General features: G+C 36.0%; 1 protein-coding gene and 1 pseudogene across 2 annotated transcripts; both read left to right on the top strand.

The window, feature by feature from the left end:
- Positions 1–13,204: 13,204 nt before the first annotated feature.
- Positions 13,205–43,464, top strand: RIPK2 (receptor interacting serine/threonine kinase 2). 2 transcript variants are annotated; one of them, XR_013178331.1, is made up of 12 exons: positions 13,205–13,844; positions 17,493–17,646; positions 19,853–20,008; positions 28,115–28,272; positions 29,797–29,846; positions 30,674–30,835; positions 34,197–34,282; positions 37,410–37,499; positions 38,618–38,711; positions 40,323–40,481; positions 41,020–41,467; positions 42,245–43,464. XR_013178331.1 is itself a non-coding variant. In XM_077167162.1 (11 exons), the coding sequence occupies exons 1-11, from the start codon at positions 13,672–13,674 to the stop codon at positions 41,355–41,357; spliced, it is 1,620 nt and encodes a 539-aa protein (XP_077023277.1). In that variant the 5' UTR covers positions 13,205–13,671; the 3' UTR covers positions 41,358–42,220. The 2 variants fall into 2 exon arrangements, 1 of the variants encoding a protein (XP_077023277.1); XM_077167162.1 differs by lacking the exon at positions 42,245–43,464 and having other exon boundaries at positions 41,020–42,220.
- On the top strand, positions 25,288–28,107 carry LOC143688821 (group XIIA secretory phospholipase A2-like; annotated as a pseudogene).
- Positions 43,465–54,040: the final 10,576 nt, after the last annotated feature.

Below are 54,040 nucleotides of genomic sequence, written 5' to 3' on the forward strand. Positions count from 1 at the left end.
ATTCCAACCTACATTATTGAATCAAGATTAAAAGAAATGGCTGCCTCCACAAAACTGAATCAGAATTAAAACATGGCTTCTCTGGGGTACATAATAAATTCAAACTGGCACAGGAATTATGGGGGAACACTTACTTGCACTTGTTGATATTTCTTTCTAGGAGGAGAGTTCTTTCATTGGAGTAACACTCCTAGTCTCTCTCTGGATCCCCTCACCCAGAATACTTTCCCAAGAGAGGAGGAGTATTTTATCTGAATTGTGAGGTTGAGAACCTAAGTGGCTTATCCTTTATCTCTTCCTTTTCTCTTTGGAATCTGCCTGTCTTCTAAAGAACATATTCTGCCTTACTCCTTTAAGTGAGTTCTGTCTTGCCTGTGATTAGGTGGGTACAGAATTAGCAAGCCTACTTGCCCAATACATCTAAATTATGTCCAAATTTTCAGTAATAACATTGTCATTTTGATCTCCATCGACATATCTCTTTTGCTTACTTCTCAATTGGTTCTGAATTCTGGGTAAAGGGTGTTATTTACTAGTGCAACCAAATCTCAATAGGAATAGCAATAGTTACAATACAAGGTTGTCTTAAAGGTGTTGTATGTGGGAGAGTATAAAACATCTTTCATGTTTAAAGAGTTAGCATTTTAATTTTATCACTTCTTTAATACACCTATTTAACAGTAACTTTTAAGGAGGTTCATTTATTCATTCAAACAGATCACAGAGTTTTTTCTAAATCTAGTAAGCAGAATAAATTCAAGTATAATATCTGATTTATCATCCATCCAAAGTTTACAGGTATGCAGATTTATTTTTTAATATTTAATAAAATTTAATTTTCTAAAAAGGTGATAGGAAACACTTCTGCTTTGGGTACAGTCCAGAATTTAGAGAACTCCTGGGATATTAGCTACAATATTTTTTAAATCGAATACTTTTTTCACACCTTTCCTCTGTGAACTATAATGATTCTTAAACATGAACTTGGTAACTCCAAGAAAACTAAAACTCAGAGTAGGCAAAGCAGATAATCCTGCATACATTTAATACAAGAATTACAGTCTTCAAGAGGTCACAACCTTGTTCCATAACCTAAAGGGATAATAGGTGAATTATTATCACTTTCCTTTACTGTCCTAGGCATTGGTGAACAAATCAGATATGCTCCTTATCTTCATGGAGCTCACATTTGAAACAAGAGCAAGATTACATAGTTTCCAAATCACTTTTCAGCATTTCATAACCCAGTGGTGGCAAGCATCTTGTAAAATTGATAATTCTCACAAACTAAAAATGACAAGGCTCCAAATGCTTTGTTTTTGGAAGGGAAACTAATATTTATTGGGTATAACTATATGCACATAATCCAACTGAATTCTCACATCACCCTCAAAAGGATATTATTACCACTATTTAATGGAGGAGACTCTGCAAGATTACAAAATACCAACAAGATCCTATGCAATGGTTAATCCTGAAGGAGACTTTTAACCCAAGTCCATCTGATTCCAAAGCCTCTGTTTTTTCTACTATAATAAATCAGTTGATGTCAAGTATTTCCAAATCAAAGTCATTATTATAATGAGAAAGATTTTTAAAGGATGAAAATGATGTGTATGAAATTTTAGTCTTCAACTTTTTCAGTAGGATTGTAAAGAGCTTATTTATCCTTGTGTGTTTCATATCATATACCACAGAGCCTTCTACATCATAGACATTTCATAAATTTTGAACTAAAATGTAAATATGTACAAGAAAAAGCAAATTACGGTCAACAAAATTAGTAACATAAAGTTTAAGGCATCCCTAACGGTGAACTGATATTAAAGATACATATTAACATTTTAAGATAGACAGACATTTCTTTAGAAGATATCCCTTTTCAAATGTAAAGAAACCAACATAGATAGACATTTCTTTAGAAGATATCCCTTTTCAAATGTAAAGAAACCACTCATACAATGGTGTGTTGAGCTGCATCTAATCATCCACACTCCATCTCTTAATAATTTAATACCATCTTGTGAGAATAAATGACCAGATGCAGGATGCCTCAGCATGATTCATTATAATTCTGGCTCAGCCACTGAATTGCTGTGGGACCTTACACAAATTATTCACCTCTCTGTGCCTCTGCTTCTTCATTTTACAGGTGAAGATGGGAATTACAGAATTAAAGAATAATAATAGCAGCTACGCTACATATCATTCTTAAGTTAAATGACATATATGTAAAGCACTTATAATATTATCTGACACATACTACACATTATGTGTTAGTTTTGTCCTAGGTTCATGTCCCTAGAATTCACAAAGGAGTTGAAGGATGAGATTATGAGCAACCAGAATCTGTTCCTCAGGAGATCCAAGTTCTGAGAGAGCACCAACACCATAGACAAGTCCCTAGGGAAGCCAAAGGAGCAAGCTCTCTGCCTGAGATACAGACAGTGAGGGCTCCTGGCTGGAGAATAACTGCTTTATGAAATTGTCAATGTCCTGCAACCAAAGATCACCAGGAACACATCTGCAGCACAATGAAGTTGGTTTTATTAACTCATTGCCATGAGAAAGCACATACCATGGGAAACAAATGGGTTTCTCAGTAAGATGACGTTAGAATTGTGGCAGCTGATTTGGGCTTGTGATAGGTGATTTGGGGAAGCATTCAAGGAAGAGGGCTGCACCCTGGACGGGATACTCTCTGGAAGCTACAGTAATTCTCTGACTGGGCATCTTAGTAATTCTTATTTAGACACTGGGAGCTATGAAGTGGGGCTAAAGCTATAATTAGAAAAGAAGAAACAGTCACTCTGCCAAGAAACTGATATGTTTGGTCATTCTGTGGTTGGACAATTTCCTTATTTTTGTCTGGTCTGACATGATCATGGAATGGACTTATTTTTGTCTTGCTCCATTACAGTCACAAAGTGGTCTTCTTTGAGGTTAATGTTCTATGAAAGTGTCCATGTTCAGCAGGAGAACTCACAACCTTGCTGTGAGCGCCAAGCCAGCTCCTGGTGACAGGGGTTGCTTTTCTCCTTCTCAAACTAGATAAGAAAATTCTGCTCAAAGGGCAAAGATATCCAAGAAAACATCAACTATTAATGTTATTATTTACATATGTTAACAGAGATTTATAGTTTATAAAGTCCTTTTACCTTCATTGTCTAATTTGAGTCTATCAGGCAACCAGGTCACCACATTGCATGACGCCAGGAGCCCCATTTACAACTCTGTATGAATGGGACCTTCTCAATGGGAATAGTGCCCCCTGGAGTTGTGCAACAAGACTGCCCTAGCAGGGCAGATATTTCTATTTCTTTTCAGAGTTATAAAAACAGAATCAAAGAAGTTTCCTAAAAGAGTTCCTTATTTCCCAATAAGAGTTTTCTCTGGCAACTTGTTCAGCTGCTGCCTTTGGATCACTGATTCAGTCACAGTTTCCCCTTTCAGACAATTACACCAGACAGCCCTGTTCTGACCTAGATTCTATTAGCTACTACAATAAGAATATTTTCACCTTCTTCCTCAACTAGTTATGCCCAAAGCAGGATGTTAAAAAGGGCATTGAACTTAAGACTTATAACCTCTTTCACACAGTCACCAGATACAGGAAAAAAAAAAAACTGGTATGTATGTGTGTGTGTGTGCACGCATGCATGGATTGCCTAAAAAAGTAAACACACCTGTGCTGGTCTGAATCTATTATGTACCCCAGAAAAGCTATGTTTTAATACTGATCCAATCTAGTGACAGTAGCCCTTTCTTTTAATCCTGATTCACTCTTATAGGTAGGAACTTTTGATCAGATTATGTCCACAGAGATCTGATGTCCAATTGAGGGTGTGGTCTTTTGATCAGATGGAGATGTGACGCCACACTTTCCAGGTGGATCTTGATTTGTTTACTGGAATCCCTTAAAAGAGGAAACATTTTGGAGAGAGTCAGAAACAACAGAAGCCTCAGAGCTGACAGAAACTGCAGAGCAGAGCTGACACAGATGCCGGCAGTTGGAGAACAGAGACACGGATGTTTGGAGATGCTTGGAGCCCAGCAGACATCACTATGAGAGGTTAAGCAAGCCAGAACCTGGAGAGAGCCAAGGGAAGCCAAGAGATGAAAGCCAACCCCAGAGAAGCAAAGTGAGGAGCCCTTACAGGAATAGAGGCTAAAAGAACAAATCCCAAAAGCAAGGGACTAGCAGATGCCAGCCACATGACTTCCCAGCTCACAGAGCTGTTCCAGATCCACTGGCCTTTCTCGAGTGGAGGTAACCTCCTGTTGGTGCCTTAATTTGGACATTTTTATAGGCTTAGAACTGTAAACGTCTAATTTATTAAATTCCACTTTTTAAAATCGTTCTAGTTCCAGTATAGCACATTCCAGCAGCTTCCAAACTAACACAATAACCTTACTATGTTTTGCTTATAATCTTGGGGAAAATTATTTTGAGTTCTAAAAAATGACGTGTTTAAAGGAAAATAGCCTATTAAACTCAGTGGTCAGAACTTTTAAAGGCAGAATGAACTACTAGGTAAATCTCTTTCCACATACTTGGAAACCTGTCAAGTAAAATATCAAAGGGGACTGGAATTTCCCATGAAATGTCCACTAATAATAAATCTCTGTTCAACATTGTCTTTGTGTAACTGGGAAATTCCGTCTTGTTACTGCATTTCTATCAACTCAGAAATTGAAAATGAAGAAATTACAGAAAGTGAAACTGAAAATGAAACACTCTACAGATTTATCAAGAAGCAGCTGCTTCCCGAAAAAAATATGGGCTTTGATGCAAACAGAGTTGTGCAAAAATCCCATCTCTGTTATTTACAAACTCAATGACCTTGTACAAATTACTTAGCCTCTCTGGCATCCCTTTCATTAAATTGCCATGCATGCCCCTCTCCCTTATTATCTAAGAATACCCTGCACTTCCCTATCAGCACATTGGCAACACTCTATTGAAGTTTTACGCCCACATGTCTAGCCCCCTTAGAAAATTAGGAGCATTTTTAAAGCACAGACCATATGGATCTCCAGCACCTATCAATCACAATGGCCTATAAAAGAGTTGTTAAATTTATTTGTTGCCTTCAGGATGGGCCCAGGCCTGGGGATCCAGAGTACTTAGAAGACTTGCTTTTCATTTCATATCTTTTAATACTATTTGAATGCTTACCCATGTGGCACATGTATTTTTTTTTTTAGTTAAAAAATGTATTTACATAAAAACAAGAAGAGGAGGAACTGTTTCGGCACATATATATGGTCATGAATGAGTAGGCACTCACTATTGTTCAGCTTCCTTTCTTCTTTAAGCATAGGATCAGTGTACGTGATTTTAAGGGAAATTGTTCTATCTTCTTCTACATGGTAAACCAAATGTATGTTTTCTGGAACAAAGTATCATTTCATGCTAGTGGTAAATGAAAGCGAGGGGTAAGGGGTATGGTATGTATAATTTTTTTTTCTCTGTTATCGTTTTATTTCTTTTTCTGTTGTCTTTTTATTTCTTTTTCTAAATCGATGCAAATGTTCTAAGAAATGATGAATATGCAACTATGTGATGATATTAAGAATTACTGATTGTATATGTAGAATGGAATATCTTAATGTTTTGTTTGTTGTTAAATTTTTTTTAATTAATAAAAAAAAATGAAAGAAAAAAGTATCATTTCATTTGGAGGCAATTTTTCTTACATTATGAAAAAGTGATTAGGGAAAGTGGTCCAGCCAGCACTACCTTAAATCCAGAATATTCCAGTTAGAGGATAAATTGAAGAAAAACAGAGAGCGAGAAGGTTTCTTGGGCCTTTAGCCTAGTGCTCTCTCCAGCTAATAGAGCTTTAAAAATATAGTATTACTTTTCTTTTGCCACTATTCTTTGTATATATTGTTCTATCAGAGCACCTCATAGAAATGGATGGCTGGGGGTTTGAAGCACCATGTAGCTAATTCAGAGTCCCTTAGCCTAACACATTAGATGACACCAAAACCCATAACCCCAACCATAACCAATTCACACTTCATAGCAAGCAATGCTCCCTGCATCACATACTTCCAAAGATTTTAGCTACTGATCATCTTACCCTGAATGACCACAATGAATCCTTTAATCTTTATAAAACACTTCAGTTTCCTTAGCCAAATGGCTCAGATTATACTGATGTGGGAAGTTAATACCAATTGCATGTTTTTACCTGTTTATACTCTGTATTTCCAACCTTAAAGGCTTAAAACTATGCTGTTTCCATGAACAATTATTTCAGGCTATAATCCAAAGGACAGGGGAGAAAATTACAGAACTTTCACAATCAAGGTGAAAAATATTTTCTAGATGTCAATGTATCTGGTTAATTAATAAAGAGAGGTCTCTTACAGTTACCACTGGATTCTGACTTTGTCTTTTTGTAATTCACATTTTTGAGCTTAAAAAAAGAAAGGAAGGGTGGTGTGATGGTAGCTCAGTGGCAGAGTTCTCACCCGCCATGTCGGAGACCGGGCTTCGATTCCCAGTGCCTGCCCATGTAAAAAAAAAGGGGTGGGGGGGGAGAGGGAAGAAGGTAACATCTAAGGAAGATATATGCTATATATTAAACATTTTACATAGATTAGCTTATTTCATGCATATAATATTAAAACAGTAATTTCACAGAGGGAAAAAATAAGGCTCAAAGAAGCTAAGCAGGCTACCCAAATTCATATAGGTCATAAGGAACAAAGCACAGAATTGAAGTCAGGTATATGTAATCCCAAACATCGTGTTGCCTGGAAAAGACAGCAAAATTCATGCTTAAAGGAATCATGAAAAGCTAGAAAAATGGACCTACATGGACCTACATTGATAAGATCAAAGCTAACATGATTAAATTTCAAAACTGTACATGTGTCTATACAATGAGATATCACTACATAATGATTAGACAGCTAAAATTATAAATAGCAACAATATCAAATATTGATGAGGACACAGAGAAATAGAATCTCTCAATTTTTTGCTGGTGGAAATGTAAAATCATTCAGTCATTCTGGAAAATAATTTTGCAGTTCCTTTAAATACTAAGCCAACCTTACTATGCAACTCAGCAACTGCACTTCTAGGCATTTATCCCAGAGCAATGAAAACTTAAACCCAGGCAAAAACCTTTAGACATTTGCTCACAGAAGCTTTATTTGTAGTAGCCAAATACTGAAAACAACTAAAATGTCCCTCAGTAGGTGAACGATTAAACAACTGTAGTACAACTATCCCATAGAATACTGTTCAGCTATAAAGAAGAACCAACTCTGATAAACAGAACAATTTAAATGAATACCAGTAGGATTATACTGAATGAACAAAGCCAATCTCAAAAGCTGTATGATTTCACCTATATAACATTCTCAAAATGACAAAATTATGTATAGAGACAACAGATGAGTAGTTGTCAAGGATCAGGAATGCAGGAAGGTGGGAAGATTAAGGGTGACTAAAAGGAGTAGTACAAAAGAGATCTTTAGAGTCGAGGAATAGTCTCTATCTTGATTAAGGCAATGGTTATAGGAATCTAAATATGTGATAAAATGACATAAAACCATACACACACATTGTATGGACGTCAAATAACTATTTTTGATATTGTACTATAATTATATAAGATATACCCATTGGAGGAATCCAGGTGAAGAAAACATGGGATCTCTCTATATTATCTTTATAACTTTCTGGAAATGTATAATTATACCCAAACTAAAAGTTTTTAAAAATAGAACCTGAGACTAAAAGAATTATATATGCAAATATAGGAAAGAAAAATCTGGCTTAAAGACAATCCATGTTAAATACAAAGAAAGACTTGTAAGAAGACAGGGACCTAGACTATTAGCTCACATTTAGTCCGAAGTGGTAATTCTTATTTCTGGATTTCGAGAGGCTGTTTTATATATCTATAACCTGGTATTTAGAGATAAGAATGAAGCCGATCAGGTCAGGATTAAAGGGGTAAGGAAGACATTGCCTATATTTTAGAACTGTAGCTACTCTTTGAGACCAAAGGAAGAAAAGTTTATTATATCTGAAACCTAAATTTTCGGTAGCATATAATCTAACCCAACCTGTCTGGATAGCTCATTTGAACAACTGAAACACAGGGAGCCCAGAATAAGAATGAGGGCCTTTACTCCTGTATAACTTAATGTAATGCCTGGATACATACTAGAATATACTAAGGAGATAATCAAAAAGTATTGGCATAGTACCTCGAGGGATGGGAGGAAAAAAACATGGAGCTATTAAACTTTATCATCAGGGAATCCCCTAATACTCTGTCAAACTTTAGGGACACCCAAATCAATAGGCCAAGCCCTTGATCTTAAGGCTTACTCTTGTGAAGCTTATGTAGGTAGCAGAAAAGCTTAGCCTACCTATAGGTATGCCTAAGAGTTACTTCTGGAGGATCTCTTTTGTAATTCAGATGTGGCCTCTCTCTCTCTAAGCCCAATTCTGCAAGTGAAATCATTGCCCTCCCACCTACATGGAACATGACATTCAGGGGCGAAGCTCTCCCTGGCGGCCTGAGACATGACTCCCAGGGATAAGTTCGGCACTTACACTGTAGGATCAACAATTCCATCCTGACTAGAAGGGGGAAAAGAAGTGTAACTAATAAAGTATCAGCGGCTGAGAGAGTTCAAATAGAGTCGAGAAGCTACTCTGGAGGTCACTGTTATTCAAGCTTCAGTTAGACATTGCTACCTATCATAACTTGCCAACCCCCAACCAAAACCATTCCAGCCAATCCTAAAGAACACCTAGGGCAATATAAAAGATTCTACAAAATTCCATGCACTAGGGTAACTTTCCAGAAACCTTACAACCTCCAAATGGGTCCCTGGACCAGATAAGTCCTGAAACCTAGAGGGCCCAGCCTCTCCAGAACATCAGCTAGCTCCTTCTTCCTATCCAATACTACTGACAGCCCCTTCCAACATGAAAAAATTAGAATGGGCATAGCCCAAATACCCCTAAAGAGAGGGAAGAAATATCAAAGGTGATGGTGGAGTTATACAGAGAAGATAGGTTTTAACAAATGAACATGATTACTAAATCATTAAATTGATATTTTAGTCTCCAGTATTTTAGAGCAGCTAGAAGTAAAAACCTAAAATTGAGGAACCGTAACCCATACCAAAACTCTGAAATCTGTTCTACAACTAATTGTGGTGCTGTGCTTTGAAATTTATTGCTTTTTTGTATACGTCATTTTTCATAAAAAAGAAAAAATGTCGATTGTAATGATAAAAAGTATTTATTCCTTCTAGCCTTCTATATTCTGGAATAGCTAGAAGGAAAAATCTGGGAGAATGGTATGGCAGCCCATGACAAACTCTGGGATCTGTCCTGTAACAATTGGTTGAACAGTGCTTTGAAAACTATTGCTTCTTTCTTTCTTTGCTTTGTATATATGTTATATTGTACAATAAAAAAGTTTAAAAAAAAAAAAAGAACAACCTTGAGAATTCAATGGACCACAGGCTTAATCTAAATTAATAGTTTAACAAGACTGCTGAAAGAGAAAAGAAAAAGAATCCTGTCTTCCATTGCATTAATAGATTCACATCAAAGACAAGCCCAGCAAATCTCACTCTCATTGATTATATGGAATTTCGAACATTTAGACATAAGAGGATACTGATGAAGTAAAATGGATTCACAGGAAAACAACGAAGCCACTGTGAGTCTGAAGACAAGCTGAAGTAAATAAATTCATATGCCAAGTATTCCCGGTGTCCGGCTATACAAAAAATACAAAACAAACAAAAAAAACCAGCATGTACTTTTCTGACTCTCATTATAACAGACTTTTTGTCATTAAATACATCAGGTGCTCTTTGAGACACTGTTTTCTGGGGAACACTGTATCAACTGACACTCGCACCATTACTGTAGGAGCATTCTATCTGCCCCATATTTTCATCCATACTTGTTATATTCTTTTGAATTTTAGTCATTCTAGTACGTGTGTAGTGGTGTTGCAATGTGTTTTTTAATTTGTAATTGCCTGGTGGCTAATGATGTTGAGTATTGTTTCACATTTATTTGCTTTTTGGATCTCCTCTTTTGTCATCCTCAGTTATGTACAATAAACATTAATAAATCAAAACTATTGAAATTGCCTACACTCTTCACTCAATAACCACCACAGAATAGTTTGAAGAAATGTTTCTTCCTTTCTTCTATAATTTTTATTTTTCATAGAATTATAATTGCCTCATTTTTCTCATTCATTTTTTTCAAATAACCAAACAATATAATTTCTCAAAAAACTCAAAATTAGCCTATAAAGTCAATTATTTTAAATAAATCTAGCAAAAAAGTACAAGTCTATACTCTGAAAACTACAAAATGTTGCTGAAACAAATTAAAGAACACAAAAATAAATGAAAAGCATAACATCTTCATGGATTAGAAAACCTAACATTGCTAAAACAGCAATGCTCCTCAAATTAATCTACAGACTCCATACAATCACTATCAGAATCCCAGCTGATTTCTTTGTAGAAACTGACAAGCTGATTTTAAAATTCATGTGGAATTGCAAAGGACCCAGAATAGCCAAAACAATTTTGAAAAAGAAGAACAAGGTAAGAGGACTCACACTTCCCAATTTCAAAATTTACTACAAAGCAACAGTAATCAAGAAAGTTTGGTACCGGGCGGGCCGCGGTGGCTCAGCGGGCAAAGTGCTTGCCTGCTATGCCGGAGGACCTCGGTTCGATTCCCGGCCCCAGCCCATGTAACAAAAACAAAAAAACAAAATACAATAAAACAAGAAAATGTTTAAAGATGTTTCCCTTTCTTCCTTCCTTCCTTCCTTCTCTCTGTCTTTCCTTTAAAAAAAAAAAAAAGAAAGTTTGGTACCGGCATAAGAACAGAGATATAGATCAATGGAATATAATTGAGAGTCCATAAATACACCCATACATCTATTGTCACTGATTTTTCAAGAAGGATGCCAGGACCATTCAATGAGGAAAGAATTGTCTTTAAAACAAATAGTGTTGGGCAGGCCACAGTGGCTCAGCAGGCAGAATTCTTGCCTGCCATGCCAGAGACTAGGGTTCGATTCCCAGTGCCTGCTCAGGCAAAAAAAAAAAAAAAAAAAAAAAGTACTGGATAAACTGGATAGCCATAGGCAAAAGAATGAAATGGGACCCTTTCCTCATACCACATATAAAAATTTACTCAAGATTGGTCAAAGAACTAAAGATAAGAACTACAACTGCTAAACTCTTACAAGAAAACACAGAGTTAAGTCTTCCTGATATTAGCTTTTGCAGAGATTCTTAGATGTGACATAATAAGAACAAACAGCAAAAGAAAAAATAGGTAAACTGAACTTTGTGAATATCTGAAACTTTTGTGCTTCAAGAAAGTGAAAAGAAACCCACATTATGGGAGAAAGTATTGGCAAATTATGTATCTGATAAGGTTTTTGATATTTGGCATGTATAAAGAACTCTTACAACGAAAAAAATTAAAAGATAAATAACCTAATTTTAAAACAGGCAAAGGATCTGAATAGACACTTCTTCAAGGAAAATACACAAATGGCCAACAAACACACGCAGAGATGCTCAAGATCAGGGAAATGTAAGCCATGACCATGAGATATCATACCACACCCGCTAGGATGGCTAATAGAATAGAAAAGTCAGAGAACATGTTAGCAAGGCAATGGAGAATTTGGAAGCCTCAGACAGTACTGGTGGGAATGTAAAATGGTGCATTTACTTTGGAAAAGAGTCTGTCAATTCCTAAAATGGTTAAACGTAGAATTAAATGACCAGCAATTCCACCCTTAGGTATATATCCAAAAGAAACGAAAAACCTGGTTCACAAATGCTTAGCGCAGCATTATTCAAGTCAAGATAGAAACAACAAAAATGGCCATTATCAATGACAAACAAATTGATAAACAAAATCTGGTATATCCATACAATGGAATATTATTTGGCCACAAAAAGGAATGAAGTACCAATACATGACACATATTGGCTGAATATCGCAAACCCTATCCTAAGAAACCATTCACAAAATCCCATTTATTATCTGATTTCTTTCATATAAAAGTACAGAACAGTGAAATCAGAGACAGAAAGCAGATTAGTGGTTGCTTAGGGAAGTAATAGCTAAAGGGCATGGTTTTGTTTGGTTTTTTTTTGGAAGTGATGAAAATGTTCTAAAATTGACTGTAGTGATGGTTGCAAATATCTGCGAATTTACTAAAAATCACCGAATTATACAGTTTAAATGGATGACTTGTATGATATGTGAATTATATCTCAAAAATTGTTTCAAAAAATACAGAAGCAGTGATTTTCTGTAGGCAGAATTCCTCCATTTAAGTCAGGCATTCCTTAGTATCGTTGCCTTAAAATTCATTAAATACTTAGTGTGGACTTGTTATGGAATATAATGTTTGCATTCATACTCTATGCAACTACACAATAGTCACCTAAGTAGAAAGATGTTTGTCAAGAAGGGTGGAAAGACAGATTTTGTTGCTGTTGTTGTTGGCATTAAGGACTGCGTGCATTTCTCCCAGATCTGTAGGAAATAAATCCTTGCAGTCTTACCTGGAATCAGAGGCAAGGGCTCTTTCAGGGTCATTTTCAGTATCTCTCTATATAGTTATGGAAATTAGGGAGGAGAAGGAAGGCAGATTCCTAGTACAGGAGCATATAACTAGAGCTGAACCACTGAGCGTGCTGCACTCCTATAGGGTTTATCAACTACCTCTCACTCCTCAAGTAACTAGAAGTGAGGGAAGACGGGCGTCTAGTTCGGCAAATTTACCGTTACGGCCACGCCGGGCTCATTTTGTGTGGGGCCCTAGGAAACCACCAGGCGCCCAGAAGCGCTTTCTGCACAGGCGCAGAGTCGCCACGCGAACTCCGCTCGTCCTCCCCCTACACCTCCCCCTCCCCCTCCCCTTACCCCTACCCCCAGCCCCACCCGCTCCATCTCCATCTCCCGACTTTGGGCCGGAAGAAAATTCGCCGGGCTGGGAGGGTCCGCTCACCAATCGGACTTCAGCCAGCAGGCCGCTGAGAGGGACTTCCCCGAAAGGAAAATTTCCAAACCCGGGGCGGGGGAGTGGGGCGGGAGGAGAGAGAACATAAGAAGCGCCCCCGGGTCCCTCCCCGTCCCTCACTTCCCTGGCCCAGCCGCAGCCTCCCCGGATCTCCCGGGGCTCACGCGGGGCGGGAGTTTGCCCGGGAGGCCTGCCTCTCGCGGGCGCAGTGTCCGCCACTGACGTAGCCTGAGAAGTTTGGGGGGAGGAGCTCGGCGGCCCGGCCCGGGTGGCGGGGTGCGGCTGGGAGGAACCCGTCCCGGATAGGAAGCTTCTCCTTGGCAAGGCGCGGCGCTCCTGAGCTCAACACTGTTTCCAGAAAAGAAGCGTCCGCTCCAGCTCGGAAGAAGCAGCGGGCGGTGCAGGATCCGGCGTGAGCTGGAGAATGGGCGACCTTGTGACTTAGTGTTCGGAGTAGGAAGGCCCTCGCTTGCCTGGCGCAGGGGCGCTTCCCGGAGCCCGAGCGCTGGCGGAGAAGCCGCAGGAACGGCGGGGCCGAGCCGCGGCGGGCAAACCGGGAACCAGCCTTGGCCAGAGTGTCCGCGCCGCCGCAACCATGAACGGGGAGGCCATCTGCAGCGCCCTGCCCACCATCCCCTACCAGAAGCTCGCCGACCTGCGCTACCTGAGCCGCGGCGCCTCGGGCACCGTGTCGTCCGCCCGCCACTCGGACTGGCGCGTTCAGGTGGCAGTGAAGCACCTGCACATCCACACTCCGCTGCTCGACAGGTAGGGCGCCAGCGCGGTTCCCGGGCCGACCCCGAGACCAGCTGCACCCCTCTCCGCAGACGCCTGTCCGGGGCCAGCGGATTTTGGATCCCAAACGGCAGTGACCACTCCCCTCATCAACTCTTGGTTGTTCTGCAAGGCCTGGGGCTGGCGTGGTGGGGAGAGCGCGCTGGCTCTGCGGAGGCAGCAATTGGACTCTTACGCTCATCTCGTGTAGCCTCTGCCCTTTCTCTTCTGCCCTCCTTTCCTCCTCTTTTACTCTCCTAGGTTTCCTCTCTGCATTTACTAAAACCCAGCAATAACAGCCCAACTCTGAATGCCCTATTTATTGAAATTGATGTGTGTTTTTCGAGGGGGCGTGGTTGTGTTTGCTTTGGTTGTTTCTGTGTATGTGTGTGTGTGTTTAAGTGGTTCTAGAGCTGGGCTGTCCTCCAATACGTTGCTCGCAGTAAGCCACAGGCAATCTTTGAGCTCTTGAAATGCGGCGGTCCAAATTGAAATGTGTTGTAATTGTAGAATATACACCGGATTTTGAAGACTTACTATGAAAAAAAACCATCAAATATTTCTGTATTTCATATGTTACGTGCTGAATGGTAACTTTATCCAAATTCATTTTTCCTGTTTCCTTTTACTTTTTACAATGCTACTGCTAGAAATGACATATATGGCCCCCCTTGTATTTCTATTGGACAGCGCTCCACTACAGTCTGAGATATTTTAGAGGTTTGAACTTTTTGTTGTTTTTGTTTTGTTCGTGGTCGTGAAAGTTTAAATATCAAAACCACACCCAAAGGAAATCTGTTTTATTTTTGCACTAACATAAGCTGAGGACTGTTAAATGGTCAAAGAAAATGCCTCTGGCGTCCTGGAAAAAAAAATAGTGCAGTGTATAGGTTTCAAGGGAAAGCTAGCATTGATTTCTCTTTCCAGGGAAACTGCTATCATACTTGCAGACCTGTGGCTGAATGTATTAGTTAGTGGGTCCAGTCACTAGTTTTGTGTTCTGTCCTTGCAATAGGGATTTAACTAGGTAGGCCCTGCACTAGTTAAAATTCCTAAGAGCAGCACTCTGTTCTTGACCTGTACCTAATTCAAAATACTTGGTACCAGATCCCTGATTGGATACAAGCAGTTAGTGTCCAATATCAGATCGAGTCCTCAGCTTTCAGCCTGCCAATGTTACTGGATTTTCACCTTCCTGTACCCTTTCTTTACGGCCTCTTACTATCAGGCTTGGGCGGGCTGTAGATTTGGGACGCTTCTGGAGATTGTCCCCCCTTTTTGTATGCCATCATCCCAGGACAGTGACATACAGGGTGTGGTGTCTGTTTACCCTGGGCCTGTAATTCTGTGGAGCAAGTGCTGAGCAAGTATGTGTGTGAAGTCAACTTTGAAGGGTGTTGGTTGGTCAGAGAGGGTGGATATATTTTAGAACCATCTATGCAAATGGAAATTTAGCACTGAGGGACCCATACGATATATATTTTTTAAATTTATTTATTTATTAATTTAAAAATTAAGAAGCCAAATAAAACATCAATGTATATAATCAGTAATTCACAATATCATCACTTAGTTGCATATTCATCATTTCTTAGAACATTTGCATTAATTCAGAAAAAGAAATAAAAAGACAATAGAAAAAGAAATAAAACAAACACAGGAAAGAAAAAAAAAAGATTGTACCTACCATACCCCTTATCCCTCACTTTCATTGATCACTAGCATTTCAAACTAAATTTATTTTAGCATTTGTTCCCCCTATTATTTATTTTTATTCCACCTATATGATATTTTAAAGCATGTTGGTCCTTCTCCCGTTTTGAATGCTGCTGCTGCATCTCAAGATTTTAATTTAAATTCTAAGCTTTGTGCCATTTGGAGGCAAAAGAGTGAAGGGGGAGGGAAAACATTCTCCCTCCATACTCATTACACAATTTTCATAGTCTAAAGGTCGCCTGTAGAATTGGGTAGGAAATTAATTCTGTCTTCAAAGAAGCCTCAAAAACAAGAGAAATGCATTGAACTTACTGTGGCATTGCCATACCTCCTTCTTTTGTACCATTTGTTACTTAAGATCTTAATATTAGCAGTATTTTTGTAGTCTGAGTTTAAGGTTGAGCCATGCAGTTGACTCACAAGGTGTCCATTTCCTCATTTATAAAGTGGGACTAATAAATACATGTACTTGGGCCCTGGCATGGATATTGGTTGAATTGTTCTTTTAGATCAACTGAATATAAAAAGATTTATGTTCATGATATATGTCCTTATTTTAGTGATTGGGGAATCATTCTTCATAACCTGCCTTCTACCAATGAGAAAACCTTTGCCAAAACCTCCCCACCCACAAGGAGTAGAGGAGTATGACTGGTTGTTCAGTTACTCTATACGCAGCATGACCATTTTTTGACTGAGGTTTTAAATTGGCTAATCTTGGTGATATGTCTGTCGAAGTTGTATTTAAATTTTTAGCCATTTCTAAGATCATTAGTAGATTAAACCAGTTTTTAAAATCTTTTGGCTTTCTCTGTTTTCTCCTTCAGTCTTCTCGAACTTCTCAACTGACTTCAAAAACATTCTTTCACTAGAATAGAAAAAAAAAAAAAAAAAAACTAGAGTAGAAAGAACACAGTCTTTGGAATCCCATCATTGAAATTCAAATCTGAGTCTAACCGTGCCGCTTCCTATTTGTTTGTCCACTTGAAAGTTAATAATTTATTTTAGCCTCTGCCCTCATATATAAAGTGGGAACAATGAAACCAACTTTACAGGATTGTTTTATAAATGCATATAAAGTGTCTGACACATAATAGAGTCATAGAAGATGAAAGAATGCATCATACTCTCAATTGAAGGAGGAAAAAGTATGTTAAGTTTTACCGAGACTGCAGCAGCACGCCTTCTACGTGGTTCTTTCTCAGTATACAGGAAATCTTCTAGTTCATAACGTGCTAACTACCTGGAATGTGTACACAAAAAATGACTTATTGGCACATATCTCTTGATGCAAATAAAGAACTGTTTCAATTTAGGGAATTTATATTTGATTAAAACAGTTCTTAGGGTGAGAGGGTAGTTCAGTGGTAGAATTCTCATCTGCCATGTGGGAGACCCAGGTTCCATTCCCAACCCATGCACTCAAAAAAAAAATTTTTTTTCAACAAATGGTGCTACCCTTCTGCACCGATTATAATGTAGCTATCAACATCTACATTTAAATTTTTCAATGTTCATTATATGGAAAAATTTTACATTATATGCATCATTAAAATTTCATATAATAGAATCAAATCGGTCATTTTAACATCATAAACTTAATGGTTCGTTTATGTCAACCAATAATTCCAACATAGGTAGACTTTATAAACTTATTCTAGCATTATGTTCTTTTCCATTCCTAGGAAAAGTACAGCCATAATAACCTGAGTACAGCCCAGTTACCTGGTCTCTAGACAGACCTGTGGAATGTATAGGGTAGGTATTATTCCAGTTTTAAATATGATGAAAGTAAGGGACAAGAGAAGCTACATAATTACATGCAGTCCCATGGGTGATTAATTTTTTAAAAAGGCTTATAATCTTAGGGCCATGATGATAATGTATTTTTCACTAATTAAAATAATTATGCTTTTCTTTCCTTAGTGAAAGAAATGATGTCTTGAGAGAAGCTGAAATTTTACACAAAGCTAGATTTAGTTACATTCTTCCAATTTTGGGAATTTGCAATGAACTTGAGTTCTTGGGAATAGTTACTGAATACATGCCAAATGGATCATTAAATGAACTCCTACATAGGGTAAGTATTCATTTGCAGTAACAATGATTTCCATTTCTGTTATTTGAACAGTATAATGCTTTGGTTTTACACTGGTTGTGATTATTTAGGGATATAGGGATGAATTGAAGCAAGGATAATGAAAAACAATTGCAGTAGTAAAACTTTCACCTTTTATGGCTTTTGTGTTGTTAAAAATATTGTTGTCAGGCTTTGTATTCTGAGGAACCTAAGAGTAGAATTTTGCTTAGATTTTTCTTAAGTTCCTAAGGTTTACACTGAATTCCAGCATCTACATGCATATACACATTCAGGAATAGGAAAGAGAGAAAAATCAGCATACTATACAATCTGCTATTAGTTAAGCTAGATTTATTTTATATTGAAGACTAGCTAGGATTAAATTAAATGTTTTTAATACAATTCATAAAATTCTGAATTAGGCCAAATAGGTCTATCTGTGAGTACCAGATACATTAGCTTTTCCAATACTAGCCGTTATTGCCATTTACCTTTTTTCTCAAGGTACTAGTTACTCTGGCTTTAATTATGCATCCCATCAGTAAATCAGTTTGGAGTTCCTTATCCACAAAATTTGTATATTCATTTATTATTATTGTTTCCTTGCTTTTAAGTCATCATCACCATCATCATTATTATTATTTTCAATCTCCAATTTCTCTCAAGAAATATTTTTAAGCCATTTAGTCCATCTTGTGAGGTTTGGGTCAACTAAAACTGAGTTTTAATGTAACCTCCAATTACTGAACTCTCCTAAATTATACGTCTCTAGTACTATGCAAGTGAATGAGGGAGAGTGGGCTCCTTTGTCAGCGACTCATGGGGTAGCTTCCTCTTTATTTCAGGATACCTTGCATTCTGTTTGTCACATGTGACTATCTGAAACAAGGACAGAACAAAGTAATTAGTGTCAGTCTATATATTAATAAGCACTATTTCTTTTCTTTTCTTTTTTTTTTTATATTCTGTCCTGCACCGCACTGGGTATCTGGCACCCCACTTTGGAGATCACTGGAAATTCTAGAGCCTCCTCCAGGGGGATTGCTAATTCCTGATAGTAATCAAAGTACAGCATGAGCTCCCTTTACCCTTCTCTCTATGGTCAAAGCCTCTGTGTAACATACAGATGAGATACTGAGTTACTCCTTAAACTACATAGTTTCCAGAAAAGGGTACTTTTTGCAGGTTAAAAGAATCAGTTTCTCAAGGGTATAGAGCTCTGTGTATGCCAGAGGGATAATGTTTAACATTAGTGTTTTATGTTTCTTTTGGTTTCCTAAAAGTGTATTTTGGGTGGGATAACCTCACCCCCTACTCTGCAGAAGACTTTCAGAGGGGAAAAAAATGCAGTGTAAACGATCTTAGCCATTTTAAACCACTCCCCTGCTATCATGGAACTAGAAGGTGACCTATTTGCAGAAAGTCTTCAGCTTTCAATAAAAGCACACTTTTTCATAGCATTTACAAAACACACCCAGTGATATGGTGCCTGATTATTCATTGTCGTTCTTCCCACATTGTCTGATTTTTCTGAGTATATTCATTCTTCTGGGAAGCTGCGTTAACCTTTTATGTTCAGAAAACATTTATTTTAAGGAAGTTCAAGTGGCTATCACTTGGAAGTACCAGGAAATATAAACATGTTTAAAATGTATCCATATGTAGGCTTTAAAAAGGTGATTTTTATCTCCTTAGCAAAACAACCGTTTAAAAGGCTAGTTTTTCAACTATGAATGAAGACAAATTACTTGTACAAGTAAGAGTATGAGATAATGCTTAGTGAGTAAATATATTATGGTCATAATTTCAAATGATGCAATATTATAATAATGCATTAAAATATGGTTTTATATCTATAAATATAAATTTTGAATAGGGAGGGTGGTGTGAGTATAGGTATGTGTGTCTGGGTATTATGTAAATACAAAATAATTGAAAACTGTGTCAGTTGAAGAAATAAGACCCAATATCATGTGACTGTGTTACCAATATAAACTAAAAGGAAAAGTCAGTACTATAAAATTATCTTGTTTTCAATAAAAAAGTAAGAAAAATAGGCTACGAGAATGATAAGTAATAATATACTATGATATAAAAATGAGCTTATGTTTTGGCCTTAGTTTGTACTATTCTTAGTTTTCTTAGTGTTAAATGTAATGAAATTTGGCCACTAATTATAATTTTGCTTCTTTTCGTATATATAAAGAAAACTGAATATCCTGAAGTTGCTTGGCCGTTGAGGTTTCGCATTCTGCACGAAATTGCACTAGGCGTAAATTATCTGCACAATATGAATCCTCCTCTACTTCATCATGACTTGAAGACTCAGAACATCTTATTGGATAATGAATTTCATGTTAAGGTAGCCACTTGAAAATTTTTAATCTGAGTAGTTGTGTTTAATAGCTTTAAAAATAATATTAGTTATTTCTTCCACCTTAGCAATTTAATATCTCTCCCTTTTCCATGTCTCTTAGTTCCAGACTTCAGTACCCCTTTTGCCTGCTACAGTGGCTTAGTTATTCCTATATTATAGGTCAGAATTATGTTACAAAATACAAAGTCTTTATGCTTCTTAATTAAATTAAGAATACTTTTTTATTGTTTTGAAATTATTATAAATTCACAAGAAGTGGCAAAGATTATACAAGCAGTTTCTTTTTACTCTTCATCAAGTTTTCACAAAGAATACATCTTATGTAATTATTGTACAATTTCAGTACTAGTAACTTGACATTGGTAGTATGTGTGTACATCATTCTATATTATATGTTGCCTCATTCTATATTGTATGTCGCCATTTGTGTAACCACCAGAACAGTCAAGTTACAGAACAGTTCCATCCCACAAAGATCTCCCATGTGCTACCCCTTTAAGTGACACCCACTACTCTGCCTTCCATCATCCCTAACCCTTAGTAACCACTAAAGTTTTTTCCAGCTCTAATTTTTTCATGTTGAGAGTGTTATATAAATGAAATCATATAGTATGTGATATTTTGAGATTGGCTTTGTACAGCATAATGCCCTTGAGATATATCCAAGTGTGTGCATCAATATCTGTACCTTTTATTGCGGAGTAGTATTCATGGTATGGTGGTACCCCAGTTTGTTTGACCTGTGGAGGATGTTTCTATTGGGTACAGTTTTTAGCTAATACAAATGAAGCTGCCGTGAGCAAACATATATAGGATTTTTAATGAACATAGGTCTTCATTCTTCTGGGATTAAATGCCTAGGAGTTAAATTGCTGGGTCATACGGTAAGAATATGTTTAGTTTTTTGAGAAACTTCCAAACTATTTTCCAGAGTTGCTGTACCATTTTACATTACACCAGCAATTATGAGAGATCCAGCCTTTCTGCGTCCTCACCAGCATTTGGTATTGTCAATGTTTTTTATTTTGGCTATTTTAATAGATATATAGTGATATATCATCATGGTTTTAATTTGCATTTCCCTAATGGTTAATGATATTGAACATCTTTTCCTATGTTTATTTGTTATTCATATATCCTCTTCAGTGAAATCATGTTTTCAGTCTATTTTCTAATAGGATTATTTGGTTTTTTAGAGTTAAGTTTTGAGAGTTTTTTACATATTCTAGCTGTGAGTCCTTCATCAGATATGTAGTTTATAAATATTTTCTTCTAGTGTGTAGATTGTCTTTTTTGTCCTTTCTAATAGGATCTGTTACAGAGCATTTTTTTTTAGTTTCAATGAAGCCTAATTTATTGATATTTTCTTTTCATGAATCATGGTTTTAAGAATTTTTCATCAAGCACTAGGTCCCAAAGATTTTCTTCTATGTTATATTACAAAGTTTTATGGTTTTACATTTAAGTCTATAATCCATTTTGAGTTAAATTTTTATATAAAGTGTTAAACTTGGCCAGATGTAATAGTAATTCAATATCTATCAAATTGATGACAACAAACAAAAAAATTAGTTGCTGAATAGTTAAAAACTATATGTAACTCACTTTATTTATATAAGTATATATTTTGCTATACTTTGTATAATAATATACATAGATTACTTCAAAAATGTTCGAAGAATACAGAAAAGTTGAAACAATAGGAAAATGTATATGAAAATATTTAAAATGTGAGAAAAAGTTAAATGAAGAGATAAACCTTTAATGAAGACATTTCTTCTCCCTAGAATGAAATGGGAGTGTGGGAAGGCATCAAGGTGCTGCCTTGCTATTGCTAAAAATAGGACTGAATCTACTTTATCAGTTATATAACCATATAATTAGAAGTAACTTAAAAGTCCTCTAATCCCTTGACTCCTCACTACAACAGTCCCCCACTTCCCACGGCAGTTATCCAGTGACAGGGAAGTCTTAACATCAATCCTTAAATAGCTATGACATTTTCTTATATGATTAATCAAAATTTGTTCTCTTTTGCTTCCACACATCAGTCCTAGTTCAACTCTTTGTGACTTTATATGTCCAACCCCACTTTGCATATAGCTATAATTCTTCCTTCACATACACCTATGTTTTGCCCTGATAAGCATCCATAGTTTCTTCAACCAGTTTCCTCATTAGATGAATTCTAATTCTGATGCAGTTTAGATGCCTCTATTTGAGCAAATACTCTTGGTGTACTCTGATGAATGTAGAAATAAATGGAAATGTCGTTTCCCTAGTCTTGAATACGTTATTTAATGGTTCCTTAATAATTCATCATCTCTTTGGTATGAGTCATATCACACTGTTCAAAACAACCTAAGAAGTTCTTTTTTCATGTACTGTTGCTTGAGCGATCGTTATTTCTTTATCATGTACTTTACAGAGTATTTTCTGGGTATCATCATATATTATCTTGTTAGATTTGAGTGGTCACTTCAGTCTCTCAAGAATTTTTTAAGTGTTATTTCAGTAGTAATCCAGGGGTTTTTACTTTCTGTCACAGCCTTGTGTCATCCTCAAATTTAATTAGCTAGTTTTGTGTATCTTCAAGTCATGATTAAATATTAACCTTGATCTGCAGCTCAGATCAAAACTGTAAAACATGTCACTAAGAACCTCTCTCCAGATTAATATCATTATTTTTGTTAATCATTGCTTTTGGAGAACAGTCATTTAGTTTGTTTGGAATACTCCTAAAGTGTTATCATAGAATCCATATTTCTTCATTTTGTCCATAAGAGTATCACAGAAGTCCTTGCTTGAATGTTTTTCCCCAAATATCCTCAGGCATAATAAGTGCAATGAAACAAAGAAAAACTAGAGCAGAGTAAGAAAAGGGCTTAGTAATTTTTGTTGGAGAAAGGTTGTAATGTTCAAAAGGTAGTCAGGATAGGTTGCACGGGTGGTTCAGTGGTAGAATGCTCACCTTGCATGTGGGAGACCTGAGTTCAATTCACAGACCATGCACCACCCTCCCCCCAAGAAAAAAGGTAATCAGAGCAGGTAGCACTGGAAAAATGATATTTGAACAAAAACTTGAAGGAGGTGAGGGAGTTAGCTATGCAGATATCTACAAGAAGAGTTTTCCTGGCAGAGAGAATAGCCAGTGGAGACTCAAGAAACAGCAAAGGTGCTAGAGCAGAATGAGGAAAGGAGTAATAGGAGATAGGGCCAGAAAGACAACTAGGGTCAGAGTTTATAAAGCCATTGAAAATGGCTTTTTCTTTTACTCTGAAGGGAAATGGGATTCATGCTGCTTTTGAACTGAATATGATCAGACTTGAATTTTAAAGATCACTCTATTTGCTGTGGAGAATTGACTGTAGGGTAGCAAGAACAGAGATAGAGAGCAGTCTGCTGCAGTCATACTGGCAAGAAACGAGGGTGGCTTAGACTAGAAATAGCAGTGGAGGTGGTGAGAAATGGTCAGAGTCCAGATGTTTTGAAGGTAGAATCAGCTGGATTTCTTGGAAGATTAGATTTGGATGTGAGAGAAAAGAGGACTCTCTTTTCTTTGGGTGAGAATTCTGAAAGAAGGAATTGTAAGTAACTGAGATGGAGAAGGCCGTGGATAAAACAGATTTGAAAAGGGGATCAGGAATTCATATTTTGAATTAGTAAGTTTAAAATGTATATTAGATATCTAGGTAGAGATGTCAAATAGGCAGTTGGATCAAGGACTCAGAATACAGAAAAAAGATATGGCCTGGTATCGTAAAAGTGGTACTCAAGGCCACAAAGTTGAGCTCTACAAGGAAGTGAGCATAAGCAGAGAAGAGAAAATGCCCATCGACTGAGCCCTGAGGCAGCATTTTTCTACTTTAAGAATACTTTCACCTTGGTTATTTCTTTGTGGATCAAGTATCTTTTAGTGCACTTTAGATACTGTGATAGACTGTTCTTTGAAAAGAAAATACATGAAAGCATGTACTTTATCTACTATTCTCTGCTATTCTCTCAGTCTTGTGAGGAAACCATAATACTTACAGGTAAATCTTCACATCTTCTCTGTGGCAGTGACTTTACAAATAGTTATATAGACATGGACAATGTATATAAATGAAATAGCAATTCTATTAGGGTGATGGAATTATGGGTGTTTTTATGAGTAGTATGTTTTCATTTTCTTTAATATTGTTTTATCATCTTTTGATTTAAAGCAAAACCTCCTCCTTGGAAATACATGTTAAGTTCATGTGTAGAATGGGAAAGTTCCTATCTTCGTTACTGAATGACAAATTTATCCAGACTCCAAAGAAATCATACTCCTATTCCTCCTGTCATATTCTTCACTCCCAAACCCTACCTTCCTATCATCTGTTAAAGATTCAGATTTAATGGATCATGTCCAAATTATATAGCTTGAAAAAGAGAAAGGGGAAATAACCATCCTTGAGAGGGATGGTTTGTTTTGAAATTCAAACCAAACTAACTAGTCGAGGGAACCCTGATTAGGAACATTTCTAGGCCAGGTTTGAGAACACAAAGATGTAGATCTTAGGTGAATTAAAAGAAGCACATGAGAAAGCAAATTCAGGAATACATTTTCTCTAACATTGTATTCCAGCTAGGAGTTTGCCCAAAAGTTTTCAGGTTATGGTTGAAGTTTGAGGTGAGATCACACATCATTTTCTTAAATATGTTTTACTGGAGCACATATCATAGTAATGCTTATTATCCTGGAAAAAGTGCATCTGGAATACTATTGCTTTGAGAGGGTAGTTGGAGAAAGAGTTTGCAGTGGCACATATGAGTTAAGTGGAATATATCATCATCAGAGTTTCTTTATCTTCAAAAAGTGATAGAAGGACCTGGAACTTTGCACTGTTCTTGTCACTACTATATAATTAAGAGGTTTATTCCTATTCCTGAACACAAAAGATTAATACTAGTAACTGACACTTATAGATAACTTATTCTATGCCAGATATTTTTCTGAGTACCTTACTTAGAATAACTCATTTAGTTCTCTCAGTGCAACCCTGTGATATAGATACTATCATTATTCCCATTTTAGAGATGGACTGTCTGAGGCACAAAGAAAGTAAACAACTTGCTCAAGAACACACAACTATTTAAATTATAGAATTGTAACATAAACCCCAATAAATCTAAGACCCATATTTTTACCCAGTACAATATACTACATTTCGAAATCATTCCAGAAGGAGGCATGGATATGGAGAGGGTGGCAGCCTCCTAGCCCCCAAGCTGCGTGGATGGCTGTGCTTCCTCGGTCCACGCTCACCCTCCTGCTCCTGCTCCTCCTCCTCCTTCTCCTCCCCCTCCCCCTCCCCCTCCCCCTCCCCCTCCTCCTCCTCCTGGCGGCCGCTCTTAGGGGGAGGCCCAGACCGACTGAAGGGCCACCCCTACGACCATCCAGTATGGTGTTCACAGGATAGACACATTCCCGAACACCGCCTCGGACCACCTTGGAGGGGAGGATGGCTCTGCTGGTACACGTGCAGTGATGGATCTAAGCCTTTGGCGCATGGTGGTTATAAACCTTCACCACCGAATGAATGTGGCTCTCTGCTTTTTAGTGTTCATCTTAACATTGGCATCCCTTCCCTGACATAGTGCTGTGCCAACATGACAGGTGCTACGAGACCTGTGGCAAAGGCAAAAATGACTGTGATGAGGAGTTCCAGTATTCCCTCTCCCAGTTCTGCCTGAACATGCAGAAAACACTAAGCCTAGCTCAGCATGTTCAGGCATGTGGAACAACACTGGAGTGCTTTTGTTTGACAATGTTAGACATTTAGGCAGTAAACCATACCTGGACAGCCGTGAACTGCATGCAGTGTCATTTTGAAGGAAAAAACTGATCTCTGAAGAACATGCTGACAGCAGATGTGGACAGGAAAACACACAACTTGGATAAAGACCTAATGTTTTTGTAGCATAAAGCTGCCTTAGTTTGTGAAAGGATTATTTTAAAACTTTATATATGACATTAAAATCTCAAAATTAAAGTGGAGAGGCCATGCTTTCCTCCCAAGTATTTTCCTGCGTGACACTGCCTTAGTGTGCCAAATTGTCTTGGCCCATCCCAGAGAGATGCATTAAGAGGGGAGAATTTTTGTAAAGAGAGTGTCTGCAACTAGTAATTGCAACTGTATTTACAAAAAATGAGGTCAAATGTAAAAGTGCATGATGGTATGTTCAGCATTATCAACATTAACTTATTTGGAAATAGTCTTCACTTAGATATTTGTTTACTATGAAATTTTAAAATACACATTTATACTTGGAAGGATTTGACTTATTTTTTTCTCTATTTTAATTGCATATAATAGGCTATTTTTATAACCCATTTAGCATGTGAATGTCTCGTTTCTATTAATAGCAGGACTAGTAACACAGACAAGATTTTCATGTGTGTTTCTCTTGCAAACTTGGAACCATTAGTTGGTAACCTCTTAGGGAGCAAAGCCAGGGCATCTATATATCATATGATATGTATAGAAGGTGATGTGAACAAGATTCAGAAGTACAACCACTCCCATTTTATGAACCCACTTATATGACAGATGTCATATTTTGCTATAATCTTTGCCTTAACTGGATGAAAGGTAGCTTTAATGAAACAAATGAAAAGCTTTTTAATTTAATATACTTCAGATTCCTACATACTGTTATGTTTATGTTGTTTATTCCCTAGCATTTGTTCCAGATTCTGGGATATTTTTAAAATATCCATTAGCTGTTTTAGTAAAAATTATTCTTGATTATGTTATTTTCATTTTTAACTGTAGAGTAAAAAAGGGATGGATACAAAAGGGCATGATGCAAACAACTAACTTTTAAAAGTAAATCTCTTATTTATTTAGACAATTATTGAAAGATGTTTAAGAGCAAAAACAAAAGTCATTCCAGCTTCGATCTTAATGTATTTGCCTTTGTTTTCCCTTGGTCCTTTATAATTTTTTTTCTTAGACGTACCCCTTTTTATTATAACGATGTGTGAAAGATTCATGTCCTCTACCCTTTCTTTTTTGGTGTGGGAGGACATCGTTTCTTTTATCTTAAATTTGTCTAAACACTAAATAAATTTATTTCCCTTATTAAAATTAGAAATGGTGTGATAGAATGGAGCTCATTCCATTCTGTTGATTTCTAAATAATGCGGTGTTAAGTTCCAAGTAATTTAAATTAAGTCTCTTTAAAGCTTTCCAAACCCCTTTGTCCCTTAAATATTGTTTCCGTCCTTACCATTGTCTTCCATTATTAAAAGATATGGAACCTTTTACTATTTATATAGTTATAAGATATTGCATTATATCTGCTCAAGATTTACAGCTGCAGTGAAACTTTAAGAGATACACCAAAAATGCAGAACGTAGGGTGCACAGGTAGTTCAGTAGTAGAATGAATGCTCACCTTCTACGCTGGAGGCCTGGGTTCAATTCCCAGACCACCTTCCCCCCACCACCAAAATGCAGAATGTTTATCATTGAAAATTCCTTAGGCACTCATTAACATGCATATACTCTGAATACTAACTATCCTGTTGCCAGCAGATATGAATCTGTGTTAGGCATAAATCATGTAATAATGAACTATATTGGGATTTTGCTTATTTCAAAATTTAGGGATACTATTTTTAGGACATCATAGATAAGAACATATACACCTGAATTTTAAGCAATGCCCAGTTGTAGTCATATGAAATGTGAATAGGTTTAGCAGTCTGTTAGGTATAGGTGAATTTGGCAAGTGCATACTATAAAAATTTGGAAAGCACATACTCAAAAATGATACTGTGCATATGCTCATTCAGAATATAATGCAAAAACTATTTCTCTTCACTTTTTCAAAACTTGGTCTCCCTTTAAAAATTTATAATATTGTAGTAAACTTCAAGTCAGTATTACTGCTTCAGGGGTTATTGGGCTTAGTGCTATGGATAGGATATACAGAAAAGAAACATTAATACATAATATTTCCTCTGGTATAATATCTAAATAGAATGAATATAAACAAAGTCAGACAATTATTTTATTTTTTCAAAGAGGAAAAATCTTTCATTCTTTTCCCTTATAGATTGCAGATTTTGGTTTATCAAAATGGCGCATGATGTCCCTATCACAATCACGAAGTAGCAAATCTGCACCAGAAGGAGGGACAATTATTTACATGCCACCTGAAAACTATGAGCCTGGTCAAAAATCAAGAGCCAGTGTCAAGCATGATATATATAGGTACAGTAAGTTGCCTTCACTCAGAGTTAACCCTATCTGAAAACCAGGATTAATCAACCAGAATTTTAAAGCTGTGTTGTTAAGTGTGATTTTTATTCTTCTAAGAGGCTGCAGTGGTTGTTTTTCAATTATAGATGCCTCGTGTTAAGTGACTTTTGCATCCTTGAAAACATTTTAGAGCATATCTTATTGTTCTGTCAACTTGTAATATAATACTAAAGAGTTTTAATCATATTTAATTTGCTGGGTCGTGGTCAGAGGTGCTGATTTCTAATATCCTGTTCAACTTTTCAGTCTCTTATCTACACATCTTTAGAGAAACAAACAAACTTTTAAACATACAGGGGATGTTTCTATTTAAAGAATCCCCAAGATAACTATATTTGGATATGGGTGAATCCTTTATACAACACATCAATGTATTTTCTAAGGTCATGTTTCCATGTTTCAGATGCAGACCACTTATAGTATCATAATGCAGTAATAGCATAAAACATGGTTCTTGATACTGGTTATTTGACCAAAGGAAAGGAAAATGGTAATTTATAATACGTAGGATTAGAGGATATATAATCATATACAATTGTCACTTGTCTCTTTAAATGTGACGGTGAATACATACTGATACATAAACTGCATTTACTCTGAACATATTTTATAGATCTTTAAAATAGCTTTTTGCTGTCTTTAAAACATAATTAACTTGATAGAAATGAAGACGCTTTGAAATAAATAAGGTGTCTCTACCAGAAAATTGCATATTTTATTGGATCGTGTACCTCTCTCAGGGAAAATGAAATCTATTATCTAATTGATCTGAATGGGAATTTCCTCTGTAATCCTCACTGTCCCTCCATGACCTAGTCAATTCCATGTGTCACAATTTGAATGCAAAGTTAATTTTGGGTTGCAGCAAAGTCCGTATGTGCTATTTAATCATTTATCCCAAATATAAATTCTAAGTATGTTAACCACATAACTGGCAAGTAAATTTAAATAGCAGGCAGAATATTTTCATTATCAAAGAAGTCAGTACTCTGACCACAAAAAAAAGTAAATGAGGGCAGGCCACAGTGGCTCAGTGGCCGAGTTCTTGCCTCCCATGCTGGAGACCCAGGTTCAGTTCCTGCTACCTGCCCGTGTTTAAAAAAAAAGGGTAAATGAGACAGTCTATTTTTATTACTATTTATTTTGCCTGAAAAATAGTATCATGAACTTGGAGGGCACAGCTTATCTAGGTGTTCAAGAAAGACTTTTAAATCATCCCCAACAAGTTATCCTTGAATGTAACTTTAAGCTCTTATTACAATAATTCCTTTGTCAAATAAGGATTAATTTTTTTCAAAATGACAGCATCTATGAATATTCATCATCTTTGTTTTATATGATAATTGTTTATATGGTGTTTCCATTACCATATCAATTTCAAAAAGGATCAGTCAGCTTTAAAAAAAATGTGCTATTTTAGTTTACTATGCAAAGGTAGTTTATAATATGCAATACATATGTTTTTATCTTAAACAGTTATGCGATTATCACTTGGGAAGTCTTATCAAGAAAACAGCCTTTTGAAGGTAAGTATACTTTGACTTCATTATTCTAGATAACATCATGTTAATTGGCCACACTTGGAAGCATCTAAAGTTAATCTTATTTTAAATCTGCCCATCATTCATCTTATGGAAAATATAATATAAAACATCAATTTATCAATTGAGAATCCATGGTATATTGAAAAGTGCACTGTTTTAAGGATGAAAAAAACTTGGGTTCTAAGTATTGTTCTGATAATAATTAATCCTATAATCAAGTCACTAAATCTCTTCAGGCCTCAGGTTTTTTCATCTGCAAAATGAGTTTTGAGTTACCTATTTTCAAGATACCATCCAGCCACAAAACTCTTTATATGAAAATTTAACTGGTGCTACTTTAAAGATCAGTAAACATTGGGAAAAAAACCTCTTTAATTCCTTGGTAATATTGTTTATTTCTTTGAGGATTGTAGCAATCAGCTGCTATGTAACAAACTACCCCAAAATCTTAGTAGCTTACAAAGTAAACATTTGTTTCTTACTCACATTTGATATTAGTTGCTGTGGCCCTTCTGGCTCTGCTAGATTCTACTTAACTCTGCTTCATTCTGTCCTGCTTGCATTCCTTTAGCCAAAGGAAGTCATGGCCAAACCCAAAACGAATGAGGTGAAGGTATAAGGTCCTCCCATAGGCAGCAGGCAAGTCATAAGGAAAGAGCTGGGATGTATATTCCTCTTCCTGGAAGTGAAGGTTGATGAATTATTACTAAAATTTTGAGATTCCCTCATTTTCGTTTGGTTGGTTTGGAATACATTTAATATACTCTGACAATATATTTCTAATGAATGTAAAACATCTGTTTTGACAGAAGTCACCAATCCTTTACAGATTATGTATAGCGTATCACAGGGACATCGACCTGACACTAATGAAGAAAATTTGCCATTTGATATACCTCATCGAGCGCTTATGATCTCTCTAATAGAAAGTGGATGGGCACAAAATCCAGATGAAAGACCGTCTTTCTTAAGTGAGTGTGCAGTTTTAATCTGAACCTTTCAAATTGTAGAAATAGTAAATATACTGTGGATAAGTTATTCCTTGAAAATGTACGTGTTAGGTGACTAGCTCCAAGTTTTTTTTTCACTCTCATTATTCACCACATTAATAAATGTAAGTACTTCTAAAGCAAGGTTGAGGATTCCTAAAAGACTTGAGTAAGCATCTAATAAGAGGAATAATCCCATTCATTTATTTGACAAATTTTTATCGAGCAGCTCCCATGTGCCAGGCACTAGGCTGAGTACTGGAAACAGAATAGTGAACAAGACCATAAAGGACACTAACTTCCTGGAACTCATATTCTAGTTGGGAAGGCAGACAGAAAACAAATAAACAGATTGTGAGAGTGGAAATAAGCAAAGGAATACAGTAAGGGAGGTGAGAAAAGGCCTTTTTTTAGGAGCAGAGGTTTCAAGCTTATAAAGGAGCCAGCCGTTCAAAAGCTGGAGGAAGAACATTTCAGGCAGAGAGAATAGCAAGTGCAAATACCCTGAGGCTAGGAATAATTTGATAATTTCAAAGAACAAAAAAAAAGGATATATGGCTGGTACATAGTGAGCAAGGAAGGAAATCATATGAGAAGAGATTAGAGAGAGAGAGAAAAGGCTGTTGATCATCATATTTGGATTTTATTCCAAGTTCAATAAAAAGCCATTATCATGTTTTGCAGTGACAAAGCATTAATGTGTTCTGATAGGTTTAAGAGAATCATTGGCACTGTTTTATGGAAATTTGAGTGGAGGAGGCCAGAGTGGAAGCAATAAGACTAACTAGGAGACTCTTGTAGTTTTCTACCTTAACAATGTTAAGATATATTTCAGAGGTAGAAAGATAACATGTGAAAACAAATTAGATATGGGCTTAAGGGAAAGGGAGGAATCATGATAACATGATTCTGGAGCTTGGACAGCTGAGCAAATGTTGATATCATTTACTGAGGTGAAGAAAATAGAAGAACATGTTTGAAGAAGAGTAGAATGAGGAGCTTCATTTTGAAAAAAGGAAGTGTGAGGTGCCTATTGACACCCAAGTGGAGATGTCTGGTGGATAGTTCATTGAATCTATCATGGACTCTGGAGTCCTGTAAACTGTCTTCATACTTGGTCAAGTTACTTAACTTCTTTGTTTCTTCCTCTATAAAAATGAGGATTCTAGTAGCATTGTATAATAATTACTGCTGCTACTACTACTACTGTAATATGTCTAGTTTTATGACAATTCTTGAAAAGTACTATTATCTAGCTTAGACATTTCCCATTGATAACCTTTGAGATACTGCTTGGTGGGGGGAGGGATGGTGAGTGGGTTTTTCTGTTGTTTTTAATTTTGAGGAACTACTTTTTTTTCCCCCTAAGAAGACAACTTCCCATTTTCAGTGGTAAGGCACTGTCATGCGTTTATAAATATACTACTATCTAAACCTCTCAGTTTTATTGAATAGTAAAAAAGCAGGCATTAAGAACATGAAAGGGGAGAAAAGGGCCAAGTAAGATCAGTAATAGGAAAATAGTTATGTGTATTGAAAGAAAAGACTCTGTCAGTGTGACCAAATAGGAGACCATGTAATTCCATCTGATATGTCTGAAGTAATCTTTAAAATGCAACAAGGAGACCCTTAGATATCAAAGCAACAGCATAAGGTGCCTACTTTTAAATAATCCTTTTGAAAAGAAATGTTCAAAACAAAAGAAATTACAACAAACACAAAAACTGAGATGAGCTTCAAAGCTAAAAGCAATATTTTTCCTTCTTTTTTTTATAAAAATAAATTAAGGGAAAGAGGAAGTTTAATAAACATTGGTTGAATAAATGACTAGTAAATTCTAAAAATAGGTTCAACTATTAAAATAATGTATTTACAAAAAATAAATAGCATAACAGTGGAGAGAGGAATACTCATGTAATAAAAGGTATTTTTTTCCAGTAACTATAAAATTTATCTGTTTTAAATGCACAATTGGATAATTTTTTATAATTTTACAGATTTGTGCAGCCATCACCACAATCCAATTTTAGAACATTTCCATCACCCCAAAAGCTCTTTCTTGTCCACCTATTGCCACCCCCAGTCCCAGGCAACCAGTAATCTATTCTATCTCTAAAGTTGCCTTTCTGTATATTTTACATAAACAAATCATAGCACTGTGGTCCTTTGCGTCTTGCTTCTTTTGTCTGACATAATGTTTTTGAAATTCATCCATGTTACAGCATGGATCAGTAGTTTGTCCTTTTTCTTGCTGAATATCATATTGTTATATAGAAGGCACATTGTTTTAATCGAGTAACCAATTGAGGAAAATTTGGATTGCTTCTACTTTTTTTGGCTAGTACAAATAACACTGCTATGAATATTCACATACAAGTCTTTGTGAGAACATAGGTTTTCATTTCTCTTAAGTAAATACTTGTGAGTAGAATTGCTGGATTGTATGCTAAATTTATGATTAATTGAAAAAAAAAAAACTGCCAAACTGTTTTCCATAGTAACTGCATCATTTTACATTCACATTTGTAATATATTAAGGTTCAGTTTTTCCAATCTTTGTCAGTACTTATCATCTTTTTTTAATGGGTATAAAATTTTAGGTACTTCATGGTTTTAATTTGCATTTCCTTAAGAACTAGTGATGTTGGGCATCTTTTCATTTGCTTATTAGCAAATTTTTATATCTTCTCTGGTGAAATATCTATGTAAATCCTTTGCCCATTTTTAATTATGTTATCTGTGTTATTGTTGTGTTGTCATAATTATTTATATATTCTAGATATGTTTTAGCAGGTATGTGATTTGCAAATATATTCTCCCAGTCTGTGGCTTGTCTTAATAATGTCCTTGAAACACAAGTTTTTATTTTTTTGAAGTCCAGTTTATCAATTTTTTCTTTTATGGATCACACTTTTGCTGCACATTTAAGAATTCCTTCCCTAATCCAAAGTCACAAAGATTTTCTCCTGTGTTTACTTCTAAACATGTTATGTTTTAGCTCTTTGATCCATTTCAAGTTAATTTTTATGTATGGTGTGAGACAAGAATCTAAATTCACTTATTTGCATATGGATATCCAGTTGCCCTAGCACAATTTTTTTAAAAGTCCTCTCCCCCATTGCCTTGATAGCTTTGTCAAAATCAGTTGTAAGGGTTCATTTTTAGACTCTTAGTTCAGTTCCACTGATCTGTGTCTATCCATGTGCCATAATAAAAGTTCATAAGACTTATGAAATGTCATCAGTTTTTAGAAGAATTGACTTGATGCCTTATCAGTTAAATGTTAGCATTTATTCAATTTAGTGATTAGAAGCAATCTGAACTCAATTTTTCCCTTATTTAGAATGTTTAATAGATCTTGAACCAGTTCTGAGAACATTTGAAGAGATTACTTTTCTTGAAGCCGTTATTCAATTAAAGAAAACAAAGGTAAATTGCTGAATGAAATGCTGAAATTTAGAACTTTAAAGAATTGCCTATTACCAATGGAGATTTTTAGTTTGGTTTAGTTTAATGTTCGCTTTTTTGTTTTTTTTTTTTTTTGCTTTTTTGTTTTTAACCTTCATACTTTTCATAGATTTAAGGCACAGGTTCATGGTGGGAGGGTTTACCAGAGACTCTGAATATGATCTTTCATTTGTCAACAAAGAGATTTTCCTATTCCTTCAAATAGCCACTTTAAGATTTCAAAGACTTTCCCAGAATTCTCTTATATCAAATGAAACTTTTAAATACGTAATGAATTTTGGTTGTGTACAGCAAGTGCTCTGAATCACCAGAGATTTTTTTTTTCAACTTTCATTTATTTCTCTGCAATTTTAATACCAATACCTTAGAGAGTAATAGATATCTGGGTTCTAGTACTTTTCTTTATTCAGCAAACTTCAACATTTCTAAGATTAATTGCCAAGTTAAGCCATAGAATTTTTCTTACTAATAAGTGAGGCTGAAATGTATCTTGATTGATTGTTTTCCCACATAAATTCTCCATATCGACCAGATCAAAGTAGTAATTGATACAAAATTACCTAGTACGGTTGTCTTATTTGCTCCATCCTGTCTTGTAGATCAGAACAATTGAAGGGACCTGTGTTATTGGAGGGTTTTCTTAATATTATTGAAAGTCTGTTAAAACAATAACAGTTCTTTAGGGATACAGTAAGCATAACTTATCACTTCCCAGGTTTCATTAAACTGCATTTGATATATGATAATGAAAGCCAGCATTTAGCCAAACTCTTGAATTGTGAACAGTGGATACCCAAGCACAGTCTCCTCTCTGCTTATTACTAAATGATATTACTTATGCTTTACTTTGTGCTGAATCTATTGACAGAAACTTTGGCTAAAAAAGGAAGTGCATAAAAGAAACAACTGCACTTAACCAAATTAAAAATGATGGTGGCAATATTAGTACCTGAGTTTCAGAAAGAACTAAGGAGTCCTGTTTTTGTTCTTTTGATAACTTTTCACTAACTTCTCCACTTCTAAGTAGGTATAGTCTTTTCCAGAACATTTCAGTGTCCCTACCTCCGAGTAGATACAGACTTCTGAAAACATTTTTTTTCTGCTTTCTCTCTTCACTTCCCTTTTTTCTCCTCACAACTTTCTGTTTTCTTTCTCTTCTCCTTTCAAGCAAAGGTAGTTAGAAGGGTCTGTTTTCTTGGCTATAAAATGGAAGAGAACCACTCTATTTCCTTTTTTTGTTCCCAAACAACATAAACATTATGGTCTTTATTTATGATAGCTAGTTTTTGGAAGACATTTGGCTTTTTAAACAAAGTAATTGAAAGTGTATCCATTCAAAAATAGCATTATTTTCTTTAGTGTTTTTGAGTTGCTATATTGTTTTCACTCAAAATATTGTAATTTTTCTTCTTTTTTAATCCTTGTATCAATTCTTTGAAACTGATAGGGCACAAAATCATCTCCATTTTATAGGTGAGATAACTGAGGTATGGGGAAGTTAATCACTTACATACACCTTCACATAGCTAAAAGTGGAATACAGGTTTAATGATATTTCTCATAAAGAAATTTCTGAAAGCAAAATCACCATTTAGCATCACTGGTTTTGTTTGAATTTCTTACATTTTTTTCAATTCTTTGACCTACCTTCTATAATTCATGCTTTCTACAGGTGATGTTTCTTATGACTTGAATAGTGAAAACTGAATCACAAAAAAAGGTTTTTCCTTACTGCTCCATTTAATTTTTTCCTAGTCACTGATTCATTAGTTTATAAACCATTTGAGTTATCACAACTAATCAGTTACGAAATATGGCATTACTAATACAAGGATATTGCATTATCAGAAATGTTTTGGTAGATTTTATAATCATGAATAAACCAAATTTTATATAAAAGAAACAGATCTGAAGACTAATTGTAAAAGATCAAATAAAAATGCATTTAGCAAACATTTATTAAGCTGCTGTGTGCAAAGTCCTACACTGAGTACATTATATGCAGAGATTGACAACATATTTTCCTCCTCCAGTTCCCTACCCAGGTCATGGGGCAGGTAATCTTAAAAATGAATCAAGGGGTGCTTGGTGTAAAGCCTACTAGTTTCTAATATTCTAAAGAATGGTGGCTATTATGTTGGTCTGGAGTAGAAAAGCAGACTGCATTTCTAAGCCTGGCTTATAAGGACAAGAGGAAATAATTCACTAATTTTAATGTAAAAATACAGTATTTAAATAAGTCATTTTTATAATGGCCAGCATTTATTGAGAGCTTCCAAATAATCTTAGAGCCTTTTGTATACGTTACCTCTAATTCTTACAATAATTCTGCAAAGCATATTATTATCCCCAATTTATAGATAAGTACATTGAAATTTAGTCTCCAGCCCAAGGTGAATTCTAAACCAGTTCTAATGGACAGCATGGCCCCCATCATTCCATTATGGCACACTGCCTCCTTTATTTAGACCAAGCCTCAGTTTCTTATCTATAAAATGAAAATAATAATAGCAGTTATAAACACAGTGTGTGATAGATAAAAAATGCTCAATAATTGCTGATAGACACACAAACTGAAATTTGTTAAGTACCTAGTTTATAACAGATACTTCATATGTATTATCTCATTTAAACCCAAGAACAATCCTGCATGTATAGGTTTTCGTTTTTGTTTTTTTTTTTACGTGGGCAGGCACCGGGAATCAAACCCGGGTCCTCAGGCATGGCAGGCAAGCATTCTTACCTGCTGAGCCACCATGGCCCACCCTAGGTTTTCGTTTTTTGGTTGGTTTTTTGTTTTCCATTTTTACAGATGAAAGTCCTTAGACTCTGAGAGATCATGAAAGTCCTTAGACTCTGAGAGATCAATAATTTGAGAATTCAAAGCCTATTACTTTAAAGTTCTTTCCATATTCCATATTGTCTCTTCCTTTAAGTAATATAGTGCATCCTTAACTGATTTAGGTTTAGATTTCCTTTCCATTGCTTTTATAGAATCCTATTCAAAAAAGTATGACTAAGTAGAATATATTTTACTTCTATAACTTCCTAATCACCTTCAATTAAAGTATATATGTATTCATCCCAGCTACAGAGTATATCAAGTACTATTCACTCACCTAACAAGAAGAAAATGGAGTCTTCTCTGGATATACCTGTAAATCATGCTCCACAAGAGGTAAAAAAAAAAATGTGATAAACTCAAATGCAGGAGTCTATGAAAAATTATTTCATCTAACCCCTTCTTTTATAGATTAAAACTAAAGCCCAGGAAAGTTTTAGGATTAGTTGGATGGCCAGTGGCAATCTCCAGCTTGAAAACCCAGGTCTTGCAATTCTCAATTCATTGCTCGAATATTCTATCATCCCATCAGACCCTGCTTCTTTGTTTGGCATGACTTTTGTCCCTTTATTATTTTGAACTATGAATGGTGTTCCATGACAGTACATAATTAAGTCATTTATTATGGTTCTCCTACTATATTTATGTAGACATATTTATGTCTCATTGTTCAAATGCAAGCTAGCTATCATATCTGTCCTGCTCTAACCTTTTTAATAATTAATAAAAGGAAAAGAGCATTTTTGTGGCTATCCAACAGGAAAATTTTTTTGTAGTAGCATTCATTCAGACACATTGATTATTTCTTTTCAGATTATATAAGATATGTTCATCCTATAGAGAAGTAAACATTTTTAAAAAGTAATAATACCTTTGAATTAAACACAATACATGTTTTTAATCACTTCTACATACCTTATCTCATTTCAGTTTTAGATAGATATTAGATACAAAGAACCTGAACCAATTTATATGCCTTTTCCAAGATACAGTAATTCCATGGCAGAGTCTGGAGCAGAACCAATTTCTCCATCATTTTTTTCCATAGTTTCCCAACTTCCATGTAAAGGGAACCTTAGGCATTTGTTCTAAACCAATAAATAACAGTATTGCAGATTTCAGATTTCATACCCACTGTTCTTAACCACTGGATAGAGCCTCTTAGAACATACATAAGATATCAAAAAAAATAATTATTTCTAATATATTTAATTGTTGCTTCATCTTCCCCATTTGTGTTGACCAACAAGATGTTTATCTTTGACCAACAAAGTGTTTATCTATGTTGATTATTTTTATATGTGTTTCTTTAATTTTATAAGATATGATTTATAATAGTTTTGATTCTTGGTTTGTAGTAAAACAAAAGCAAGAACTCTTAGAAGTTAAAACTGTATAATTATTTAAATGATTTACTAATTAACCTTAAGTCCTTTACCTTCTGTTCACTCTAGGAATCATGTGGATCCTCTCAGGTCCATGTAACTAGTAGTTCTCCTGCAACTTCAAGGTCCCTGTCGGCTCCTCAAGACAATATGTTTTTATCTAGTACGTAAATTTTCCAAGCAATATGGACTTGAAAGTCTTCCATCTTCTTGCTTCTTAGATCATATCGTTGGCAAGCAGTCATGGCTTGTGTGGAAATTGTCTTTCATTTGCACTCATAACTCATTTTCTGAAGGTGACAGGATCTTAAGATGTGGCAATAGCAGTGGGATGTCCAACAAATACATCTAAAATATAAATTGTTAGATAACTGTGGAAAGTTACAAAAACTTCTCATGTAAGGAAGAGGACAAATGTTTCTAAGTAGCCATGGTACGACACAGAAAGTGAGGCATTGCAGGATATGAATATAGTAGAGAGGAAGAGTAACACTCTTTACAAAGTACTTCCACAACCCGCATGTCAGGGAGCTACTCCTCATTTTACAGATCAGGGACCATCGGAATCACATAACTAGTAGCTAGCAGATCCAACACTTGAAGTCAGGTCTTCTGATAGAGATTCTTATGTCACCCGTTACACCATGTTGTCATCATGAAGAAATTATTTCTTGCTGAAGATTTGGCCTATAGCTATAAAGAACAGGCATTCCAGGCCAAAGGAACAACACAACGGTACAGAGAAAAGTGAGTAGTTTGGATTAGCTGGTGAAAAGCATTGTTGAAAGAAGATAAAAGAGGAAAATAAGGTTAGAAAGGTGGGTTAAAGCCATAGCATCATGAATTCTAATGCTTAGCTAAGCTATTTGGACTTTTTTTTTTTAAACATAGATGGGAAAGAACTATTGCAAATTTTTGAGCAAAGGTGTGACATGATAAAAAAGAATCTCTTCGTTAGGATGATTCATTCTGGTTGGAATCTAGAATGTTTTTCAAAGGTGTCTCCAGGTGGGGAGACAAGTTAAGAGACTATTACTGTAGTTCAGATGAAGGATTATGAGAGCTGATCCCAAAGTGAAAAAAGGAAAGGGTAGAGAGAGAGTATAATGTAGAACACCCTAGTAGACTATAATTTTTCATTTTCAGAATGGAAGAGAGAAAAAATGAGATAAAGCAGAATAAGCAGTTAAGCTTAGGTGACTAGTAGAACATTGGTTCTGCTGAAAGAATTGGCAGTTAAAACAGATTTTAGCATTACAATTAAGTTTTTAATGTTTATGTAATTTGAGGTGCTAGCTGGATATATAGGGTGATGTCCATTGGGTTGTTATTGGAAATGGAAGACTGGGGTTCAGTAAAGTTGGAAAAAGTTAATTATATCGATTTGGATTAGAGGTAAGGATTGAGGCCCTGCTGTTGAATAGGATTGCCAAAGGAGGGTGTAAAAAGAAATATATAATATAGATTTACGAGACATTTTGAATGCAGGAGGGGAAGGAAGACACAGAAGAAATATAGGACTAGGTTAAGAAATAAAAGTCCATGATTTATAATTTACATAGGACAGGCAAACAGAAGTATAGTAAAGACACTCAATTATCAACCCATTTTTATTCTAAAAATATGTTTACTTATGGGATTAGGTTTCTGAACAAGTTTTAATAGCAATGAAAACTAAAGACAGTGGTCTACCATATGACCCTGAGGTTAACATTTTAGCTAATAGAAATGGCTAGAAGTATTCTACCCCTTATGAAAATGTTGTGTTTTATAGAAAAAACTCAAGATGGTTCTTCAAGGCTACATCACTGTCCAGTAAATCACAGTTGGGACAGTAACATTTCTGCAGATCAAGGAGCTAAACTATGTGATCAAAAGACCCTTCCTTGCTCTTCAGCAATAATAAATCCACTCTCAACTGAAGGAAATTCAGGTAAATATTTACCATGATGCCATTTACTCCCTAAATACATGTTTAATAGATTTGTCATACAATAAGTTTTATCTGTCCTTATTTCCTTATTATGTTAAATACGTATATTCTTAGGTAGGAAAGTACCTCCAATGCCAGAAGATACCAGTGAGGACATATAATGATAGACCCAAGTGGTATTCCATGAACATGTGGCTAAGGAGGGAGTGCTAATGGGGAGGTGTTATTTGATGTGCTTCTAAAGCTAAAGTTCTTTTTTAATTAGTAAATATGTGAGCATCCTTTATATTAAAAAAAAAAACTGAAGAAAATAACATGGTTTTTGCTCCATTAGTTATAACTTATAGAAGGGCCATAACATGGGGGATGATAACCCAAATCTCTGAATGTTTCTTGAAAACAGAGTACTGGTATTCCATACCAGCAGAATCATAGGAAAACTGGTTTTATGCCTTATTATTTCCTTTTCATGTATTTTCACTTGTTTCTATATATCTGCTCTTATGTTCTTAATTGTCTTCCCCTTGCTCATCTCCAGAACATCTGCAGACTGGTATAGCCCTCCTGTGGGTCCAGAGTAAAAGGGAAGACATTGTGAACCAGATGACTGAAGCCTGCATTAACCAATCTCTAGATGCTCTTCTATCCAGGGATTTGATCATGAAGGAAGACTATGAACTTATTAATACCAAACCTACAAGGACCTCAAAAGTCAGGCAATTACTGGACACCACTGATATCAAAGGAGAAGAATTTGCTAAAGTTATAGTACAAAAGTTGAAAGATAACAAACAAATGGGTCTTCAACCTTATCCAGAAATACTTCTGTTTTCTAGAACCCCATCTTTAAATTTATTTCAAAATAAAAGCTTATAAGTGAATCTTTTCCAAGAAGAAGAGTCGACTTATATTCTTATTTTTTTATCATACTGTTTTTTATAAAATCCATAGGAGTATCAGAAGTTTTACTGAAGTTTCTTCTTCAGGTAAATATTAGTTTCTTTCCATAACATTACAGTATTTTTTAAATTAGCATAAGGAGAAAGTTTTCATTGTGCTAGCATAGTATTCAGTTTTTGTATGTAGCTTTCATTTATTGAAACTTTGTTAATGCATAATAATTGTATTCTTGTTCATAAAAGAATCTTCAGATATGATGAAGGTGTTTTCACATTTACTTTCTTTGTGGATTATTTATTACTTATCTAAAATACAGTTTGGCTTTATGAAGTATACCCTTTATATTTATAGGTATTATAGTACTCCTACCCTATAGTTCCAGATTCAAGTCCTCTCCAAGGAATTATTATTTAAAACTCCCTTCTTGAAGATTAAATTTCCAAATTTTGTTAAATTCCTCATTTAAAAATTGTTTCAAAGGTGTAAAACTAAAAAAATATATAAAGAGAAATATGAATCTTTTAATGCCAGTTTTCTGCTCCCACTTCTAACCTTAACTCTCCCCACTGTCGCAAACAACTAAGGTTGTCAAATTTGATACTTATAGAAATGCTCTAAATAGGGGGAAGATAACCCAAATCTCTGAATGTTTCTTGAAAATTATATTTGTATCATTCTGTATCTTATTTCCTGCTCATATTTAAAGTATACCCTCATTTGGTAGAGGGCCTTAATATTATTACTATCATTCTAACACATGACGCTACAACCTGCTTAATTCATCATGTACAGACTTCCAGATCAGAACTAGATCTAATTTTATTGCTGCATAATATTTTTGTTTGTTTGTTTTACATGGACAGGCACCGGAAACCGAACCCAGGTCTCTGGCACGGCAGGCAAGAACTCTGCCACTGAGCCACCGTTGCCGGCCCATATTGCTGCATATTTGGGGGACTGCTTTTTAAATTGTCCTTACTAGTTCATGCCGAATTTAACTCAAACAGCGATACTGTGTGAGCTCTATTGTTGGTTAATGGGTTGTAAAAAAAGAAAAAAAAAGGAATCATAGCCCTTGTTTGAAAATGTTTAGCAAAGTCAGCAAAAAGTGAGATGTAGGCTACGATTGAAACTGCTAACTTTCAAGAAGCGCCAGACCCATGAACTGAATAAAATTGAATAAGAATAAAATGTTAGATAATTATATAATAATTATAACATATTGAATGAGAAGACGAAGTCAAGGATAAAGAGGAATCTGTAATGAGGTCTATATCCCTTCGTGGAAATGTTAAAATCGCAGCAGCCAATTTTAATTATAACCTATATTTAATACCAGTGATGTTTAGGAAAAGGTGTAACAAAGTATGCTGATTTTGAACAGTCAGTGTAGAACAGGAACTGATATTTGGTACATATGCTTTAAATATAAATATAAAATATAAATGAAAGCTAGAGAGAGGGAGATGTTTCCTTTAAATCAATGTTTCCAAAAAAAGTAGGGCAAGTATTGCTAGTTATTATGGTGGTATATGGACATAACACTATATAACTGAATATTATAGTCAGGAAGTGGGTTGAGGGTTTTGGGAGGGTTTTTTTTTTTTTCAAAAATTTTGGGGGGCCCTCTGATTAGGTGAAGGAGAATTTTGCACACAGTATTTTGTGCCATCATCTTTGTGATAATTAGGTTCAGGTGTCAGCTTGGCAGGTGATGCTTCCTGGTTGTTCTTTTCCTGTGGACGTATATCACCAGCATGTGAAATTCATCTGTGGCTGAGTACATCTGCAGTCTGTGTGCCTTCTGCAATGAGTGACATTTAATTTAATTAGCTGGTGGCTTAAAAGAGGTCAGAAGAGAGCACAGCAGCTCAGCGTACCTCATCTCAGCCGGAGCTCAGACCCAGACATTTGGAGATGCAGAAAGGAATCACTGGGGGAAAGCCATTGGAACCCAGAAGCCGCGAGGGAAGTGCAGCAGACATCGTCTGTGCTTCCCACGTGACAGAGAAAGCCAGAGGAAAGCCAGCTGTCTTTCCTCTGAAGAACTATAAATTTGTAACCAAATAAATTCTCTTAGTAAAAGCTGATCCATCTTTGGTGTTTTGCATTATGGCAGCTTTACACAATCTTTTAAAAATAATATTTTAATCCCCTTTGTTAACAAAAAGATAGATTTTTAGTATCAGAACTTCATGAACAATATCTAGCAAGAAATTTATAATTACTTTTTCAATTGTGTGTATTTGAAAATAACCTTTTACGTATAACAAGTATCACTTGTTTTCTAAAATGTGACAAATACAATATATAAGATGTGATTTCATAATGTTCAAAGGAAAAACTGACAGTTTAAAGATATTATTAAATAGTAAATTATAAGGTAGGTAGTACACAAGTGTGATAACAGTCATTGAAGTAGTAGGTGAATATCGGATTCAGATTTAACCAGTCTAAGAAAGGACAGAGTAATCTATTTTTTTTTTTTTTCTGCACGGGCAGGCACCAGGAATGGAACCCGGGTCTCCGGCGTGGCAGGCAAGAACTCTGCCTTCTGAGCCACCATGGCCTACCCCGAGTAATCTATTTTTTAAATAATTCCCCAAATAATGTTAATGATAGTATTATTTGGAGTGTATTTTTTAAAAATGTTTTTATTGAATAACATATTATTCAATTTCCCAGTTTAACTTTTTGCAAGGTTACAATTCAGTGGTTTTTATCACATTCACAATAATGTGCCACAATCACCATTATCCATTATCCCAATTATTCATCACCTCCAATAGAAACTCTAACATCTAATTGCTTTAGTTTCCTGACTCCTTCAACAAGTACCATGCAATGGTTTAGCTAAACAGCAGGAATGTACTGACTCTCAGTCTTGAGGTTAGGAGAAGTCCAAAATCAGCATCAGCAAAGCTTTCTCCCCAAGACTATGATGTCCTGGGACTGCCTACAGATAGTCCTTGGTCCTTGGGTTTTCTCTCACATGGCAGTTCCATGTGGCTGGGTCTTCTTGCTCTTCCAGGTCCTGTTGACTTCCAGCTTCTGGTTGCTTCCTGTGACTTCTGTGTCCAATTTCCTTTGCTTATAAGGACTTCAGCAATATTGGATTAAGCCCTCCACCCCGTTTGGTTTGGGCACAACCTTAACTAATAACATCTTTAAAGCTCCTGTTTACAGATGGGTTCACACTCAGGATCAGGGGTTGGTACCTGAACATACCTTTTTGAGGGTCATGATTTAATTCCCAACACAGTTCTAAGAAACACCAGAATAATGGACAAGATACTTCTTTTCACAATGTGCAGTTATTGAACAGGTTTTCTTTGGGAAATTTTTACTTTAGTTTCTTCCGCAGGCAACTTGAATTCCCAAAACACATTGTTACATTGTGTGTTTTGGAAATACTGCTTCATTTAAGCATGCTAATCATTCAGTAGATTAGTAACTAAGATTCAATTACTTCAAAACTTCAGAAAAGACAAACACTTGGATTATGACAAAAAAAAGGCGAGCTGATGTAGAAAGAACAAAAGATGGAAGAACAAATTGTGCTGAAACTTATACTAAAGAAATGACATAACTGAAGTGTTGCAGCAGCTGTATCCAGGAGTGGGGGAGCTGGTTTTTACTTCCCTCCTCCATTAATCCTCAGCCCACCCACACCCCCCTCACCAAATCCCCAACTACCTAATTTAAGCAGAAAAATTATGATTAGGAGAAAAGAGCTGTCAGTGAATTCTCACTTTTATCCATCCTCACAAGCTTCTAGATAGTTTCAGAAATGTATTTCTTCTCTCTTAAATTGCACTTCCTATCTCCCATGGAGCTTAGTTCCCAAACTACCTCCTGCCTTTCTTGCCCTTTCCAATTGAATCATTTCTTCTCAATCTCTAACATCCAGATTTCTTTTTAAAACAAAATTCTTGGGTGGGCTACGGTGGCTCAGCAGGTAAGAGTGCTTGCCTGCCATGCCCGAGGACCCGGGTTCGATTCCCGGTGCCTGCCCATGTAAAAAAAAAAAAGAAAAAATTCTTGTCTATCCCTTCTAATCCTTCCCTGTCCTAGAAAATTCTTCTACATTGCTTCTACTCGTATTACTAATTTCTTCCTTAATAAGAATTATAATTCATAGACTCAATGAAACTCTGGGTTGAAAGGAGCTACTGTATTCATCTGATTCCTCAAATTCCTCTAGAGTAAAAGTAGTAGTCACCTAGCCCTGTGGTCACACTTTTCCACTGATGGAGAGGAAAATTTGCTACCTCTTCAGTCAATTTATTTCACTTGCAGACAGTTCTATCAGCTAGTTCTTTCCGACATTGAGGTAAAATTCCATTTCCCTATAGCCTTTGTCCATTGGTCCTAGTTCCATCCAAACCTTGGGATAGTATTTAGAGTAAATCGAATCCCTCCTTTATGTGACAGCCCTTCATATATATCCAGGCAATGCTTCTGTTGATAACGGTACTTTTCAGCTTCAGAATAATCTCTAATCCCTTTAATGATTATTTAATAATCATGATTTATCGTCCTTTTAAAGTATGGCATCCATAACTGCACACAATACTACTTGGGTCTTCTCAGCTCAGTTGGAATACCCCACCCTTATACTTAATAATATACCAAAAGCTACCCCCACTTCTTTTTTAGCAGTCACATGTTATTGTTTAACTGATAATTTACTATCAGCTAAAACTCCTTTATCTTTTACCCCTGTGCTTTTTGGTGTCATTTCTCTTTTTATGATCTCCTTTTTCATACTTTATTGAGTGGGGTTTTTAGACATACATAATACTTTGCCTTTATCCCCTTAAATTGATTTTTTCTAAATTCATCCCCATTTCTAGCCATTCAACATTTTTTTAGTTCCTAAATCTGGATTCTCCCAATTAGAAAAATAAGTTTTGAAAGCTACAAATACTTTCTGTTCTTTCCTTCTCCAAACTCCAACTTTGCCTCTGACAAACAAATGCAGAAATATGTTTAAAGTGTTGAAATTATTTTTAACATAAAAGAATTGGAATTTACAAGATTAACAAAAATGGTTACTGTTTCCAGTTCAGTTTTTCAACACATCTATAATGGGTTTCAGTATAAGCACATACTTTTATTCTTATTGCTACAAGTACAATAAAATACTAAAATGAGACATGTCTCTTCTTCATGTGTAAAAACAATGTGCTATTGCTCAGACTTTGCTAACAAAATAATAAAAGTAATAATTAACTTTTATTAATGCTTGCTAGGTGCAAAGTACTATGCCAACTAAAACCTCAAGACTTAAGCACACCAATCCTGTAAAGGAGTCCCCAAATTGAACATCTGAAAAAAAAATTTTTTAAATAAAGGTTAAACTGAAAGCAACCTTAAAATAAGTACAAATTATATCCTTAGTGAGATTTGAGAGGTTATATCTTTAAAATAAGAAGTAGTAATGAAATAGAGACAACTAGAGATCTAGAAAAATTTCGACTATGATCCTCAAAATAAGAACCCAGGTCCTGGTCATTTTTGAAAGCTGTGTCCCTTCTCTCCAGGACTGCTAACCTGGGGAGACCATTGTGGTAGATAACAAGTCCAAAGCTCCAGGTTCCATAATGTTCTGCTGATTCCTTTTTGAGAATTATTTAGACACCCTGCGCAAAGAGAGGTTGTTTTTTTAATTGCTAATTTGAAGACTTTCCTTCAGTAAGCCTTTATTTTGTAATGTTTGTTGCCATGCTCTCCTTCTCCCCCTCACCCTGCACAGGCCCTGGCCAGAGGTGCTCTGTACAGGAAGGGTTTTTTGTTTTGTTTTTTTTAAATGTATTTATTTATTAATTAAAAAAATTTAACAACAAACTAAAACATTAACGTGATCATTCCGTTCTACATATATAATCAGTAATTCATAATATCATCACTTAGTTGTATATTCACCATTTCTTAGAACATTTGCATCAATTCAGAAAAAGAAATAAAAAGACAACAGAAAAATAAAACGAAAACAGAAAAAAAATTATATATACCATACCCCTTACCCCTCACTTTCACTGATCACTAGCATTTCAAACTAAATTTATTTTAACATTTGTTCCCCCTATTATTTATTTTTATTCCATATGTTCTACGCGCCTGTTGACAAGGTAGATAAAAGGAGCATCAGACACAAGGTTTTCACAATCACACAGTCACATTGTGAAAGCTATTATTCAGTCATCCTCTCATCCTCAAGAAACATGGCTACCGGAAAACAGCTCTACATTTTCAGGCAGTTCGCTCCAGCCTCTCCATTACATCTTTTTTTTTTTTTTTTTTTTTTAAACATGGGCAGACACCGGGAATCGAACCCAGGTCCTCTGGCATGGCAGAAAAGCATTCTTGCCTGCTGAGCTACCATGGCCTGCCTTCTCCATTACATCTTGACTAACAAGGTGATACCTACTTAATGCGTAAGAATAACCTCCAGGATAACCTCTGCACTCTGTTTGGAATCTCTCAGCCATTGACACTTTGTCTCATTTCACTCTTCCCCCTTTTGGTGGAGAAGGTTTCCTCAATCCCTTGATGCTGGGTCTCAGCTCATTCTAGGGTTTTTCTCAATCCCTTGATGCTGAGCCTCAGCTCATTCTAGGATTTCTGTCCCACATTGCCAGGAAGGTCCGCACCCCTGGGAGTTATGTCCCACATAGACAGGGGGAGGGTGGTGAGTTTGCTTGTTGTGTTGGCTGAGAGAGAGGCCACATCTGAGCAACAAAAGAGGCTCTCTGGGGGCTGACTCTTATGTACAGGAGTTTTGAACAAAGTGAAAGGTGTGGAAAAGAATAAGGAGTTCACTAAGAAAGGCTCTGGCTGACAGGATGGCCCATGGGTGGACCTCAGACTCTTAGTAGAATGGTACCAACTTTTAAAAGATAGGAAAAAAAAAAAAAGAGGGCAAAAAATTAATGGTGTTGGGCATAGATCCATCACCAACAAATGAGAAGTTTTTCACCCAAGCCTCCCACGTAGGTTGGAAGGTCTGACATTCTGAATTTCTTTTATCCCCAGAAGAAATAAAGAATATTTAGAAACATTGTGGACAATCAAGCTGAACCTTCCCTAAGGCAGGAAGATGGAAAGTGGTTGTCAGCCAAGCTGACATCCATCAAGCCCAAGGCACAGAGCCAAGCACCCAGGAAAATGTTTTATCCTAAATTCTTGAAAATCAGAAGGAAAAATTAACATTACAATGAATATAGCTTGGATTAACCTTGTCTTTTTACCAATTCAGTTGTAAAATATTTTTTTTTAAATATTTGCTTGTTTTTAAGTAGGAAGGGAAAAGTGGCGAGGGCACAAGAAATGTAATGTCACCCTGATTAGGAGTAACTTCTCTGGGAGTGGACAGTGATTTGGGACGTTTCATTGGGTTCCAGAGACAGGAGCCAGTCAGAGCTTTCAGAGGTGCCAGGATGGGGGGCAGGGACAGCAAGTTCGGCTTGTTGACTTCAGGAAGGACCAGAACCCAACAGCTGCAGCATGTAGCAGAAAGAGCAACTGCCATGAATCCACAGGTATGCAGATTCAAGGAAGAGTCCTTGAAGCATCAGAATTCTCCCCACCCCACCCACCAGATTGGATGCAACCCTCCGGAACCCAGGAGACTCTGAAGAATGACAGACTGAGACTTCCTACCAGCCCTATCAGGTTCATGAAGAAATGTGCTCTGCTCTTGAGCATTAGAGGCAGGCCCAATACACAGATTTATTGAAGGAAAAAGCCTCTTGTAAATGGAAATGTATTAACTTTTAATCTAGAAGAGAGTGTTAGGAGTAAACAGAACTATGACCAGACGGCCTTAACCTCTCATCAGCTTGCCTAAACTTCAGACTCCAGGCCTCTGAGCCCCTGACTTCCTTTTCACACAGCCCCTTATATTATCCAGGCACCTAAGAGGCTCCTAACTACATAGTCCCATGTCTCCCTCTTCCTCCTCCTTGTACAGATTCCAGGTGGCCTAATTACCGCAAAGAAAAACATTCTCAACCAAGAGGTCCTAATTGCCACCGCGAGTAAATCACTCAACATTGAACAATTCACCCCCTCCAACCCTGCCCCCACCCCCGCCCCACCTCCCTCCAACCCAGTCCCAGCCCTTGAAAAGCTTGCTGCCATTTGTTCTGAGTTGAGTACTGCTCTCTCCCCTCCGCAGGAGTAGCTAATGAGTAAAGTCACCCTTGCCTGTTTCACATTGTCTGGTGCATTTTTTTCCTTGACAACTCCTAGAGGATGAAAATCTTCTTTTATAGTTTTTTTCCTATTTTTTCACTAGATTTTCCCCCTATTTTTCACAACATAATTCCAGGAAGTAGTGTCCTTTCTAGTAGTACGTATTGTGCTGTTGTTAACCTTCAGAGGAGAAAAGTAGCTTTGTTTTTCTGAAATTGCAGATGGTGGGGACAACAGAGGATCCTGATTTAAGGCATTGACTTCAGAGTTCTTTGAGATAACCCAGTTGCTTTATTCTTAAATTAATGTCTGTGAGAAGTATGCTACACTTTCTAAGCATTGGTCAAAATGGAACTTTTTAAAGATTATTTCTCTTTCTCCATTAGAGTTCAAAATGGAACTTTTTAAAGATTATTTCTCTTTCTCCATTAGAGTTCATATTTGAGTTTTATTTCAGTCTTCGTTACTGTCATTGTGTAATGAAAATTAAACAGCTATAATAAAGAAACCCAACTGTCTGACACATTTCTGTGATAAAAGCAAATGTGGAAAATGTCAAAATATATGTACTAGTTAATTTATTAAGAAGTATATCCTAAAGAGAGCAGTTTTAGAAGGCTTACATTGTCTTAACATCTTTTGTTAATATATTATGAGCGTTTTTCTTCACTATTTTAATGATTGCCAAATGAAATCAGAGAGCTAAGCCTGTACCAGTGTTTTCCATCAAAGGATGCAAAGAAGAAAGAAAATTGACTGAGACACTGAAAAATTCCCCGAAGGTATGTGTTACCATCAAAGACAATTAAAACTTTAAAAACATCGATTAACTAGATACTTTCTTTGCAAAAAGTGGCATCATTATTCTAAGCACTAATATATATATTTTAAACTTGAAGTATATTTACTACTGATTATACAAAATTAGGCATTTTTGAAAGTCTAGAAACTGGGCTGCTGATGATTTCACAATGTACACAAATTTTTGTTATAATATCAACTCAAGGAGGTACCTACCCACAAGGAAATTACCTTTCCATGACTGAGAAGAACAATCATCTAGAAAGCAAATAAACAATAAAAGAAGATAATTGCATATTACGGAAAGAGCTAACTATGAAATGACAGGGTTTTGTGAGGCAGAATTTGGGTGTGCACTGGAGAGGAGAAACTTGCATAGGAGGTAGGGAACACCCCTCTTAGGAGGTCACATTTACAATGCAATGATATAGAGGAGAATAAACTAGCTTTGCGGAGAGGTCATAGAGAAACTTTAAGGTAAGAGAACCAGTCAGAAGGTGATGGAGCTGGAGGGCAATGGGGGAGGGTGGGGGAGAGGGGCGCAGAGACACAGGAACTCAAAACCTGGAGTTCATTTAGGCCCTAGTAAGGAGTTTAATTTTATCTAAACATAGTGGGAAATGACTAAGAGTTTTAAGAACTAATTTAGGCCCACTGATATATAAAGAATGGATTGTGGGGAGGGGAATAGCCAGAGTGAACCATGGAACTTGTTTAGAAGGCTTGGACTAAAATATGGAGTTTAGACAGATGGAAGAGATTCAATATGTGTCTTAGAGTCAGAACCAACACAATCTGGTAATTGATTAGCTATGAGGGAAGGAAAGGGTTAAGGATTACTCCTAGGTTTTGTATCTGAGTCATTTCGTGGATGGGGAAAAAGAGTAGGAAGATATTTTTGTTTTGATTTGATATGGTTTGGGTTACTGCTTATTTTTTAAGGGTGGAATGAAGAAATCTGTTTTAGACATCCAACTGGAGATCTTAAGTAGGCACTTCTCTAGAGTTCCAGGCCAGAGATTTAAATGGGGAAGTCATTAGCAGGGAGTTTTTTGTTTTTTTTAATTGAAGTAAAATTTACATAACATAAAATTAACCATTTTAGAGTGAACAATTCAGTGACTTTTAATGCTTTCACAATGCTGTGCAACCATCACTCTATGTAATTCAAAAATATTTTCATCACCCCAAAAAGGAAATGTGGTAACCATTAAGCAATTGCTCCCAGTACTCCCTGCCCCTAAACCCTAGCAACCACTAATCTCTCTTCTATCATTATGGATTTGCCTAATTTGAATATTTCATATTAATGGAGAGTCTGTTAGATACTTTTGGAAGAGTTCCATAACCATTTTTTTCCTATTGTGGAAACATGTACATGACATAAAATTTGTCATTTTAACTATTTGAAGTGTCCAGTTCAGTCACATTAACTGCTTTCACAGTGCTGTGCTACCTTCCCTAATTAAAACTTCTTCATCACCTCAAACAGAACTCTTTCCTGTTAAGCAAAAGCTCCTCATTCCTCCAGTCGCCAGACCCCAGTAAACTTTCATCTATTTTATGTCTGTATGAATTTGCTTATTCTAGATAATTTCGTATAAGTGGAATAATGGAATATTGTCTGGCTGATTTTACTTAGCATAATGTTTCAAGTTTCCTCCATGTCACTGCATGTATCAGAACTTCATTATATTTTATGTCTGAATAGTATTCCATTATATGAATATACCACATTTTGTTTTTCCTCTCATCTGTTGATGGACACTGTTACTTCCACCTTTTGGTTATTGTGAATGATGCTGCTGTGAATATTGGTGTACAGAGAAATGTTTTAAAACTTTGAAATTGGTTAATAATATAGTTACTAACATTTTTGAATGCTTTTTCTGTGCAAGGCTTAGTCAAGTGTTTTGCAGATGTCATCTCATTTTCGAAACTACACTATGAGTGTGGGAATATATTCTATCATAAAAATAGGGAAACTGAGGTTCAGTGTCAGAGATTTAAGTGACTTGCCCTAGATCACCCTGCTGGTGATTTACAGAGTTTAAGAACTCAGCTGAACCCAAGAGCAATGTCATTGGCCACTCGGACTTAATCGCTCTTAGAAAGGTACACTTTCTGTTACAAAACAGTTTCTTCCTCTTTCATTTGCCAAATTCCTGACTACACATTAGAGTGGCTGCAATAATGAAACTCAACACCACGTTCTCTTAAACTAAAAGAAACAGTGTCATCCCAATATTTCAAATGGGGAAAAACTGACTATGAGCAAGACTCACAGATAAATCAGTCATGTGTCATGATAGACTTAATCAGTATTTATTAGGCCTCTTGTAAGAAGTTTCTAAGCTTGGGACTGCATAGCTTAGAAAGAAGAATGAAGATATAGACTAGTATTCTCAAGTTTCTTATACTCTAACTATAAAGGATAATATACAGTGAAAAATGATAGATGTGTGTGTGTGCGTGTGTGTGTACGTGTGTGCATGCCAAAGAGGGGCAGAGACAAATCATTGATTCATTCAACAATATTTACCGAGTATCTTGTATGTGCCAGGCACTTAGTATATAAGTACACCAGTGAACAAGACAGACAAAAAAACACATGTACAACACACAAAATCCTGCCTTATCAAACATCTATACTGTAGGGGAAAGTCAGATAATTAATGTTACAGTATTTTAGAACACTATGAGAACTAGGTAACTTTTAATATTTATAATCTCTAAATACAGAGAGCTCTTCCAAATCAAAAAGAGTAATATAAGCATACCTGTAGAAAAATAGTCTAATGACATGAATAATTAATTCACAAAGAGGAGATACAAATAGGTAATAATTTAAAGTGTGCAATTCAACAAGTTATCAAATAAAACAAGAAACTATTTTTTTGCTGGTCGTGTCAGGTTTTTGTTTCTTTCATTGTATTCCTTAATACAGCCAGTGTGAATGGTATGCAGTTATGTGCAGTGATACTGCTACTGTGATATTATGATACACTGCTGGTAAATTGGGACAACCTTGCCAATGTACAGAGCATAAAATATATTTTTAAAAAGTATGCTGTAGTTTATTATGAAAAGTTTTGAGCATGCAGAGAAGTTAGGAAACATAATTAATACCCATATATCCATGACCTGGATTTGTACTGTCTGGTGCAATGGTGATTGAGCACCTAAAATGTAGCCAGTCCAAACTGAGATATGCCACAATTAAGAAATACACCTCAGATTTTGAAACAGTACCAAAAAATGTAAATATCTCGTGAGCTACTGTTATAATATTATATGTTGAGATGATAAAATATGAGATATATTGGGTTAAATAAAATATATTAATTTCACCAGTTTCTTTTTACACTTTAAAACGTGGCTATGAAAAAATAACATACGTGACTTGCATTATTTTTCTTTTGTACAAGGCTCATCTAGGTGTAACCACTAACATTTTGTAATCTTTGCTTCATATATCTTATCTCTGTATTTGTTTGTTTGATTTTGCTATATTATTTCAAATTCAGTTGCGCATGCAAAGATATTTCACCTCTAAACAGAGAGACAGAGATTGGAGCCATGTGGCCACAAGTCCAGGAAAGCCTGTGCCACCAGAAACTGGGTGGGGCAAAAATTCTCCCCAGTCTTCAGAGGGACTG

Source organism: Tamandua tetradactyla, chromosome 6, assembly GCF_023851605.1.
Source record: "Tamandua tetradactyla isolate mTamTet1 chromosome 6, mTamTet1.pri, whole genome shotgun sequence".
Classification (NCBI taxonomy): domain Eukaryota; kingdom Metazoa; phylum Chordata; class Mammalia; order Pilosa; family Myrmecophagidae; genus Tamandua; species Tamandua tetradactyla.

Excerpts from the sequence above, each read along its gene's own strand:
- RIPK2 (XM_077167162.1), top strand. The coding sequence starts at position 13,672 with ATGAACGGGGAGGCCATCTGCAGCGCCCTGCCCACCATCCCCTACCAG. Across the intron at positions 17,647-19,852 it reads TAAATGAACTCCTACATAGG|AAAACTGAATATCCTGAAGT; the intron begins GTAAGTATTCAT and ends GTATATATAAAG. Across the intron at positions 20,009-28,114 it reads ATAATGAATTTCATGTTAAG|ATTGCAGATTTTGGTTTATC; the intron begins GTAGCCACTTGA and ends TTTCCCTTATAG.